This window comes from Myotis daubentonii, chromosome 15 (genome assembly GCF_963259705.1).
Source record: "Myotis daubentonii chromosome 15, mMyoDau2.1, whole genome shotgun sequence".
Lineage (NCBI taxonomy): Eukaryota > Metazoa > Chordata > Mammalia > Chiroptera > Vespertilionidae > Myotis > Myotis daubentonii.
The window spans coordinates 6,619,560-6,687,319 of NC_081854.1; the positions used below are offsets into that span (position 1 = coordinate 6,619,560).

Sequence of the window (67,760 nt, forward strand, 5' to 3'; positions counted from 1 at the left end):
ACACCAGAGGGGGGGCTTCCTGGAAGAGATGACAGGCTTGGGGGCTCAGAGGTGGGGTTGGGGCATGAGGCCAGGGTGTGAGTTCAACGAGGGGAGGGATGTGGCCACCGGGGACAGTTGGGGGATGTGTCATGTCTTCCTGTGAGTGCTGCAACTTTCCGTTGTGAGAGAGGCGGGGCCCCCACTCTAAGGCCTCCATGATGCCTGGGGCTGAAGGAGAAAGGAACTGGAGATGTGGACACCAGGTCCTGAGGGAGGAGGGGGTGGGTGGGCAGGTGGCGGGTTCCTGGGCCCCTGCTTGCAGCGCATGCTCAGGGCAGGCAGAAGGAAGAGAATCACGATTGTGGAGGGGAAAACATGCCCACCTCCTCCTCTGATGTGTGAGTTCACACAGCCCCGCCCTGAGCATGGCCGGCTGGATCATGAGAGTCACGGTACCTGCCAGGGGCACAGGGATGTCAGTGCAGGGCCCTCCGGCCCTCCAAGCGTCTTCCTCCCACACCAGTATCAGGCCCTGGGCCGCACCTCACCTGTGAGCAGGTAGAAGGTGAAGGTGCCACAGCCCAGGGAGAAGGCCCAGGCAAACTTGACCCCGTGGAGCTGGAATGGCCCTGAAGAGGACCTCTGTTGTGAAGACAGACCTGAGACAGCGAAGCAGGTTCTGAACCACTGGCCAAACCACCGATGACACCCTGCCCCACCACACACTGTGAGTGGGGGACCAGGACCTCGGGGAGGGGAGACGTCATCGGTACAACCCAGGAAGGGAGGGTGTGTGAGAATCTGTTGCCAGGAACTGAAGAGGGTGAAACAGAACCAGTCTGGTCTTCAGGAGCCCCCCGAGTTGCCTCAACTGCTTGCTGGCTTCTTTGCTTTTGGGGGGGCTCAGAGGACCCAAGAGTCTGGGTCCACAGCCTCTTCTCTCAGAGACCCAGGAACCCAGCGCTCACCCCCATGGAGCCCTGGCGGTCCCTGGCCCTGCTGGCCGGCTCCCTGGCCCTGGTCTCTGCCCTGGTTGCTCTGAGCACGGATTTCTGGTTCGTGGCCATCGGGCCCAGCTCTTCAGCTCACTCGGGCCTCTGGCCGAAAGGGGGGTCCGCAGTTAGTAGCAGGTAAGGGGGAGTGGCGTGTCTTGTCTGGGGGACAGGGGAGAAGAGCCAGAGGGGACAGGTCCTCACAGGTCTCCTCTCTGAGCAGACTGCATCCACGTGACGCAGACCTTCAGCATTCTGGCCGCCCTGTGTGGCCTGGGGTCTGTGGGCCTCCTGGTCCTGTCCTGCATCCCCTCACTGTCTGCCCCGGGCCGCGGCCCCCTGGTCTCGTCCATCACAGCCTTTGTTGCAGGTAAGGAATGTGGACTGGCCGTGGGCCTCGGGGACTGTGAATTCCCGCAGAGGCGCTGAGCAGTCTCCTTGTCTCTTGTCTCAGCCCTCTTCATGGTGGTGGCCATGGCCGTCTACACCAGTCATCGGTGGAGCCAACCTCAAGACCCCCAGATCCAGTCCTGCTTCGCCTGGTCCTTCTACCTGGGCTGGGTTTCGGCTCTCCTCTGGTTCAGTGCAGGTGACTGTTGCCTCGGGAGTTGGGGAGGGCCCACTGGGGGCTCTGGGGGAGCAGGTGGGGGCGGGGACAAGTGCTAACTAACCTCCCTCTGCCACCCCAGGTAGCCTGGGTCTGGTCGCTCACTCCCGTGCCCCTCAATCTGGCTACGAAGAATTGTGAGTCCAACATGTGAGCCGAAGGTGAGGACAGCAGGTGGGTTGGAAAGCATCATCCAAGCATCATCCGGAGCCATGGGATCACCTGGCCCTCCCTCGGCCCTCACCCTCAGCCCTTCCATAGCCCCATTGTTTGTTTATTCATTCTTTCGACAACGATTTGCTGCGGTCTGGTTATTTTGAGATTAATTCAACCACGACACAAGCCGATGGCACGCCAGCTCCCCGGTGGGCGACACTGGGCACCCAGAAAAGAGTCTGAAACCTCGATCTGCTCCCCAAGGGCCCCCACCCAGTGTGGATTCGGGCACTGCCCACATCCTCTCCCCGCTTCTCTGGCCATGGTCTGTCGTCTGTTTCCATCTCTCCTCTTTGTCCTCCTTTCATTGCTCTTCCCTATGCCTTTCTGGCTCCAGCACTTTCCTCCTCACTCCCTCTGGGCCCTCACCTGTGCTGTAGTTCTCCTTGCTCATCTCAGTAATTCATTCTCGCCTTCTGCTGGCTTTCCCCAAGCACATCCTTTCTGCTGGGCCTCGCTGGGGGCTGGGGATGCTGACAGGAGTCAGACCCAGGTGATGCCCATGCAGGGGGGGGCAAGTCAGGTGGGGGAGGGGAGGTAACACAGGCCAGGGGACAGGCACAGCCCAGGAAGGATGTGGGACAAAGGGTGATGGTGTGGTGGGGGGTGGAGGTGAGCTCTCTGGGGAGAGGGTGTTTAGGGATTTCTTGAGGGCCCAGGAAAGGGAATCCAGGAGGAGGGATGCGGAGAAGGAGGCATGAAAAGGCTGGAAGTGGGCTGTGGGGTGGGCGGGAGGAAATGAGAATGGAGAGGTGGGTGGGAGCCAGGACCCCTAAAGCCACAGCTGGCTTTCTCTCAAGGGGGCTGGGGAGTCAGGGGGAGAGCAGGGGCGGGACAGTGTCGGCCCCCAGGGCCAGCAAGCCCTCTCTGAGGTCTCCGGAGAGGCCGAGAGGGAGAAAGGAGCTTGGCAAGGCTACCAACAGGTAGGACATGAGGGAGGACGAGGGCTGACAGGGAACAGGGCATGAGGTGGAAAGGAGGGAGGTAGCCAGAAAGATTCAGGGAGCAGGAGGACCGGCCTTGGGGATCCAAGGGCTTTGTGGGGTGAAGAGCAAGAAGGGGGCCAGGACAGTGCCAAGGAGTGAGAGGGTGGGGTCATTCCTGGTTTGGTGGAGGATGCTGAGCTCAGGCGGGAGGTGTTGAGGGCGGGGAGATGGCCAGGAGCAGGTGAGGGCTCCAGGCCAAGGTTCGGGAGAGAGACCAGGGCTAGCGATGGAGCCTGGGATGGCCTCAGAGCATCGTGGCCACTGAAGCTGGTAGAAGGTACAGGATGCAGGGAGCAGGAAGGGCAGGAGCCTGGGTGGGGGCCTGGAAGGGACAGTCAGATCTGGGGACCAGGAGTGCTTATGGGTCAGGGGAAGAGAAGTGTTAAGGAGGACGTGTTCTACCATGTCCTGGTCCCCAGGCTCCATACAGACCTACCATCTGGCTTTGAGCTGCCCCTTTGCTGGGAGATGCCTGTGTGGATGGGTGGGTAGGTGGTTATCTCTTTAAATGGCTGCTGGGAGAGGGGGTTCTGGAACTCCTGCTGCCTCACAGAGCCTGACCCAGCCTCCCTTCCCCCACCCACTCTGCACCCTGCTTCCAGGAAGCCCTGGGAGCTGGCTGTGAGTCACACAAGTTGGGGTTTGGGGGTGTGGTGTGGGGGGCGCACTGGACAGGCCAAAGGGACATCCCACTGGGTGATGGAGGTCTCTGGAAGGTAGGGGGGTTCCTGATCAGTGACTCCTGGGAGGACGGTCTCAGTCTCCCAGGCAGGGGTGCTGGGGGGTGGGCCTGCACCTTGGGGGGACCTGAAGGAGTACACCTGGAGGTCCCCAGAAGCAGTGGTCCCAGGCAGGGGTGTGGGGGCAGCCGGCTGGGACATGGAGAGACGTCTGGGAGGGGCTCTCAGGGACCCTGGAGGGGGCCTCAAGGTGGGAGGGGCGTTGGCCAATCTAGCGTGTGTGGCCTCTGCAGCAGCCCCCCTGGCATGGGGGTGAAGCGGAGCCTTCAGTGCGGGGGCACCCTGCTGGGCATCTTGGCCAACATCTTCACGGTGCTCTCCCCATGGCCACCAACTACTGGATCCGCTTTCCCATGGGACACAGCAGCCTGTGGCAGGACTGTACCCAGGGCACCTGTTCTAATATGCCCTGCCAGTGTGAGGCCCAGGCCGTCCAGATGATGTCAACCCGCCAGCCCCCCAGCCCCCACTACACGGACAGCCCCAGCACTGCCCACAGCTGGCCCCTCCCCTGACCCAACAGCTGGGCACACCCTGGGAGGCCCCCACCCCACCCCCTCCGCTCCAGCCTCAGATCTAGCTGCCCCTAGGCGACCGAGGCTACCACCAATATGACCACATCCCCTCATAACAACTTCCATGTCCCCATCAACGCTCCCCACCCCCGGACTCTGCTGCCAGCCCTGTGCCAGTGGGTGGGGGCGGTGGCCAGGGCGGCGCTGGCTGCTCGGGGCTGAGGCGGCGGCTCTCCCCAGCCATGCTGGAGGTGACCCGGGCGTGCATGGTGCTGGGGGCTGCCTTCAGCATCGTGGGCTTGGTGATGGCGCTGCGGATCCTGTGCCGGGAGGGCAACTCACCGGGCCGGACCACGAGCACTGTCTTCTTCCTCTGCGGTGAGACAGGACCAGCCCCCCCAGGCAAGGGACAGGGGTCCCCCATGGGTCTCGACTCAGGGCCTTGGAAAGGAGACAAGGAGAGGGGCTGGCGACCCCAAGGATTCCGGGAACACAGCTGGAGAGGGTGAGGCTAGGGGCGGGACCCGGAGGAGGTGGGCAAGGTCTTCTGCAGCTGAGAGGTCCGGAGGGGGCGTGGCCAGAACGGTGAGCGCGATCTGGGTGGGGCCTGGGTGCAGCCCCGCCCCCTCCGGACCACACTTATCTGGAGGGTGGGCGTGGCCAGGACGGTGGGCGCTATCTGGGTGGGGCCTGGGTGCAGCCCCGCCCCTCCGGACCACACTTATCTGGAGGGTGGGCGTGGCCGGGACGGTGGGCGCGGTCTGGGTGGGGCCTGGGTGCAGCCCCGCCCCTCCGGACCACACTTATCTGGAGGGTGGGCGTGGCCGGGACGGTGGGCGCGGTCTGGGTGCAGCCCCGCCCCCTCCGGGCCACGCTTCTCTGGCGGGTGGGCGGGGCCAGGCCTCCCTGCTGCTGATCGCTTTGACAGGCTACACCGTGAAGAATGCGTGGATAAACGACGTCTTCTTCTCCTGGCCCTATTTTTTGGGGTGGATGGCTGTACCTTTCTATATTCTCGCGGGTAACTCGGACAGCGGGAAGGGGATGGAGGAGAATACACGGGGGGGACCCTCCTCCCCGCACAGACTGCCCAGCCGCCCTTCCAGGAAACCCCACTCTGACCTCCCGGCTTTCATAGACCCGACAGAGATGCCCGAGGAGCACTCCCCCCCGCCAACCCCCCCCCCCCGCAGGCTCCTCCCGCCATCCGCCCCTGGGCCCACCCACTCCTCCCGCGCTGCTCTCCCTCCCGCCAGGCTTCTGCTTTCTGCTGGTGCACATGATCCTGCAGAGTACGGATGCCATCAGCGGGTTCCCCGTGTGCTTGTGACCGCAGCCGGCCTGGGGCAGAATAAAGGACCCGCTTAGCTTCCACCGCTGGCTCCGCCTGCCTTTCTGGGGATGCGAGGACCCGGACACGGACCATGTGCACACACGTGGGAACGTGGCAATGAAGAACACGGGGTCTCAGGACACGAGGGTCCATAGAGGTTCAGGGAGGACAGAAGGATATGAACCTAGAGGTTCTCAACCTCTGGGTCACGACCCATTTGGGGGTCGAGCGACCCTTTCACAGGGGTCGCCTAAGACCATCGGAAAACACATATATAATTACATATTGTTTTTCTGATTAATCACTATGCTTTATGTTCAATTTATAACAATGAAAATACATCCTGCATATCAGATATTTATGATTCATAACAGTAGCAAAATTACAGTTATGAAGTAGCAACGAAAATAATTTTATATAGGGGAGGCTAGGGGACTGTCTAGGGCGGGGGGATAAAATGGATACATATGTAATACCCTTTGTAATACTTTAAGCAATAAAAAAAAATAATTTTATGGTTGGGGGTCGCCACAACATGAGGAACTGCATTAATGGGTCGCGGCATTAAGAAGGTTGAGAACCACTGCTATAGGGAATGTGGAGACCCGGCGGACCCCGCATGGAGACACGAACATGGAGCGTCCAAAGGACCGGGATGCGCCCGGAGCTGGTTTGGCGCAGTGGATAGAGCGTCGGCCCGCGAATTGATGGGTACCGGGTTCGATTCTGGTCCAGGGCACGGACCTCGGTTGCAGGCTGGATCTCCAGCCCAGGGCAGGGTGCGTGCGGGAGGCAACTGATCCACGTGTCTCTCTCGCATGATGTTTCTCTGTTTCTCCTCCTGCCCCTCGGGGAGGATTAACCAAAGAAAGGCCCTAACCGGTTTGGCTCAGTGGATAGAGCGTGGGCCTGCGGACTGAAGGGTCCCAGGTTCTATTCTGGTCAAGGGCATGTACCTTGGTTGCAGGCACATCCCCAGTAGGGAGTGTGCAGGAGGCAGCTGATCGATGTTTCTAACTCTCTACCCCTCTCCCTTCCTCTATGTAAAATCAATAAAATATATTTTTTTAAAAAGGGACATGGATGTGGCGGGGAACGGGGACAGGGGGCGCATGGGGAGGATGTAGAGCAAACACGGGAGGATTCAGGGGCGTGGGGACACTGGCGCTGCGACTTTGAGACGCGAGGAAGACACGGGGAACTGGGGCAGGGGTAGGTCGGAGGACGCTGGGGAAAACGTAGAACGCCTGGCGCCTTCCCCCCTCCGCTCCCTCCCCCGGGAGCGACCTTTCCCCTAGTTCCCGGCCACGCCCCCTTCCCAAGCCCGTGTCGCTTATCTCCGGGTTCCGCCTCTCCCTCTGGAATCCGCTTCCCATTGGTCCTCATCCGCTTGACACACCTCCCTCACTCCGGCCTTCCGATTGGTCCTTTGTTGGGGCGGAGGCGGGCACCGCAGAGGTGACTGGCTGGCGGCCCGGGCGCAGGCGCAGAGCGGGACGAGGAGGCGGGGCCTCACGGCCTAGGGCCGGGAGGGTGCGGCCTGACCCCGCAGGTGGCCGCGGCTGGAAGATGGCGGAGCTGCGCGCGCTGGTGGCTGTCAAGAGGGTCATCGACTTTGCCGTGAAGGTGACCGGGCCCCCCTCTCCCACCTCCCCGTGCCCCGCGGCCGTGTGCTTCCGGGGTCACGAGCGCACCTTGTATGGGGGGGTCTTCTCGTAACCTCTGATCTCTGCCCTCTCGCCCTCCCCCCCCCCCGCCCCCTCAAAGGTCAAAGTCATACCTGAGGGCACAGATCCAGAACCGTGAGGTTCTGACAGCCGCTCGTACCTCCGGGGTTAGGACCCGATTCCTTTCCTCCGGTTCTGAACTCACTGCCTGAACAATTGCGTGCAGGGCGAGTGACCGCCTCTGTTTCTGACCCGCTGGTGGAGTCGAGCTCCCTGTTTAACACGCGGGGAAACTGAGGCACAGAGCGGCCCCTGGGCCGGGAAGGGGCGGAGCCGAGGTTCCCGTCCAGGCCCGTCGGCGCCTCTCCGCAGCCAGGGCTCTGCACACAAGCCATGCTGCCACCCGCCGGCGGCCTTGCAAACCCACGGACTGTATGCACCGCAGAGCAGGCATCGTGCTGCCCTGGAGTTCAGACCAGGTGCCCAGGGAACCCAGATCTGTGCCACCTGCATAGCGGGAAGGCGGGAAAAGGGCTCCCCGCAGCCGAAAGCCAGTCGGATGAGTCGGCGGGATGGCTCACATCCTCCGTGAGACGGTTTGGGGGCATCTCTGAGAGCCTGGCTTGTGCCAGGAGAGAGGCTGGTGTGGACAGAGGCCAATCAGACACACTGCCCCAGGCCACTGCCTTTCAGTGCTTGTCTAAACCAGATGAAGTGGTGACTGCCCACCCATGTCTGCCCCCTTCCCCCCGCCCCCCACCCCAGTCCCCCCAGCAGACCGGGAGCCCGCCTCTGTGTCCCCAGCATCACCTGCACAGGACCTGGTGTGCAAACTGGGGCCCGCCCACCAGGTTGGGGTGTGTGGTGTGAAAACGTCAGTGATGATAACAGCTCACATTTGGGGGATATTTACCTGTTCGCCAGGCAGCGTTCTAAGTCTTCGGCTGAGATGAACCCATGTCATCCTTTCGACATCCTCTAGACCAGTGGTGGGCAAACTCATTAGTCAACAGAGCCAAATATCAACAGTACAACGACTGAAATTTCTTTTGAGAGCCAAATTTTTTAAACTTAAACTATATAGGTAGGTACATTGTTATTCACTTAATTGGGGTACCCCTAAGGCTTAGGAAGAGCCACACTCAAGGGGCCAAAGAGCCGCATGTGGCTCGCAAGCCGCAGTTTGCCGACGGTGGCTCTAGACCAGCGGTTTTCAACCATGGTGCCAGGGCTCGCCGCTGTGCCGCAAGAATTGTTAAAACGTGCAATACCTGACTATGTAGTCAGGGGCACTGACCCCGTACCCCTTAGACTGCAAAAAAAAAAAAAAAATGACAGCAGCCAACACATCTGATGTGAAAGAGTCCAAATTATACCAATTATTTTTTTTTTGTCAGATCGGCAAAAAGCATCATGTATTTTGTGGTGGGCTGCACCACAAAACTTCTGGTGTGCAGAATTTTAGTCGTTGATGCGTGCCGTGAGATGAAAAAGATTGAAAATCGCTGCTCTGGATTTATTTATTTTTTTAAATATATTTTTATTTATTTCAGACATGAAGGGAGAGGTAGAGAGAGAGATAGAAACATCAATGATGAGAGAGGATCACTGATCGGCTGCCTCCTGCACGCCCCCTTCTGGGGATTGAGCCCACATCCTGGGCATGTGCCCTTGACTGGAATCGAACCCGGGATCCTTCAGTCTGCAGGCTGACGCTCTGTCCACTGAGCCACACCAGCTAGGACTGCTCTAGATTTATTAAGCCCATTAGACAGGTCAGGAAACTGAGGCCCACGAAGGTTCCCTTACTTGCTGGCTGGGTAGCGACTGGCATTATTGAAACACAGGCGAGCCCTGCTCCAGCTGCCCTCCGCCCATCCCACTCACAGCGCCCGACTTCCTGGACTCTCTGGCAGATGTCTGGGCCCCAGGCTTGTGGAGACTTGCTCCTCTCAGATTTCTGGGACTCGACTCTGCTGGTTCCCTCCGGCCTCCACCTGATTCTTTGGGCTCTGTAGCCCCCGGGGCCTCGGACCCAGCTCCCAGCCCTGGTCCCTGGCCTGAGATACCTGGGGCCGTATCTGTCGCCCCAGCAGGCAGGCTCACAGTGAACTCAGCTGTGGGTCCCAATATCGCCCAGCCTGGGGCCCTGCATGGGTGCCTCCGCTGTGTGTACTGTGTAAAGGGAAACGTGCAGCGTCCTGGTATCCGCTCCTGAGCTTTGCTGAAGTGTGGGTGCTGCCTGCCCCTCCCACAGTCCCGGGGCCCCTTCCATGGCATCCTGTCTCGGAAGGGACGTGTCTGTTGATGTCTCTTTCTGAACAAATACATGATTCAAACACTGCCAACAACCTAATCACCGGGCCAGAGCCCGGGCACCCCTCCTTCCTGCACCTCCCCCAGCCCATCAGCTCTCAGCCCCAGCCCCCCTGCCCCCTCCATCTCTCTCTTCTCCATCCTGTTCCCTCTTCTCCATCCTCATGGCCACAGCAGTTGAGGCCTCATCTTCTCCCACCTGGACCCTTGCCCCAGCCTCCTTCCCGGCTCCTGTCTCTCCCCTCCAGCCCAGAACCTCCCAGCCTCAGGGGTCTCCTTGCGCCTGGAGCTGCCCCCGCCCCTCCAGTGGCCCAGCACCCTCAGGACAAAGTCCCCCCGCCCCCCTCAGCCTGGGGTTCAAGGCCCCTCCGGGTTTGGCCCTGGTCCCCTGTTCAGCCATCCGCATCCCCCTGCTCCTCTCTCACCCTTTGTGCTTTCCCAACACACCAGGCCGCCTCTTGCCTTGGGCCCTGGTCCCTGCTGTGCCTTCTGCCTGGGCACCTTCCACTTCACGCTCCAGCCCCTGCTTCTCGTGCCCCCGCCTTGTCCTGCCTCACTCCGACCCGCTGTTACATCAACGCTTAGTGAATCGGGCACAGCCTCCTCCAGGAAGCCCCCCGCCTCGGGGCTATCTTGGTGCGCCCTTGGGTGCTTCTGCAGGCCCTGGGCTTCCCTTTCTTAGCCTCCCCACACTGAGCTGGGATCCTGTTTACCCAGGTGGCAGCCCCCCACCCCGGCAATTCCTTTCGGGGTGTGCCGGCTCTGACTCACCTCTGTGTGCCCAGCCTCCCTCCATCACCTCCTTCCAGTCTTTGCTCAAATGGCACCTCTGAGAGGCCTTTCCTGGTCACCTACCTAAATCTCAGCCGCACAGTCCCATCTGCTTCCTTGCTGAACCCTCCCCACCCCACCCCCCCTTTTATCACTTCGGAACCCACCAGGTAGTTTACAGGTTTCTTGCTCTAGTGACTGTCTCCCCTCCCAGGATGTGAGCTCCGGGTGGGGAGGAGGGTCTGTCTGGTGCCGTCACTGATCCTGGTCAGACAGCGGGTGCACTGCCGGGAAGGTTCAGAGTGGAGACTCCGAGCCCGGCTGCCCGGTCTGCGTCCTGCTGTGTGGCCTTCGGGGAGTCGCTCAGCCTCTCTGAGCCTCATTCCCCTCCTCTGTACAACAGGGATAACCATAGTACTTCCTTTACTGCAGCGGTCGCCAGCCGGGGGCCCGCAGACCACTGGTGGCCCGAGAGGTCCGAAAGGGTGGCGGCCGCTGCTTTGTTGGGTTGTAGTGGAGATGAAATAGGCTCTTCAGTGCCCGGCACGCGGTTAAGTGTCGGCTAGCACTCAGTCATATTGTTATTGTTGGCAGTAATGGCGATGGAAGTTTATTTAGTCACGTATTCAAAGCATAACACATGCTCTGCTCAGTGTGAATGTGGGTGTCTGTGTCTGGCTGTCTATGAGTGTGTCAGTCTCTGATGTCTGTGTGTGTCTGTGTCTGAGACTGTCTATGTGTGTGTCTGTGTCTATGTGTGTCTGTGTCTCTGTGTGTATGTGTGTGTGTCTGTGGCTGTCTATAAGTATGTGTGTCTCTGTGCCTGTGTGTCTCTGTGTGTGTATCTGTGGTTGTCTATGAGTGTGTTGTCTCTGAAGTCTGTGTCTGTGTGTGTGTCTGTATCTCTGTGTCTGTGTCTGTCTGTGTCTGTGTGTGTGTCTGTGTCTGTGTGTGTGTGTGTGTGTGTGTCTCTGTGTCTATGAGTGTGTGTGTTTCTGTGTCTGTGTGTGTGTGTCTCTGGCAGTCTGTGAGTGTGCCTGTGTCTGTGTGTGTGAGTGTGTCTGTCCCTGTGTCTGTGTGTGTCTGTGTCTCTGGCAGTCTGTGAGTGTGCCTGTGTCTGTGTGTGAGTGTGTCTGTGTCTCTGTGTGTGTGTCTAGGGTATTAATAGGCATTTGGCAACCCACTAACCCCCGCTTCTGGCCAAGGACATTTTCCATGAGGCTGAGGAAGCTTAACCTCCAGGGCTTTCAAGGCCAAGGAGAGGCTGGAGCCCTTCTGTGTTCATGATTAGCTCTCCATTTGAGGACCCCCCAAAGAATGGAAATTCGGGGCCCCCCGAACCCGTTTCCATCTCTGGGCCTGACCCTGACTAGCCACGCCTTCTCTCGGTTCTGGGAGCACGTGGCGTTGCCTCCGTCCCCTCGTCCCTCCTGTTCTCGGCATGGCGGGCACCCCCTGTCCCTCCGGCCACACGTGCCGCCTCGTAGGGGATGTGAGCCTTCTTTGTCTGCCCCCACACGTCCCGCTGGCAGGTCAGAGCGCGGACCACTGCCTGGGCGCTTGGCTGCTGTCCTAGCCTGCTGGCCGCCGTCTCCCCGTCGGGCGTGGGCTGTCCTGCTTGCTGCGCCCTGGTCCCTCTGAGCCCCCCTGAAGCCCCAGCTCACGCCCAGCGACTCTCGTGGTGGAAGAGTCTGGAGGACAGAACCGAACAGAAGCCCTCGAACCGCGGCCAGGGCTCAGGAGGGGCTGTCGGCAATCCCTTGGTAGAAACCCGCTTGGAGCCCTGGCCGGTTTGGCAAAGTGGATAGAGCATCGGCCTGTGGACTGAAGGGTCCCGGGATCGATTCTGGGCAAGGGCACATGCCCGGGTTGCGGGCTCGATCCCCAATAGGGGGTGTGCAGGAGGCAGCTGATCCATGATTCTCTCTCATCATTGATATTTCTATCTCTTTCTATCCCTTCCTCTCTAAAATCAATAAAAGTATATTTTAAAAAATCAGTTGGTAGAAACCTGCTTGGATACAGTGGGAAGGAATAAAGGGCCGACCCTCCCGCCCCTGTGGGCAGGCAGCCTTGGCAGCCTGGAGGGTCGCAGGTGCCCAAGTGGACTCGGGGTTAGACCCCAGTGCCGCCACTTCCTTGCTGTGTGGCCTTGGGCAGGGCGCGTGGCCTGTCTGTGCCTCAGTGGCCCTGTCTGTCAAGTGAGGATGGTGATGGCAGGAACTGGGCTCCTAGGAGAGTTAAATGAGGTGCTGCCTGGCTCAGGGCAGTTTCTATTGAAGGTCCGTATGCTGCTCTTTTAAGAGGAAGACTGGAAATTTCATGCTGAATCGCACGCCTCAATGTATAAACCATCAGGATTTTCTGTATCCTCGCCTGAGGATATGTTCATTGATTTTACAGAGAGATGAAGGGAGCGACAGAGAAAGAGAAACATCAATGAGAGAGAGAGAACCATCGATCGGTTGCCTCCCATGAGCACCCTGACCCGGGATCAAACCCGAAACTAGGCATGTGCCCTGACCGGGAATCGAACCTGCAGCCTTTCGGTGTATAGGACGACGCTCTAACCCACCGAGCCAAGTGTTTCCTGACTTATGTAATTTGACTAAACAGTGTTGCTTTACAATATATTTATTTATTTATTTATTTATTAAATTGATTGGGGTGACGTTGGTCAGCATGAGCACATAGGTTTCAGGTGTGGGTTTCTATGTTACAGGATCTGTATGTAGTACCATGTCCCCACCACCCAAAGTCAGATCTTCTCCATTTCCCCATCCCCTTCCCTCTGGCAGTCACCACTCTGCTGTTTGCGTTTGCGAGTTTCAGTTTTATATCCCACGTGTGAGTGAAATCATGTGGTTCGTAGCTTTTTCTGACCGACTTATGTCACTTAGCATCGTCCACCCAGGTTGTTGCAAATGGCGCTGTCTCATGCTTCCTTGGGGCTGAGCAGTACTCCATTGCGCATATGTCCACGTCTTCTTCACCCAGTCCTCTGTGGCAGACACTTTGGTTGTTTCCATGTCTTGGCCACCGTGAATAATGCTGCAGTGAACATAGGGGCGCATGAATCTTGGCGAATACATTTTGAGTTTTTCGGGTATATACCCAGGAGAGGGATTGCTGGGTTGTATGGTAGCTCTCTTCTTAATCTTTTGAGGATAAACAGTGTTTTTGTTTTATTTTATTTTATCTTTTGTTAATCCTCACCTGAGGGTATTTTTCTTTTTCTTTTTTTTTTTTTAATATATTTTATTGATTTTTTTACAGAGAAGAAGGGAGAGAGATAGAGAGTTAGAAACATCGATGAGAGAGAAACATCGATCAGCCGCCTCCTGCACACCTCCTACTGGGGATGTGCCCGCAACCCAGGTACATGCCCTTGGCCGGAATCGAACCTAAGACCTTTCAGTCCGCAGGCCGACGCTCTATCCACTGAGCCAAACCGGTTTCGGCAAGGGTATTTTTCCATTGATTTTTAGAGAGAGTGGAAGAGAGACACAGAGAGAAACATCAATGGGGGAGAGACACACATTGATTGGTTGCCTCCTACACAAGCCCCAACCAGGGCTGGGCATCAAGCCTGCAACCGAGGCATGTGCCCTTGACCAGAATCGAACCAGGGACCCTTCAGTCCATGGGCCGACGCTCTATCCATTGAGCCAAACCGGCCAGGGCTGAACAGTGTTTGTGAAGCTGAAAGTGAACTTGAGCTTAAAAGATCTTCCCGGAGGAGGTGAGCTGGTCCCTCCCTCCTCGGAGTCAGGGGCCTGGGCGGGGTCCTGCCACAGCAAGGGCGGGCGTGGGCCCCTCCACTAGCCCCCCAGCTCCTGGCACAGTGGGGGGGGGGGGCTGCTTTCCTGTTTAGAGAGGAAACTCCTCTCTTCTATTTAATTTTGTTCATGAAAGAGGGATTTTGTAATAAGTGTTTGAACAACCTGGCCAGTGTGGCCCAATGGTTGAGTGTCCACCTATGAACCAGGAGGTCCCGGTCAGGGCACATGCCTGGTTGTGGGCTCGATCCCCAGTGGGGCGTGCAGGAGGCAGCCGATCAAGGATTCTCTCTCATCATGAATGTTTCTCTCTCTCTCCCTCTCCCTTCCTCCTCTCTGAAAAAAAAAACCAAAACATAGTGAACAGACAGGAGCAGGTTCTAACATAACTCTCGTGAGCACGTCCGCAGTCATTCACTAACAAGTGTTAACCGTGCACCTGCCATGGACCAGGCACCATCTAGGCCGAACCAAACAGACACCCATCCCTATCCTCGGGGAGTTGGCATTGCGGTGGGAAGAAGATAGGTCAGACATTCTGAGCGCAGTGTAGGGCATATGTTGGCTGGCCAGTGCCATCAAAACAGCTAACCAGATAAGGGGGTGGGTGGGGAGAGTTGGGAGGGTGCATTTTACTTTAAAACAATATGTTTTTTATAGATTTTAGAGAGAGAGAGGAACAGAGAGAGATGGAAACATTGACCGGCTGCCTCCTGCACCAGGTTCGAGCCCACAGCCAGGGCATGTGCCCTGGAATCTCGGTGTGTGGGATGGCGCTGAACCAGCTGAGCCACACTGGCCCTGGTGGGAAGGTGCATTCGAATAGGATGGGTGAGAGGAGCCAGGGGAACGTGTGGGGGGTTTGGGGGAGCATGTGCCATGTCCTTAGCACAGGTTCTTGTGAAAACAAAACAAAACAAAACAAAACAAAACACATGGATTCGGCACCTGGTTTTTGCTCCAGTTGCGTTTCTTGAGAGTAAATTCATCCAGTTCTGACATGTGAGCCTTACTTTTGGAGTTAAAATGACTTTTTCAAAACGAGTTCTATTATGATAGAACATAATAGTTGCCCCTTTTCTCTTTTTCCTCCTCATCCCACATCTCTGCTTCTGCCCACCCCCCAGCCCCAGAGAGGAAGCTGTAGGGAAGCAGTGGAGTCCCAGTGTCCCCCGCTGGGCGGGGACCTGCGTGGGCCAAGCCTTTGGGGGCGGCCACCTGGGAGGAGAGGGGCAGGTCCCAGCTGCGTGGTGCAGGCTCCCCAGCCGGGCCCCTTGGGCGTCTCACCGGCTTCTTGAACACCCTGAGCCTAGAGCCCAGGCAGCATCCTCCCCGCTGTGCTCATGTCCCACCAGAACCCCAAGGGTGTCCTGCTGGACTCCTCCTTCTCACCCCACCAAGTCCTACCTGCAAGGACCCTCCGGCCCATCCTCCTCTCCACTCCACTGTCAAGGCCACCAGAGCCACCGTCATCTCGTATTTCAATGGCTCACAGCCGCCCAGTGGTCTCCCCACTTCAGCTCCTGCCATTTTCCCAGTTTTCTCCATCGAGAACCCAGACACATCCTGGCAGTGTGCTCAGTGATTAGAGCACCAACCCGTGCCTCGAAGGGTCATGGGTTCGATTCCCAGGTCGTGGGTTTGATGCCCTGTCAAGAGCACGTACATGGGTTGCAGGTTTGATCCCCAACCCCAGTCAGGGCGTGTGCAGGAGGCAACTAATTAACATGTCTCTCTCACATCAATGTTTCTCTCCCCCTCCCTCCCTTCCACTCTCTCTAAAAAAATTAATGGGAAAAATATCCTCTGGGGAGGATTAACAAAAAAAAGAAAGGGAGAGAGAGACCAGTTGACCTGTGCAGCCCAGGGCCAGGCACACAGTTGGGGCTCCGCGAGGACCTGCCCTGTGAGGAGAGGTTTGCCCTGCCCCGCCCCCACCTTAGCCTGTGTGGCAGAGCGGCCCTTGAAGCAGGTGCTTTTCAAACCGGATCGTGACCATGCATTGATCATGAAGTCCCTGTCGAGGGCTGGCATTAAGAGGAACAGAATAGCCCTGGCCAGTGTGGTCAGTTGGTTGGGCGCCGTCTGTGTACCGAAAGGTCGCCGGTTTGATTCCTGGTCAGGACATAGGCCTGGGTTTTGGGCTCGATCCCTGGCAGGGGGTGTGCAGGAGGCACCTGGTTGATGTTGCACTCTCACATCGATGCTTCTCTCGCTCTCCTCCCTTCCTCTCTCGCTAAAAATCAGTTATAAAAAAAAAAAAGAATAGAAAATGTCCCAGTATAGTGTATAGAGTGAAGGTAAGTACGGTTCACCGAACCTCACGCTGCAGTGGTATTTATATTTACATGTGAACATATGTGTGTGCTTGCAACACCCTTGGGAGTATCATCAAATGCGTTTCTCACTGTGGGTGATGATACGACGGAGAAACCCTCGTTCAGGCCCGAGGAGCAGCGACGAGTCAGCTGTCCCTGTGTCAGGGCGGGTCTGAGTGAGAGGGTGAGAGCGTGGCCCTTCACCCGCCTGCGAACTCTAACCCCGTCTGTCCCTGGAGACCTGCGACCCCGGGCAAGGCCTTGCCCCTCTCCAGGCCCCGGTGATCCCCATCCAGCCTGTGCGAGGGTGGGTGCCGTGGCCCCGACCCCTGACCCTGTCCCTTCCCCTCCTGGCTGCACAGATCCGAGTGAAGCCTGACAAGACGGGCGTGGTCACCGATGGCGTGAAGCACTCCATGAACCCCTTCTGCGAGATCGCCGTGGAGGAGGCCGTGCGGCTCAAGGAGAAGATGCTGGTGAAGGAGGTCATTGCTGTCAGCTGCGGGCCCAGCCAGTGCCAGGTGCCAGGGCCCGGGAGGGGTGCTCGGCCCAGACTCCTGGGTCTGAGGGAGGAGGGGCTGGGGGCCTGGACTCCTGGGTCTGAGGGAGGAGGGGCTGGGGGCCTGGACCCCTGGGTCTGAGGGAGGAGGGGCTGGGGGGCCTGGACCCCTGGGTCTGAGGGAGGAGGGGCTGGGGGGCCTGGACTCCTGGGTCTGAGGGAGGAGGGGCTGGGGGCCTGGACCCCTGGGTCTGAGGGAGGAGGGGCTGGGGGCCTGGACCCCTGGGTCTGAGGGAGGAGGGGCTGGGGGGCCTGGACCCCTGGGTCTGAGGGAGGAAGGGCTGGGGGCCTGGACCCCTGGGTCTGAGGGAGGAGGGGCTGGGGGGCCTGGACTCCTGGGTCTGAGGGAGGAGGGGCTGGGGGCCTGGACCCCTGGGTCTGAGGGAGGAGGGGCTGGGGGCCTGGACCCCTGGGTCCGAGGGAGGAGGGGCTGGGATCAGGCTCCTGGATCCCCCTGGTGCAAGAAGCCAAGTCAAGCCCCTTCTCTCCTCCCAGGAGACCCTCCGCACTGCCCTGGCCATGGGCGCAGACCGAGGCATCCACGTGGAGGTGCCGGCTGCAGAGGCCGAGCGCCTGGGTCCCCTGCAGGTGGCCCGGGTCCTGGCCAAGCTGGCGGAGAAGGAGAAGGTGGGCCTGGTGCTGCTGGGCAAGCAGGTGGGTGTTCCAGCCCCTCCCCGGTCCCCATGTACCTGACTGGGCGTGGGGAGGCCTGAGGGGGAGGCAGGTGACTCAGGCCCGGGTTCGTGGGTCCCAGGCCCAGCAGCCTGCGCCTTGGCTCTCCCTGCTCCAGAGTTTGAGCAGGAAGGGCAGGGTCACTGTGGGCCTCGGAAGGTCCCCGTAGGGTCCTATGAGGTGGGATCGGAACGCTGGAGGCCTGGGCCACGGCCCATGGGACAGAGCAGAGACAGATGTGCTGGAGGGACAGGGCCTGGGGGGAGGAGGGAGGAGGGAGGAGGGAGGGCCTGTGCATGGTGGACTTGGAGGGTGGGGCATCCACATGGGTTCTGACTGAGGCCTGGGCTTGAACAGAGACCTGAGGCCTTCGAGGGCACCCAGGAGCCTTGGGGGCTCTGTGAGCACAGGGCTGGGGGTGGGGGTGTACAGCTGTGGAGGAATGGCCTGGAAGGGGAGAGACTGGAGGCCAGGGGTTTGGGGGGGCTCTGAGGTGAGAACTCAACTAGAACCTTCCCCAGCACACGGCATCCCAGGAGACCCTTCCTCGGGGTCGGCCTCCCCACCCCATCCCATCAGGACAGACATGGAGCTCACCCAGGGGAAGGGTCGAGGGGGGCCTTCAGAAGAGCCTCAGACAGACAGGAGCCGGACGGGGAGAGCATGAGGCTGAGAAAGAAGGTCAGAGACAGCGAGGTGAGGCGGTCGCAGAGACCCACGGGAGGCTCAGAGGTAGAGCTGGGGTCCCCCGGGGGGAGACCAGCATTCCAGAGGGCCGGCTCAGCCTGGGGCGAGGGGAGACTGGTGGGTCCCGTTAGGTTACTGGGCGTCCTGCCCAAGCCAGGCAGTCGAGAGCAGAGAGAGATGACAGCAGGGGAGCCAGAGTACAAATCAGGAAACTGAGGCAGGAGGTCTCACCAGAGAAGAGGTCAAAAAGGCACGGTCTGGGTGGGGCTGGTGGGGCTGGGTGGGTCTCGGGTGTCACACCAGCTCCCCAGGTAACGGGTGCTGGCGGCATGGCCGATTGAAGCTTCCTGCATCCGCTGGGGGGGCTCAGACTCGATGCCCTGCTTGTCCTGCGTGTCAGGGACAGCTCCTGGGGCCCGGGCCTCCTGCTGGGGACCTGCTGGATGAACTGGCCGGGATGCTCTTTGCTGCGGGTGGCAGAATCACAGCTCAGACCGGCTTAAGCCAAAAAGTGACCTTATTAGCTCACGTGAGGAGGGCTTCAGGCACAGCGTGATCCAGGTCAGCCTGTGCTCCAGACTCTGTCCCTCTGTCTTGGCTTCACTCTCTGCACCTCCAGGCTTACCTCCCGCCAACCCAGTGACCCCGGCAGAAAGGCTTACCTCCCGCCAACCCAGTGACCCCGGCAGAAACGAGAGCCTCTTTCCCAAGGGCTCCAGCAAAACTCTCAGGGCTGACTCTCCATTGGTCCAGCTGGAGTCATGTGTTCATCCCGGAGCCAATCACTGGAGTCAGGGACAGAATGTTCTCATTGGCCCAGATCCCATTCATTCAGCTCCCCAGTGTGGCCCTCCCAGGGCCTGGCGCACAGGAGGGTTCTGTGAACATTTAGGCGGGGCCTTGGGGATAACAGGCGCCCCTGTCTCTGGGCCCAGCTGAGCGGATGGGATCACTCTAGACCTGGAATCAGCAAACTGGAATCAGACGACAATTTGGTAAATAAAGTTTTATTGGAACACCCACACATCCATTCGTTTATACAGACCCGCAATGTCTATGGCTGCTCAGGCACTACAGCGGCGGCGGAGCTGAGGCGCTGGGACAGAGAACACGGGCTATTGCCGACCCCTGTTGCAGACAAAGGCCCCGATAGGGCGTGAGAAGCCCCCTTGTCATACGATCTTCTCTTTCCCCACTCAGGCCATTGATGATGACTGTAACCAGACGGGGCAGATGACTGCTGGGTTTCTGGACTGGCCACAGGTGGGTGAGGCTGGGGTGGGGAGCTCCTGCTGCGGGCCAGGCCCGGGGGGGTCAGAGCATGGTCACCCTTGTCCCTGCCCTTTCAGGGGGAGACAGAGGTAAAGTAGGACAGCTGCTCCCGCGGGCAGGCAGGGGGAGTGCCCAGCCAGGACACCTGGCCTCATCTGCTCCTCAGCCACACCAACTCGTCCCTGCTCAGGGCCTTCGCACTTGCTGTTCCCTCCGCCTGGAACATGGCCCCCTGAGATTATCTGTGTTTTTCACTCCCCCCTTCAGTCGAGAGCTCTCAGATGTCACCTCTTCCGAGAGGCCTTCCTTGCCCACTCTCTATGAGATACTCATGCCCCCTCCAAACTCCAGATTCCCCAGTCTCCGCCTCTGCCAGTCCAACAGAAATGCAAGCCACAGACACAATTTAAAATTTTTCATAGCCACATTAAAAAAGTACAAAGAGCCCTGGCCAGTGTGTGCAGTAGATAGAGCGGGCCTGTGGATTGAAGGGTCCTGGGTTCGATTCAGATCAAGGGCACATACCCGGATTGCGGGCTTGATCCCCAGTAGGGGGCATACAGGCGACAGCCAATCAATGATTCTCTCGCGTCATTGATGTTTCTATCTCTCCCTCTCCCTTCCTCTCTGAAGTCAATAAAGATATGTTAAAAAAAAAAGTTCAAAGAGGCTGGCAAAATTCATTTTAATGATATTGTATTTAACCCAATATATCTTAAATGTCATTTCAACATGTAATCAATATAAAAAAATATTGAAATATTTTGGATTCTTTTAAAAAACTTTTCCATTTCTATATTTTTATTTTACTTTTCAATTACAGTTTATATTCGGTATTATTTTGTATTAGTTTCAAGTGTACAGCATACTGGTTAGATAATCATATACTTTACAAAGTGATCCCCCTGATATTTCAAGTACCCACCTGACATAATACAGTTATTACAATACTAGAGGCCTCGTGCATGAAATTTGTGCACTGGAGTGAGGAGGGTCCCTCAGCCCGGCCTGCACCCTCTTGCAGACCGGGACCCCTCAGGGGGTCGGGCCTAAGCTGGCAGTCAGACATCCCTCTTGCAGTCGGGGGCTCTCGCAGTCTGGGACCCCTCGCTCCTTACCACCTGCCTGCAGTGGAGGTGGGAGAGGCTCCTGCCACCACTGCTGCATTGGCCAGCCATAAGCCCAGCTTCTGGCTAAACGGCTCTCCCCCTGTGTTGAGCGTCTGCCCCCTGTGGTCAGTGCACATCATAGCGACCGGTTGTTCCGCAGTTTGGTCAATTTGCATATTAGAGTTTTATTATATAGGATTGATTTCAGAGAGGAAGGGAGAGGGAGAGTTAGAAACATTAATGGTGAGAGAGAATCAATGATTGGCTGATTCCTACACACCCCCTATTGGGGATTGAGCCTGCAACCCAGGCATGTGCCCTGACCAGAATCGAACAGGTGACTTCCGGTTCATGGGTTGACACTCAACCACTGAGCCACGCCTGCTGCCCCCATCCACCCCCCTGTATTTGAACTTGTCTATAGATCACCTTGCAGGATGCTTCCTCTTCTGCTGTCATTCATTCGTGCCTCTGCCACACTCCGCAGAGTAGCCCATGGAGGACTGCGCGGGGCCTGCCCTGAGTTAACCTGCCCACTCCCCCTACGCTGTCTCTCCCCAGGGCACCTTTGCCTCCCAGTTGACACTGGAAGGGGACAAGCTGAAAGTGGAGCGGGAGGTTGATGGGGGCCTGGAGACCGTGCGCCTGAAGATGCCTGCCGTGGTGACTGCTGACCTGCGGCTCAATGAGCCCCGATATGCCACGTTGCCAAACATCATGGTGAGCACCTGGCAGAGGGGTCACGGGGGCCTGGGGATGGGTGAGTGCTATAGGCCCTGTGTTTCCCTGGTGTTCAGATGGGAGGAAACAGGATCCAAGGGACATCTCATCCAAAAGGGATCACTGGCCATTTGGCTAACAGAGAGGGTCCACTGGGTCCTCTGTGCCAAGAATGAGAGCGCTCATGGGGCTGTTGGCTAACAGGAAGGGCTTGCTGTTTATCTCAGCCAATAAAAGGCTTGATCAGACAATCAAGAGGGTTCCCCTTGTCATTACAACCAATAGGAACAGTTCATTCTGGAATCCTAGCCAAATGAGGAGGCTTTATTGGGTCATCTCAGCTAGTGGGGAGAGTTCAGTGGGTCCTCTTGGCAGGTAGGATGGGCTCAATGAGTCATCTTAGCCAATAGGGAGATTTCAGTGGGTCATCTCATCCAGTAAGATGGGTTCATTGAGTCATGTCAGCCAATAGGGTGAGTTTAATGGATCAGTTTGGCCAAAAGTCCAATGCATTAGTACTGCCAGAGGGTGAGTTTGCCAGTCCATTTGAGCCAGTGAGGCTGTTGACTGAAGGAGGACTCGTGCAACAGGAGGGCTTCCCAGGTCATCCCAGCCAACAGGAGTTGTCTGCACCAGGTGTGGCCCTGTAAGAGGTCACATGTGTCCTGGCCAGGGGCAGGTCCAGAAGGGTTCAGCCAATGGGAGTTGTTCAGCGGATGTGGCACCCATGGGGGCTGCAGGAGGGTGGGCAGGGGGCTCAGCAGCTTTGTGATCTGTGGCTTCCTGCACGTAGAAAGCCAAGAAGAAGAAGATCGAGGTGCTCAAGGCCGGGGACCTGGGCGTGGACCTGACCTCCAAGCTCACTGTGGTGAGTGTGGAGGACCCGCCCCAGCGCACGGCTGGCGTCAAGGTGGAGACCACGGAGGATCTGGTGGCCAAGCTGAAGGAGATCGGGCGGATTTGAGCCCCGTCCGTGAAACTTGGCAATAAAACTATGACTCTTGCCATCTGTCTCTGTTACCTCATTCCATGGACACCCATTCCTTGATTCATTCAACAAACATTTACTTAGTTTTCCTGTGTGCCAGGCCCTGTGCTGGGCAACGCAGGAGACCCAGGTGAGTCACGTCCAGTCCCTGCCCTTGAGAAGCTTCCATGTTGAAGGGGGATGGACATGGGCACAGGCAACCGTGAGGTGGGATGCTGGGCGCTGTATGTGGAGGCACTGGGGGCCCACCTGGGGCATCCGAGCAGGCCTGTGGGGTTAAAGAGACTCCCAGTGTGGTGGCATCTAAGTTGAGTCTTGAAAGACAATACCAGTGAGGTGAGGTGGGGGATAAGAAGGGCTTTCATCTGCAAGGTGTTTGCTGTGGGCTCCTGGGTGCCAGGCCCCTGCCCAGACTTGGGACCCAAGAGGGGAGGAGGCCAGAAGCTCCGATTCTGGTTGGGGAGACAGACAAGCAAGAGATCATCAAAACCTGGTGCGGGGAAGAGCTGGGACCTGGAGTCGGCCTTAGTGACTCTCACTTTCACACACTTACCAGCTGTGAGATTGTGAGTTACTTCCTGTCTCTGAGCCTCAGTCTATTCCAGGGGTCCTCAAACTTTTCAAACGGGGGCCAGTTCACTGTCCCTCAGACCGTTGGAGGGCCGGACTTTAGTTTAAAAAAAAACAACTATGAACAAATTCCTATGCACACGGCACATATCTTATTTTGAAGTAAAAAGACAAACTTCAAAAAAAAGGCCCTACTAACTGCAAAAAAAAAAAAAAAAAAAAAAAAAAAATAGACCTCCTAACTTCAAAAAAAAATAAAACCTAACTTGTTCTTACCAAGGTCCTCAGGCAGCACAGGCTCTGCACAGGCAAGCTCGTGACTCGTCTGATCACACCCGAGACTGAGAGGAGGAGTTGAGGGAGTCGAGAGACAGAGAGAAGGAGGGGAGTCAGAGAGTGCGGTGCACATTCCACACATGGGCACTGCGGGCACCGGGAGGAGTCGGCTGCTAAGCAACAGGCGGGGGGGGGGGGGGGGGAACACCCTGGCGGCCAGATAAATGTTTTTGGAGGGCCGCATGTGGCCCACGGGGCGTAGTTTGAGGACCCCTGGTCTATTCATTTGGCCTATTGAGACAGTAAGAGCTTCATGCAGGGGTTACAGGCCTGGGCCTGGATCCGGAGGCCCTGGGTTCAGATCCTGCCCAATCCCCGTCTCCAGGAGAACCTTGGACAACTTCCTACTCTCTAAGCCTGAGTTTCCTCCTCCATCAGGTGCAGTTAGTGACAGTCTGGCTTTCTGTTGCTTGGTGGCGTATCCCAACGATCCTTTCGTTCATAAACCTGAGATTTGAGCTTGGCAGGAACAGCTGGCTTCTCTTCCATGGCTCAGATAGGGCCAGAGGAACGACATCCAAGATGGATCCGTCACAGGCTTGCGAGCCGGCTGTTCGCTAGGGGCCATTACTCCTTCCCATGTGGCTGCTTGAGCTTCCTCTCAGCATGGCGGCTGGGCTCCCAGCAGGAGTGTTTCACGATGCAGGAAGTGGAATACGCCAGTCTCTTGAGGCCTCGGTGCAGAAACACGGGGCCACTCCCATTGTACTCTCTTGGTCTAGAGCAGCGGTTCTCAACCTGTGGGTCGCAACCCCTTTGGGGGTCGAACGACCCTTTCACAGGGGTCGCCTAAGACCATTGGAATACACATATATAATTACATATTGTTTTTGTGATGAATCACTTATGCTTTAATTATGTTCAATTTGTAACAATGAAACTGGAGGTCACCACAACATGAGGAACTGTATTAAAAGGTTGCGGCATTAGGAAGGTTGAGAACCATTGGTCTAGAGGTCACAGAGCCTACCCAGAGGCAAGGGGAGGGGCCAGAGACCTACTCCTTAATGGGAGGAGGGTTGAATTTGCGACTGTCTTTACACTATAAAGCCCACCCCATGGGGTTTTCAAGGATTAATGTAGCACCTCAAGAACCACCCTGGACATGCAGAAAATGCTCACTATATAGTATTATCATTACTGTTATCCGCATGGCGAGAACTCTACCTGAGCAAGTTCAGAGGACTGGTGAGGCCAGCATGGGGGGGTAGGAAAAGCTTTCAGAAGGAGTGTGCAACCTGGCCATCCGCCCAGCTTCTCCCTCAGGCCTGTCTCTGAGCTGCTCTCTCCCCGATGGTAAACACCAGCTCACAGGGCGTTTGGAAGGGTTCAGCCCATAACATCTGGGAAACATTTTTGCACGGTTCCTGGCACCGGATAAGTGGCAATTATTATTTTGGTTCTTAATAAGAGACCTGAAGGACAAGTTGTGGATTAGCCAGGTTGGAGGGGGGCGGAGAGCGAGGGAGAGCATTCCAGGCAGAGGAAACTTTGTCTGCAGATCTGGGAGGGGAGAGATGGGACGAAGAATGGTAGGGTGTTCAAAGAGTCAGCGCTGGAGGCAGGAGGGAGTGGGTGGAGTGTGTGGGACTAGGCCAGGCAGGGTCTAGCCATTCCTTGGATGCCTCCCGAGAGCCCTAGGGAGCCACGGGAGGGCTGTGAGCAGGGGAGGGGGAGGGGCAGCTCTGGGTGTAGAGGGACTCAGGGGCCTGGGAGGACTCACGGACTGTAGGAGATGAGGCTGGAGGTAGAAGGCTAGGCGAGGGGATGGGGAACGAAGCTTCTGCTGGGTCCCGGCCCATGGGAACAGAGAGGGAGAAATGGGAGAGATGCAGGGGGCAGAGAGGCACAGCGGGGTGGGGAGGGTGGGGGGAGGGAGGCTCCTGGCCTCTGCAAAGATGGTGGAACTGTACTTGAGGTGGAGAATCCAGGAGGAGGGTCGGGTTAGAGCAGCGGTTCTCAATCTGTGGGTCGTGCCCCCTTTGGGGGTCGAACGACCCTTTCACAGGGGTCGCCTAAGACCATCGGAAAACACACATATAATGACATATTGTTTTTGTGATGAATCACTAGGCTGTAATTATGTTCAATTTATAACAATGGAATTGGGGGTCCCCACAACATGAGGAACTGTATTAAAGGGTCGCGGCATTAGGAAGGTGGAGAACCGCCTGGTCAGAGGGACGATGCTGAGTTTAGTGGGACTCAGGGCATGGCGGCTCTAGGGGACTTGAAGATGCAGTTCTGGGTCTCAGGAGAGATGAGGGTTGGGAGAGAGCCACCTGGAACTTGGTCCCGAGGGCAACAGGAAGTCATGGGAGGGTTTGGAGCAGAGGAGGAGCAGGGCCAGACGTGGGTATGTCTGAGGCTGCAGGCAGGACCGCGGGGACCCGAGGCCAGGAGGCTGGGGAGTAGGCAGCCTGAGCTGAGGCCCAGGCCATCAGAGGTGGGGCTCTCTGAAAGGTCACCTCAACCTCCTCCAGGAAGTCTTCCTGGCTTTATCCTATATTCCCAGCTAGGACTCAGGTCTAACTATCTCCTCCCTGGGCGGGGGTTGCGGGGTGGGTGGGTGGGTGGGGTGACAGGCTGGGACCAGCTCATGAGGACCAGTGGGGTGGGGTGGGTAGCTAGGCCACCAGCTTGGGGTAGGGGACCCTGGCACCTCCCACTGGGTCTGGCTCCCTTCCCCGCCCAGTAAGCCACCAGTCCTGTCGGACTTGTCCCGGCAAGGACAGGTGCCGGCCCCTGAGTCTCACTGCAGTGTCCTCCTGGGTGCGGCAGCACCATGGACACCTCACAGGCCCTGCTGCTCTTCCTGCTCCTGGGTAAGTCTCCCGCTCACCCCTTCCCACCAGCCCCCCTCCTCAGCAGCCCCCCAATGCCCTCCCCTCCTCTCCTCTGCAGCCTGGGGAGTAGGGGCCCTCACCCCCAGAGCCTCTTCTGGAGTTCAGAGAACCCATTTCATCTCTGACTCAGGAAGCTCTTCCCAGGGCCCAGGTTCCAACATTTCTTTCAACAACCCCCCCCCCCCTCCCCCGACCCGGGAACATTCCGGATCGGTCTCCAGGTTCAAGAGCCACAGCGGACACCCCCCATTCCAAACGGATTCCCGAGGCCCTGGATTTGAAGGACGGATCCGGGTCCTCCTGGTTAAATGTTTCTGCTGGGGACCACATGTTGGGCCCGGAGCCCCCCATCTCCGGGAGCCCTGGTTCCCCAGCACGGCCCGACGCCTTGGGGGCTCAGGTTCCTGCGGACCCAAAGCCTTCCTTCCCCGCGCGGCCTCCAGCTTCAGACATTTCTGTTCCAGCCCCTGGTGCTCACGGGTCTGTGGAGGGCCCGGGTTTGAAGTTCTCCCCCGAGGACCTGGATGTTAAATTCCCTGCTCAGATTCCCGAATCCAAAGTCCCCGCAGAGGCCCCCCCAGGACCAAGCTTCCCCCAGCAGGTGGGGGGGCCCCTGGCGGTGCTGGTGGGGAGCACCATCCAGCTCCCCCTGCTTCCAGCGCCCAGCCCTGGCCCCCCGGACCCTCTGGTGGTCTGGCGCCGGGGCTCCAAGGTGCTAGCCGCTGGGGGTCTGGGGTCCGGGGCCCCTCTGATCAGCCTGGACCCTGCTCACCGAGACCGGCTGCGGTTTGACCAGGCCCGAGGGGCCCTGGAACTGGCCTCTGCCCAGCTGGAGGATGCTGGGGTCTACACGGCCGAGGTCATCCGGGCTGGGGTCTCCCGGCAGACCCGGGAGTTCACGGTGGGTGTGTATGGTAAGTGGGCTCTGAAGGCAGACCCTGGGGCTGGTTACTGCTGTTCTCAGGGGGTTTGCTCCCCAGAAGAAGGGGGCAGAGGAGAGAGGACTTCTGGGTTGGAGGGAGGCAGAGAGGGAGGGAGGGAGGGAGAAGGGGGGCTGGGGCCAAGATGGGGCCACCGGAGGGAAGCTGGATCTGGGGGGCCCTCGACTCCGGGGTTCTCCAGAGGAAAGAGCTGCAGACTCAGACTCGGGTCTGTGAGAGGAGGCGGCCCGACCGAGCCTGGAAGTCCTGGGTGTAGGGGGCGAGGGGCTGGGGCTTCCAGTCCTGGACCCACGGGAGGAGGTGGGGGCGGGGGGGGGGCTGGGTCCTGAGCACGTGCCCCCTCTCCCAGAGCCCCTGCCCCAGCTGTCGGTGCAGCCCGAGGCCCCGGAGACCGAGGAGGGGGCGGCCCAGCTCCGGCTGCGCTGCGTGGGGTGGGGGCCTGGCAGCGGGCAGCTGAGCTGGAGCCGAGACGGCCGCGCCCTGGAGGCGGCGGACCCGGAGGGAGCGGAGCCGCCTCGGATCCGCGCGGAGGGCGACCAGCTGCTCATCGCGCGCCCCGTGCGCAGCGACCACGCCCGGTACACCTGCCGCGTCCGCAGCCCCTTCGGCCACACGGAGGCGGCGGCCGACGTCAGTGTCTTCTGTGAGTGGGGGGGGGGGGGGCGCGGGGTGCCCGGGGCCGGGGAGGGGCCTGGGGCCCAGGCTCCTGAGTCCCGGGGAGGAGCAGTGGCCTTGGAGGAGTCCCGAGTGGCCCCGACACTCGTGGTTCCGACTCCCTCCGTCCACGCAGACGGCCCGGACCCGCCGGTCATCACCATCTCCTCGGACCGCGACGCCACCCCGGCGCTCTATGTCACCGCGGGCAGCAACGTGACCCTGCGCTGCAGCGCCGCCTCGCGGCCGCCCGCCGACATCGCGTGGAGCCTGGCCGACCCCGCCGAGGCCGCGGTGCCCGCGGGGCCGCGCCTCCTGCTGCCCGCGGTCGGGCCGGGCCACGCCGGCGCCTACGCCTGCCTTGCCGCGAACCCACGCACCGGCCACCGGCGCCGCTCGCTGCTCAACCTCACGGTGGCGGGTGAGCGCAGCCGGGGCGGCGGGGAACCTGGAGAGGGCGGTGCCAACGCGGAGGGGCGGGATGGGGCGGCGGGGGACCTGGAGAGGGCGGTGCCAACGCGGAGGGGCGGGATGGGGCGGTGGGGGTCAACGCGGAGGGGCGGGGCCAGAAGGGAAGGGCGGTGCTAACACGGAGGGCGGGGCCAGCAAGGAAAGGCGGGGTCCACGTGGAGGGGCGGGGCCAGAAGGGAGGGCGGTGCTAACGCGGAGGGCGGGGCCAACAAGGGGAGGCGGGGTCCACGTGGAGGGGCGGGGTCGGAAGGGAAGGGCGGTGCTAACGCGGAGGGCGGGGCCAACAAGGGGAGGCGGGGTCCACGTGGAGGGGCGGGGTCGGAAGGGAAGGGCGGGGTGTCCACATGGAGGGTCGGGGCCTGCAGGGAAGGGCGGAGATTCCGCGTAAAGGGGCAGGGTTGCCCAGGAGAAGGGGCGGAACCAGCAAGGGTCTGAAATACACATGGGGGCGGGTCCAGCATGGAGAGGCGGAGATTCCCTGAAAAAGAGGCGGGGGGAAGCCCTGGAGAAGGGGGGGGAACCAGCAAGGGGCTGCCATACCCGGCAGGGGGCGGGGCCAGCGGGGAGCGGTGAGGCCGTAGCGGAGGGGTGGGTTCTCGCCGAAGGACAGGGATCTCCCGTAAAAGGGGGCGGGGATCTCAGAAGAAGGGGAGGCAACACCAAGAAGCGGGGATACACGGAGCGAGGGTGGGGCTGGCCAGGAAGAGCTGATTCCCCGTGAAAGGGGCGGGGATTCTCAAGGAAGGGGCGGGGCCAGCGTGGACGGGCTCCGGCGAGGCTAAGTGAAGGAGGGGCCGAGGGCATGCACGGGGAGGGAGGCGGGGTTCCGGGCTAGAGGGGAGCATGGCTGACTCCTGGATCTGCACCTCCTCTCCACAGATCCGCCCCCGGGGTCCCCACAATGCTCAGTCGAAGGGGGTCCCGGGGACCGCAGCCTTCGCTTCCGCTGCTCGTGGCCCGGGGGCGTCCCGGCCGCCTCCTTGCAGTTCCAGGGTCTCCCCGAAGGCGTCCGCGCGGGCCCGGCGCACTCAGTGCTCCTAGCGGCCGTCCCCGTCCACCCCCGGCTCAGCGGCGTCCCCGTCACCTGCCTGGCTCGCCACCTGGTGACCACGCGCACCTGCACTGTCACCCCAGGTGAGAGCGGGCGGGACCGCTTTCCTTTTTCCTGAGGGTGTTTCTCAGCCCCTTTAGGACATGAAAAAGGGGGAACTTCCTAACTCCAGAAGGACCCAGTTTTTTCCTGTATTTAAGCAGAGACAGGGCCACAATTTCTTTCCTGGACCCAGGAGGACTGACACCTTCCCACGTGTTCAGAGCAATACATGGCTGAGAACAGCGTGGCTTTCCCGGCCCAGGGCCCGGCCTATAGCATGGACTTAGCAAGTCCTTAAGGAAGTCAGATTCTGAATGAATGGGGGGTGGGGGTGGGGGGGTGGGCGGGGTGAATGGTGGGTGCTTTGCTCATCTAACGGGGGTGCTGCGGTTTCAATGTCCCGATTCGCCACAGGCCACAGGACTTGTTCTTTGACTTCAAGGCAAGGTCTTGACTTCCTTCGCTGCGTTTCTTGCACCTGCAGAGGCCCCGCGGGAGGTGCTGCTGCGTCCGATGGTGCAGGAGGCGCGGTCCGGGGAGGCTGAGGTGGCGCTGGAGGCCTCCGGCTGTCCGCCACCTTCGCGAGCATCCTGGGCCCGGGAAGGGCGGCCTCTGGCCTCCGGAGGCGGCGGGGGGCGCCTGAGGCTCAGCCAGGATGGGCGGAGGCTCCTCATTGGCAACTTCAGCCTGGACTGGGACCTCGGAAATTACTCCCTGTTGTGCAGTGGGGTGCTGGGTGCTGGGGGCGACAAGATCACCCTCATTGGTGAGTTCTGTCCTTTCCCAGAATCCAGAAGTCCAGCCTCCCAGCACCTCCTCCCTCAGACCCAGGAGTCCATGCCCACAGCCCCTCCTCTCTCAGACCCAGGGGTCCAGGCCCCCAGCCCCGCCTCCCTCAGACCCAAGAGTCCAGCCCCCCAACCCCTCCTCCCTCAGACCCAGGAGTCCAGCCCCCCAACCCCTCCTCCCTCAGACCCAGGAGTCCAGCCCCCAGCCCCTCCTCCCTCAGACCCAGGAGTCCAGCCCCCCAACCCCTCCTCCCTCAGACCCAGGAGTCCAGCCCCCCAACCCCTCCTCCCTCAGACCCAGGAGTCCAGGCCCCCAGCCCCTCCTCTCTCAGACCCAGGAGTTCAGGCCCCAGGCCCTCCTCCCTCAGACCCAGGAGTCCAGCCCCCAGCCCCTCCTCCCTCAGACCCAGGAGTCCAGGCCCCCAGCCCCTCCTCCCTCAGACCCAGGGGTCCAGGCCCCCAGCCCCTCCTCCCTCTGACCCAGGAGTCCAGGCCCCCAGCCCCTCCTCCCTCAGACCCAGGGGTCCAGGCCCCCAGCCCCTCCTCCCTCTGACCCAGGGGTCCAGGCCCCCAGCCCCTCCTCCCTCAGACCGGAAAGTCTGGGTTTTCGGACCTTCTTCCCCTGGGACCTTTGAGTCCAGGCCCGCAGCCCCCTTCCCTCTCCCCTCTAGGGCCCACAAATCCCGCCCCCCACCTTGATCCCCCCAGGACCGTCCATCTCCTCCTGGAGGCTGCAGAGAGCCCAGGACGCCGCGGTGCTGACTTGGGATGTGGAGCGCGGGGCCCTGATCAGTGGTTTTGAGATCCAGGCCCGGCCGGAGGGGCCTGACCCGGGCAGAGCCATCAGCTACCAGGACTGGGTCTCCTTGCTCATCCTGGGTCCTCAGGAGCGATCGGCCGTGGTGCCCCTCCCTCCTCAGAACCCGGGGGCCTGGGCCTTGCGTATCCTGCCCACCCTGGGGGCCCGGCCAGGCACCCCATCCCAAAGCCGGGTCTACAATGTCGGTGAGTTGGGACTATCCGAGCCTTCTCCTGGGCTGCCTCCCCCTGTCTGTTTCCTCCGATTCTCCTCCCTGTAACCGTTTTCTGGGGCCGCGATAACCAAGGACCATGAACTAGGTGTCTTGAAACAGCAGACACGTATCTTCACACAGCTCCGGAGGCCACGAAAAATAAAGGGGTCCTCTGGGCCCTGCTCCTTCAGGGTCCCTGGGTAGCAGCCCTGCTTGCCCCTTCCAGCTTCTGACAGTGCCTGGCAATTTTTTTTTTTTTTTAAAAACATGTTTTTATTGATTTTTAGTGAGAAAGGAAGGGAGAGGGATAGAGAGTTAGAAACATCAAGGCGCTGAGAGAGGAATATCATGGATCGGCTGCCTCCTGCACGCCCCCTACTGGGGATCGAGCCCGCCACCTGGGCACGTGCCCTGGCCGGGAATCGAACCGTGACCTCCTGGTTCCGGTTTGATGCTCAGCAGCTGAGCCACACCCGGCTGGGCATATAATTATGTTATTTATTTACATTCATTTCTGATTTTCCTCCTAAAATGAACCCCCATGAGAGTAGGTATCTCGGGTTTGCTGAGCAACGAATGGGTCTTGGTCACGTGGTAGGATGCTGGGCACACACAGTCCCTGAGCCCTAAATGAACTGAGTGCTGGGTGCCAGCACCCTGGGTTCTGAGAGCTGGGGCAGGGGACTTAGGAAACAGATCCAGCCCTGCCTCTCACTTCCCTTGTCCTCCTCCAGACCCCACCCTGGGCCCCGGGGCCATCGCTGGCATCGTCCTGGGCTCCCTCCTGGGCCTGGCGCTCCTGGCAGCCCTTCTCCTCCTGTGCGTCTGCTGCCTGCGCAGGTTTCGGGGTGAGTGAGCGGCCCCCCACCGGGAAGGGTCCCTAGGTAAAACCCGATTGGAGGCCTGGCTGGACCAATCAGCACGGTTACAGGTCCCTATCAGCCCATCAGACCAAGGCTCCACCTCTCAGCCCCCAGCTCCCCTTTCCATCGGCTGGGTCGGGATGTTGGGGCAGCCAATCACGTGATTCTGTTTTTTTTTTTTTGTTTGTTTTTGTTCTTTCTCTCTCTTTTCCAGGAGCGATTCCCAAGAAAAAGAAGCATCTCCCCACCTTTGCCCCTGTGATCCCCCCACCAGAAAAGAAGATGCAGAGCGTGACCCCGGTGCAGACTCCACAGCCTCTGCCCCCCAAAGTCCCGCTGGAGGCCCCGAGCCCAACCAGGGCCCACCAAGTGAGTGTGGAGTTTCTTTGTTATTTAGTCAGGGAGACGAAATGGTCTGAGTTCTCTTCCCGCAGCTTTCCTCGTTTGCAGTTTCACAATCCTGGTAAAAATGTGATCCTTTTGAAAATATATAAAGGCTGGACTGGGCTTCCCATCCAACCTTTATGTCAAGCATGTCAAACTCAGAGGCTAACACGGGCCAAATAAACAAGGTGTAAGTGTCTGTGGGGCCTCAAAAACCCCCAAAGCTTCAATTTTCATAGACACGTGGGTTTATTTCAATAGAGATGTGCTGAATGCAAAGGGCTGAAATAAATGAGTCATTGTTAACATAAAAGAATAGAACATTTTAATAAAAATTAATATTTTTTCTTGAACATTAGCTTACCAGACACTGAATCACTGCACAGATTAATAAGCGTCACGCAAATAAACCTATTTTTCTTGTTCTCCGAAAGCGAAACATTTCCTGTTGTGCACACCCAACAAGTCAGTCCAAGACTAACGAAGTGGCCATCGGCTGCTAGAATATTCGCTGCTGGTATTAGTGGAGAGAAATGGTGCGCCTGCGTGTAAGGCATGTAAGGGAAATGAATGCAACACGATTATAGTCATCAGTCATTAGCGAACGTTATCTTTCGTTATTAATAATTATGTATAACAGGATATTGTAAACATTAAGTTACGAAATTTTTATTAAAACGTTTCTTACATACGGTTACATTGGCTGGGCCGCAAACATATTCCTTATGCACCATGAGCTTGACATGCCTGCTTCATGTATTTTAAAAGAAGCGTGACATTCTGATTTTCCCCCACAAAGGGAGTGAGATGGGACCTCCTTTATTTTTTCCCCCCCATAAAAATGGGCCAAACTTCCGTTTTCTCTCAGAAGTGGGATGGAATTTCTCTTTCCCAGTCAAGTTGTATGTCTCCTCCCTCCCAAGGGTGGCTAGACATTTTTTATTCCTCGTCAGTGGAGGAAACCCCGCTAATTTCTGAATAATGAGAGCTAGTGCTAGGAAAGGGTGAGTCATGTCACATGAGGGTAACTCCTGAGGTTGTCCCCCCACCCCTCTCCCTCTCTCTTCCAGGCCACCAGCCCCAGCCCAGTCATCTCCCCAGGCGGGGGCCCGAAGACGGTCCGGGCGGCCACACAGGTGTGACCAGGCGAATGGCCTGCTCTGTGCAGGACTTTTTGGGCAAGACTTCCTGTTCCGCCTCCTGTCCTACTGTGACTCAAGGCCGGACTCTGAAAGTGGGACTTCCTGTCTCCCTCTCTCACCCGAGAAGACTCTGCCTGTATTTGTGCAATGAAGGAGGTGGGACTCCCGGCTTGGGGAGACTCCCGAGGATTTAACAGTGTGGTTGCAAACCACCAAGCAGGCAAGACGTGGGGGCTGTGCGGCAAACAGGGGGGCTTGCTGTGCCGCTCTGAGTCAGAGAGGGGGCCCCACCTCATCCCTGAAAAGGTCTTCCTACGTCCACTTCTGCCTCCCCCAGACCATGCCCATCCAGCTCCCAGAGTCTGCATCTTAAAACAGACCGGATCACTTGTCCTCTTCCCTGTAAACCAGTGGTTCCCAACCTGTTTTGGCCACGCCTCCCCCCTAAGCATCTCTAAAATCCTGACGCCCCCTCCACTCCCGTGACATGGAATTCCTATTATTCAAAAAGTGAGCTCCTATTCACATAGAGGAAGCCTGAAAGGCCATTAACTTGGTCTAAACAAGATTCCAAAGGACATGGCATCCGTGAAAGAGAAAGATAAAAGAACGAAAGGACAGTTGAAGTACGGAGGAAGACATCATTAAGAAATTGTTTAAATAATAATAATAATAGGAAATATATGAAAAAATAGCAAATAAAGTTTCAAAACATATTCTAGAGAACTGAAATGCATAAATATGTCACCATACATATTTGTATACTGTATATGAGGCCCCTAGAACCATAAGAAATACAAAAAATTGTTAGTAACTGTTAATAACTCATTCTCAAATTACCCCCCCCTTAAAAATCAAATAGCCCCCCCTCCCCATGAGGCATGTGTTCCACATTGGGAACCATTGCTTTCAACCCTTATCTGGTTGCTTACTGCCCTTCAGATGTTGTCCAAACGCCTCACCATGACCTTCAAAACCTCGTGGTTTGACCTCCCTTGGCCTCTCTGAACCCCCCACCCCCTTCCAATCCTCCCCCGGCCCCCCCAGTGGCACAGGCCCTCTCTCCACCATGTGAATGTGCCTCCGGGCCTTTGCCCCTAGCGTGTGCTCTGTGTGGAGCATGGCTCTGTCTCTTGTGTGGTACGTTTCTCAAGTGTAAAGGTGACCGTTTCCATCTCAGAAGCTGCTCCTCTAACCCAGTGACGGCGAACCTTTTGAGCTCGGCGTGCCAGCATTTTGAAAAACCCTGACTTAACTCTGGTGCCGTGTCACATATAGAAATTTTTTGATATTTGCCACCATAGTAAAACAAAGACTTATATTTTTTATATTTATTTTATATATTTAAATGCCGTTTAACAAAGAAAAATCAACCAAAAAATGAGTTCGCGTGTCACCTCTGACACGCGTATCATAGGTTCGCCATCACTACTCTAACCCCTGCCTCAGTTATGGGTTAGGCCCTGGAGACCCTGCACCTTCTGCTTCTCATCCATAAACACATCATTACTTGTTCAGCCTCTGACTCCCTCTCTACACCGAGAGCTCTGTGGATGGAGTCAGAGACCATGTCATCATCCCCAGAACTTCACACAGAGCATGGCACATAGCAGGCAATGTACACTAATAAAAGAGAAAGATGCAAATTGACCGTACCTTTGCAATACCCACCAGCCAATCAGGAGTGAGTATGCAAATTAACCCAACAAAGATGGCAGGTTAATTTGCATGCACAGGCGCTGAGTGGCCGGGGATGGGTGGGACGCTTGCATGTCGCCATGGCACCACCCCAGCTGCTCTGGGCCTCTGGGCAGTGTGAGAAGGTGGAAAGGCGGCTTCGGCAGAGTGGTAGCCAGGGGAAGGAAGTCCCACTCTTGCACGAATCTTCGTGCATCGGGCCTTTAGTCAATAAATATAGGTGAACTGCTCAGATGTGTGAGTGCCAGTGAAGGGCTGGCTTGGCTGATGCTCTCTCCAGCACCATGCCTTCCTTTATCAGCAGGGGTGCCCTTGGAAATGAAGGGTTGCATCAGTGAAGATTCTTTTGGCCGCAATTAACAAAATAAATGGTGAAAAGAATCATGGAGGTGGGTGGTTTCAGGCTGGTGCGGCATCTTAGGGACCCCATCAAGGACCCGGGCATATTGCATCCTCGGCGGGTCAGCATGTTGTCTCATGTAGCAAGATGGCTGCTGTGGCTCCAGGCATCACATCTTCACGCAACTGTGTCTAAAGGCAAAGAGAAGGAGGCAGGCCTCTCTTCTCACACACCTCTCCTCGCCCGATCTCCTGAGTGGGGCAAAGCTTTCTTTCTTTCCTCTTCTTCTTTTTTAAAAAAATATTTTTATTGATTTCAGAGAGGAAGGGAGAGGGAAAGATAGAAACATCAATGATGAGAGAGAATCATTAATCAGCTGCCTTCTGCATGCCCCCTACTGGGGATCGAGCCCACAACCCGAGCATGTGCCCTTGACTGGAATGGAACCTGGGACCTTCCAGGCCACAGTCCAACGCTCTATCCACTGAGCCAAACCAGCTAGGGCTGGGGCAAAGCTTTCTTGAGCCCTATAGAAAACATCCCTGGTGCCATTGACACAGAACTGGGCATATCACTCATGCAAGGGAGTGAAACCAAACATCTCGGCCTGTATCATGGGCGGTAGGTCTGACAGCAGAGAAAAAGGAAGCAAATAATGAAAGCACAGGCCACCAGCGTCTGTCTCAGGGAAGGAGAGGAGGTGAGGCCTTCTGGTTAAAGGTTGGGGTGCAGGAGGCCTTTGGGAAATAGGCCTCATGTTGAAGAGCTGAGGGCTGGAGTCCTGGGTACCTGGACCCTCCATAGCTCTTCTTTTATATCAGTTAGAGTTGCCATTTCTTTTTCGATCACCAGAGAGAGAAAACTTAACACAAATCGGCTTAAACATATAGGGGACTTGGCTTGTGTAAGTGAAGGTGGGCATCAGGTACGGTTTGATCCAGCAGCTCAAATGATGTCACCATGGACTCAGTTTCTCTGGGCCTTCTACTCGGTGCCAGGCCAATTCCAAATCTCCCCAAGAGAAAGGAGACAGTGGAAGTGATGCTGGGGGGCACCACCAATGGCCATGACCTTTGACCTCCCCGCACCCGAATCCTTTAATGACGTTGACACCCGCAGGCGGAGACTTTGGAAAAAGGCGTTTATTGGTGTGGTGGTCTCAACACTCCCCATGAATCGGAACACACGGCCCCCAGGGCCCGCCCTCCCCCTCCCTGGCCTCCCTCCCCCTCCCATCCCCATCCCCTCGGACCCTGGGAATGGAAGACAATGTGGGATGGGGCCCACGCCCCTGTCTGAGGTACAGTCACTGCCCTTGCCCCCCTGCCCCTGCTCTGTCCTCGACCCCCAACCCCCCCAAACGCTGGGTGGTGTGGCTCAGGGTGGGTGTTTGCAGAGGGTCTCCTGGGAGTCGGAGCTGGCGACTCCATCTTGGTCCGGGCTCCGGATGTCGGGGTGGGGTGTTCCTACAACCAGAGGCTACAGCCCCTCAGCGCTGCCTCCTGACAACGGGTGCCCACCCTCAGGGGAACCACAGCTGGTCACTGGCTTCAGCTGGAGCCAGGGGGCTATTGCTGGTCCATCGCTGGTGTGTGTGTGTGTGTGTGTGTGTGTGTGTGTGTGTGTGTGTGTACACGCGCGTGCGCGGTCAGGTCAGCCTTTGGGAGGTGCAGTTGGTGGAGAGGCAGCCAGGGAGGAGGAGACCAGCAGACCCATGGGTGTGGGCGGCTGCAGGGTCGCGGAGGGCAGCTGGTTGGCACTGCAGGTGGCCAAGGGGCGAGGGGTGGGGGCGGGCAAAGCGCTGAGACAGACAGGTGGCCAGACACCAGCCTGACAGTTGGATGGAAGCACCGGTTGGCCCAGGAGGGGCCGAGAAAGTCCAGGGACGGGGAAGGTGGGAGGTCTCAGGCCGCCGAGCCAGCGATGGAGCCTGGGCTGCAGGCAGTTGGGGGTTGACAGCAGGGGGACCCGGAGCCCAGATGGAGACCCCCCACCTGCTCACAGAGGCTGAACGACAGCCTGACACCTCTCCCCGCCGCCAACCCGCCCAGGGGACACCTCTTCCACGGGGAGGAGGGGAGGGGGGTGTGCGTGCATACACTGGGAAAGCAGGGGCTGGGACAAGCTCCCCTCACAGCTTCTGCCACGAAGCCCCCATACCTACCTCCAGCCCTGGGGGAGAGGCAGCAGGGTTGGGGCAGAGTGGACGTGGGGGTGTCGGGGAGGGAAGGTCGGAGCTCCCCTCCCCCACCCTGCCCACCCACTCCCATGCACACATACGGTACACACACACGTGCAGGCGCACACGCACACGCGCACACCCACTACCCACATGCGATCCGGGTGCCAGCCTGAGCTAAGAGAGGGGTGGGAGTGGCGGGGGGTGAGTCACAATCAGAAACGTGAACGGTGGCGAGAATGGCTGTAGAAAGATGCATAATTTTGCGTTATCCCTCACAGTGATGGGTTCTCTAAAGATCTTGCTTCTCCCTCCTCCTCCTCCTCCTTTCTTCTTCCTCGGTCGCCGAGAGCTCTTCCGCCCCTTCGAGACCCACGCCGCTTGCTCCCCCGTTCTCTCTCGCTCTCGGCCTCGGGTCCCCGCAGGGGGAGGCGAGCTGCACTGTGTTCTTCCTACATCCTCCACCACAGCCAGCCCAGGGCAGAGAGGAGGGCCAGGGGCCCGGGGGGCCTTGGGGCTGAGTTCTCCACGGAGCCTGGGCCTGGGGGGGGGGGGGAGAGAGAGAGAGAGAGAGAGAGAGAGAGAGAGAGAGAGAGAGAGAGAGTCACGGGAGGCGGCCTGGAAGGAGGAGGCCCTGCATGTCTCTCCCGAGTCCCTGAGGGTCTACTTTGAGCCTTTCTGAGCCTTGCACTCCGTGTGACTGCTCTTCAGATTTTGTTTGGCTTTGTATTGTTTTACATTGATTTTAGAGAGGAAGGGAGAGGGAGAGAGAGAGAGAAACACCAATCGGTTGCCTTCCTTCTGTGCCCTGACCGGGGATGGACCCACAATCTGGGCAGGTGCCTTGACTGGAAATGGAACCAGGGACCCTTGAGTGCGTGGATGTTTCACCAACTTAGCCGCCCGGCCAGGGCGCTCTTCTGTGTCGAGTCTCAGCTCTCTTGGAGCATTTGGCTGTCTCTCTTATGTCCCCGTTTTTCTCACATCTCCCCCTCTTTTTCGTCAGCCTGGGGCCCTCCGTGTCTGTCTTCCGGTCACACAGTTTCCGTCTATCCGGAACCGCCACCAGGCATCGTACAGGCAGCTCGTCCGAAACTGCCCTCCTGACCTCTGTCCCCCCCCAGACTGGCCGGCTTCGGCCCTGCCCCAGCCCCCACGACCTCTCCATTTCAATGTTTCACAACTACCTCCCACCACCCAGAGGCTCAAGCCAACTTTGGAATCACCTGGCTTCTACTTCCCGCTTCCCTCCACCTCCCAAAACATCTCCCTGATGAAGACACTTTTGCCACCTTCTCCACCCCCCGCCCCCTCCTCCAGCTCCCAGCCTGGATTAGTGCAGTAGCCTCCTGTCTGCTCTCCTTGCCTCCATCTGCCCCCTACACACACACACACACACACACACACACACACACACACACACACACACAAAGCCCATTCCTAGAATAGCAGTTAATGTGATTCTTTTGAGAAGCATCAGCCACATGCCACCCCCTTGCTTAACAGCCTCCAGCAGCCTCGCCCTGAAGTAGAATAAAACCCGAAATCTTGACCATGGCCCAGGGGCCTGGCTCCCCCTTCCTCTGTAGCCTCAGGTCCCAGGATCACCCTGCTCAGGTCATGCTGGCCTCCTGCTGTGCCTCTTTGCAAGCTCTGTTCCCTGCCTGCAAAGCCCTTCCCGCAGGCCCAGGCCCAGCTGGCTGCTGCTTACCACTCGGGTCTCAGTTCAAAGGTTACCCCCCTTGCCCTAGCTGGTTTGGCTCAGTGGATACAGCGTCAGCTTGTGGATGGACGGAAGGGTCCCAGGTTGGATTCCGGTCAAGGGCACGTGCCCAGGTTGCAGGCTCCTCCCCGGCCTGGGCCCTGGTATGGGCTCCTACAGGAGGCAACCAATCCATGTGTCTCTCTCACCTCCATATTTCTCTGTCTTTCCCTCTCCCTTCCACTCCCTCAAATCAATGGAAAAATATCCTTGGGTGAGGATTAAAAAAAAAAAAAGGTTACCCCCCTCCAGGAAGCTTCCTCTGGTGAGTTCTCTAATGCTACCATCCCCAATCCTGTTATTTTTGGCTTAGTTATGTGTATGTGCGTTTGCTTTTCATTTTATTGATGTGTCTACTTGTTTATTGCTTTTCTGCTACTACTAGACCATAAATTCTGTGAGCCCCTACATCTTGTCTCCCACGCACTGCTGTGCCGCAGCGCCTAATGCCCAGAGAATCGATCATCATTGAAGGGATCGGTTTCTTGTTCGGTTATCTTGCTGGAGTCCCAGCGCCCTTCTCTTCCCGAAGATCTGAGTGAGTCTGGGGCGTTCAGGGCGTCTCCCCCGCCCAGACCCCGCCCACTCCCCCGCCCAGGCCACGCCCACTCGATCACAGCCCCGCCCCCCGCCGCCCGGCGCTCAGACGCACGCAGGAGCCGCATGGAGGCGCTGGACGCTCCGAGCCGGTTGGCGGCGCGACACGTGTAGTTGCCGTAGTGCCGGGCGCTCACGTTGGCGAAGAGTAGCATCGAGCGGGTGCGCTCCGTCTGCACCTTCAGGCCCTCGGCCGCGCCGCTGCTCAGCCTGCGGGGACCCGGGCCAGGGGGCGGGCCGTGACCCCTCGGGGCGCAGAGCCAGGCCCTCGACTCTCAGGCTCCCCAAGTCCCCGGAGACCCCAGACACACACACACACACACACACACACACACACACACACACACACGTGCACACACGCGAGCGCGCACACACACCCAGCCTCCAGGCCAAGGATCCCGGGCCACTGCCGCCCCTCTCCAGGCACCCCTGCCCGCCCTCCCCCCCGGGACACTGGACTCCCCCATCTCTAGAGACTCCGGGACCCCGCTGGCCCCGCAGCGACCCGACCTCCTCCCCGAACGGCCCCAGGAGATGGAGCCCAGCATTCATCACCGCGGGGCGCAAGCTTCCAGCAAGTCCCCCGAGCTCGCTCCGCTCCGGGGACGCGGACCCATGACTATAAACGCTGGACCCGCCCCTCGGTTCTCAGGACGGAGGACTGTGCGCCTCTCCCGGGCACCGCCCCCTCCCCCTCCCGTCCTCCCGCATCCGCGCCCGCCCCGGGGCCGGCGCCGTCCTCACAGCCTGTCGTCCTTGAACCACTGGAAGTCAGCCGGGGGCACCGCCATGGCCTCGCAGCGCAGGAGGGCGGCCCGGCCCGGGGCCGTGCGGGCGCTGGTCACGTCCGTGATGGTGGGAGGATCTGGCGACGGGCGGAGATCAGCGGATTCTCCCAGCCCCCGCCTCCCTCCCTCCCCGGAGCCCAGGCCCCCCAACCTCTCCTCCCTCAGGACCTCTGGCCCGGGGACCCAGGGCGCGCCCTCCCTTCCGCGCGCAGGGCCCGGGTCTCACAGTTGACGGTGACCAGCACGCGGCGGCTGTCAGGCGCCGAGTTGACCCCGTTGTGAGTCACGCACTCGTACTCCCCGGCCTGGCCCCGCTGGATGTCGGAAATCTCTAGGATCTCGCCCTCTGAGGTGAAGCCGTCTGTGGAGGTTGGGAAGGGAGGGGGCAGGGCCGGACACAAACACTTAACACGGGACAACACGGGCACAACACGGACACACATCAGCGGGGCGGGCACCGCAGGGCCGGAGTGCCCGGGGCCAATGGGAGATAGGCGGGGCCTGGGGGTGGGGAGGGGAAGGGAGGCGCTGGGACCTCCTGCTAGGGGTGGGGCAGGGAGTGAGATCTGGGCTTAGTAACTGGAGACCAGTGGGGAGGGTCCTAGAATTTGGGGGTGCAGGGGATTCAGGAATCTGGGAGCACATGACTCAGATCACGGGGCTCAGAGGACCCCGTGGGGGAGAATCCCAGGATCTTGGGGCTCAGAAAGATCCAGGAAATACAGACCCGCTGGGGGAGGGTCCCAAGTTCATTGATCTAGCTCTTGGGGTTCACAGACTAGGGATCTGGTGATTAGGATCAATAATCTGGATACGTGGGTCTTATGATAGATCTGGGCTCAGAGACCCTTTGGGACTTAGGGCACCTGGGAAAATAGGACCTTAGACCAGGATTGTGGGGTTCAGATGACCCACTGGAGGAGGATCAGGGATCTGACACTTAGTTATTGGGTTCTGGCCTCTCAGGGTGTCCAGTGATTGGCACCAGTGGCCTCCAAAGACCCAGGATCCAGGGATCTGGGAATTGGTGGTGAGATCCAGGTAAAAAGGGAGATGTTGGATCTGGGAAGTCACACTCAGGCAGCTTGGGTCTATGTTTGGGGGTAGCCTAGGGAGTGGTTCTCAGCTTTACCATCGGAATCACCTAAAGGGCTTGTTAAAGCATGGAGATGGTGATGGAGATGGATGGAGATGATGATGGTGATGGAGATGGTGATGGAGATGGAGATGATGATGGTGATGGAGATGGAGATGGAGATGATGATGGAGATGAAGGTGATGATGGTGATGGAGATGGTGATGGAGATGGTGATGGAGATGGAGGTAATGATGGTGATGGAGATGATGATGGAGGTGATGATGGTGATGGAGATGGTGATGGAGATGGAGATGATGATGGTGATGGAGATGGAGATGGAGATGATGATGGAGATGAAGGTGATGATGGTGATGGAGATGGTGATGGTGATGGTGATGGACATGTTGATGGAGATGGTGATGGAGATGATGATGGTGATGGAGATGGTGATGGAGATGGAGATGGTGATGGAGATGGAGGTGATGATGGTGATGGAGATGGTGATGGAGATGGTAATAGTGATGGAGATGATGATGGAGATAGACATGTTGATGGAGATGGTGATGGTGATGGTGATGGACATGTTGATGGAGATGGTGATGGTGATGGAGATGGTGATGGACATGTTGATGGAGATGGTGATGGTGATGGAGATGGAGATGATGGAGATGGTGATAGTGATGGAGATGATGATGGAGATGGAGATGTTGATGGAGATGGTGATGGTGATGGAGATGGTGATGGTGATGGAGATGGTGATGGTGATGGACATGTTGATGGAGATGGTGATGGTGATGGAGATGGAGATGATGGAGATGATGGAGATGGTGATAGTGATGGAGATGATGATGGAGATGGAGATGTTGATGGAGATGGTGATGGTGATGGAGATGGTGATGGTGATGGAGATGGTGATGGTGATGGACATGTTGATGGAGATGGTGATGGTGATGGTGATGGAGATGGGGGAGATTTCTAGTCGTCTGGTCTGGGATGGGACCAGGATGGTGCTTTTCTGGCAAGTTCCCAGGTGATGCTGAAGCTGCCATTTCTGGGAACACACTTTGGAAACTGCTTGGCTGGAGCATCCCAGGTGACCAGGAGGCGGGAATGTGGGTGGGGCCACTGGCCGTGACCTGGGGCCGGCCTTCCAATAGTATAGGGACCTGAGTCCAGGAGAATCCTGTGGCTGGTGGGGAAGACCGTGCGGATACTGGGGTAGGGACAGGGTGAAGGGAGGGGAGGAGGGGCACGGCTGGAATCTAATGGATGATGTGGAGGGTGTGGCCCAGGATCTGAGGTCTGCCGGGGAAGTAAGGGGATGGTGTGGGAGGGGAAAATCAAGTCATCACAAGGGTGACGGGGATCACAGCTGGGGGAACGGAGGGCTCTGGACATCCGGCCAGGGACATGGGGAAACGGGCCCAAACTGTGGAGCAGGAGAAGGGGCTATGGGCCAGGGGTGAGGTCCTCACCTCGAAGTTGCCTCCAGGTGACTGTAGGCTCCGGCCGCCCCACAGCCAGGCAAAGCAGGTTCACGTTGCCCCCCTCATTCACCGTCACAGGCGAGGAGATGTTCACGATGCGGGCAGGGACTGCGGGGGAGGGGGAGAGGTCAGCCACAGGCTGGTACGGGCTCCCAGGACCCCGGAGTCCAGGCCCCCAGCCCCTCCTCCCTCAGACCCAGGCGTCCAGCTGACATTCCCTGTCTTGCTGTAAGATTTCTCTGGTTTTCCCTTCCTGTGGATCTGGCTTCATGTCTAACTTCTGTCTTCCTCACTCTTTCCAGGCTCTGTCTCTCTCTGCCTTCATCCTAACTTGGCTTTTCTATCTTCTGTTCTGACTTTCTCTCTCCCCATCTCTATTTTTATTCATTTGTTATTATTATTTTTAATATATTTTATTGATTTTTTACAGACAGGAAGGGAGAGGGATAGAGAGCTAGAAACATCGATGAGAGAGAAACATCAACCAGCAGCCTCCTGCACACTCCCTACTGGGGATGTGTCCGCAACCAAGGTACATGCTTGACCGGAATCAAACCTGGGACCCTTGAATTCACAGGCTGACGCTCTATCCACTGAGCCAAACCCGTTAAGGCTATTTTTTAAAAATAGCTCATTTTACAAATGCTCACCGGGTGCTTATGGTGTGGTAAACCCTCTTCTCAGTGATTTGCAAAAATTAGCTTATGAAACCCTCACGGCCACCCTCCCTCTGGGGTAGATGTGGCTGTGTCCAGCAATTCTGACACATGTAGATGTTTTTTATTTTATTACTTATTATTTATTTATTTATTATTTTTTAATGTATTTTTATTGATTTCAGAGAGGATGGGAGAGGGTGGGAGAAGAGAGATAGAAACATCAATGAATGAGAGAGAATCATTGACCGGCTGCCTCCTGCACGCCCCCTACTGGGGATTGAGCCTGCAACCCGGGCATGTGCCCTTGAACTGGGGAATCCAACTGGGGACCTTTCAGTCTGCAGGCTGATGCTCTATCCACTGAGCCAAAAGGGGTTGGGCTATTTATTTACTTATTTATTTTCATTTATTTATTTATTTATTTACTTAATCCTGACCCAAGGATATTTTTCCATTGATTTTTAGAGAGAGTGGGAGAGAGAGGGAAAGACAGAGATGCATGTGAGGGGTCCGAGACGCCCCTGCTCAGGGCCCCGTCAGCTGGTGGTGGTGCTGAGGCCGGAGCCAGGCGGTCGGTCCGGCTCCCAAGTGGGGTTTGTCCTGGCCCGGCTGGGCTGTCCCTGTGCCTGGGTTCCGGTCTCCGCGAATGCTCCCTCCCTCCAGCCCATTTCTGATGGCACACGAGGCAGCCTCATCCCTCGCTCTCCCTCCTGCCCGCTCTGTGACCCTCTCCGGCCCCCTCTCGCCCACTCTGAATTCTGATGCATCCTGCCATGCCAGGCCCCTCCCGGCACCCCTGACTCATGTCCTCCCTGGGCGCCCGTGCCTGGCGCTCCTTCCCGGTACCAGCTCTGCACCTGGCTGATATCTCAGCTCAGACATCATGTCTGGGAAGCCGCCTCTCCTTGGAAAGTCAGCTCCAAAGGCCTGGGAGCAGCCAGACGGGCTCCTCCTCTCTCCTGAGTTTGGAGCAAATGCTTGCACACAGTAGGTGCTCAATAAATGGGGCTAAGCCAGTGACACTAGGATCTTCCGGTGAGCGCACCTTCCCCTCGCCCTGCAGCTCTCCTGTCTTAGAAGCTGCCAGGCAGAAGGGCCGCTGTCTGCGTGCCTGCCCCTCCCACTTGGCTGAAATCCGCAAGGGCAGGGCTGTGCCTGCCTCCCGGGTGGGCGGAGCCTGGATGGCGCCCCGCCCCCGCCCCGCCCGGCCCCGCCCCCGGCGCCCGGCCCCGCCCCCGCGCTCACCGTGCACGATGAGGTAGACCTGAGTGGTGTAGGGCTGGTGGCGGGTCTGGAAGGAGCAGGTGTAGAGGCCCTCGTCGCCCAGCCCCACCTGGGTGATGAGGATGGAGAACTCCTCGGGCGTGTTGATGAGCAGCCGCACCCGCGGGTCGCTGGTCCAGCGGTCGTTGCCCGCGTACAGGATGTTGGAGCGGTTCAGCCAGGCCACGCGGGTCACGTGCTCGTCGATGAAGCAGCTGCGGGAGGCGGAGGGGAGGAAGGTTCTTGTCTCCCCGGGTCCCCCGCTACCCCCCGCCCTTCCCCCCCGCCGCCAGCCTGGTCCTCCAGGTTCTCCCATCGCAGGGGCTGGGAGGGACTGGGACTGGGGGGAGGCCCACTCCACCTCCAGGTCCCACGGGAGCCCTGCCCTGGGAGGCAGAGGTGACTGTGCCCACTTTACAGGTGGGAGAACTGAGGCCCGAGAGGGAGAGTTGTGAGCTCAAGTGAGCATGGAGTGGTGGCTGCCGGTGATGAAGTGACTGTTGTGCCAGAGACCCAGAAAGAGGAGGGCGGGCACTCTGGGAGCGAGGGACAGAGATGCATCAAGATGAGGGACATAGAGAGAGGGGGATAGCAGTCCGGAGAGAGAGGGGCAGGGATGCAGAGAGAGGGGGACAGGGGCCCAGAGAGCAGGGGGCAGAGACAGAGAGAGAGAGAGAGAGAGAGAGAGAGTCCCAGAGGGAGGGGACAGGGACCTGAGAGAGGGGGGTATAGAGAACCAGAGAGAGGGGAACAGGGACCCAGAGAGCAGGGGACAGAGACCCAGAGGGAGGGGGGTGTATAGAGACCCAGAGAGCAGGGGACAGAGTCTGAGAAAGAGAGAGAGAGAAGGTCCCAGAGGGAGGGGACAGGGACCCAAGAGAGGGGACAGGAACCCAGAGTGGGCAGAGGCCGAGGTCTGGGAATGGTGACCTGGCTCTCCTTGACTCAGCAGCCACAGTGTGCTGCTCTCTCGCTCGGGGGGTGTGTACAGAACCTCGACTCCCGCAACAAAGGACACAGTGGTTACCACGCCCCCGCCCGTTTGACAGACAGGGACACTGAGGCCCAGAGCCTGCACCCTGAGGCCTCTCCTGACAGGAGCACGGCTGTGTCAGGCCGGGACTGTGTTCCCCAGGGAAGGGGAGAGGCAGGCCCGCAGCCCGAGGCCCGTACCTGAGGGTGGCATTGTCGCCTTCGCACACTGTGTAGTTGTCGGCGGGAGAGCTGAACTCCAGGCTCTGGGACAGCAGCCCTGTGGGTGGGGGCCAGCTCAGCACAGCGGGCACTGTGCCTGTGCACACACACACACGCACACACACACACGTGTGCCCTCGCAGACACAGACATTCTCCACACCCAACACACACATGTTCACTGATGATTCCAGAAACGCACACGGCAGACACACTCAGAGAGGACACGCACACATGTATCTTCCCACAAGCCCACCCTGACTCAGACAGGCCGGGACACACAAACCTACCCCCTCCAGAGACACTGAGACCCACCCCAAGCATCGCACACGAACACACATGTATGCAAGGCACATGTACACCAAACACACATGTTCAAACATATACATTCACAGGTACTGCTTACAGAGACACATACATATACACACAGGTATGTATACATGCACAGACACATGTGAACATACACAAATGCACACACATGTATGCACAGGCACACATAGGTATTCACAGTGAAGAGACCCATGCACAGATTAAAAATGCACAGATACATATACTATGGGCAGACACACGTACACAAATGCAACAAGCACATCCACAGATGCACACATACACACACACACAGACGGACATGGGCACACATATTCAGACGCATGAGTACACAGATACACACATACTAGTACACACAGAAGCATGTACCTATGCAACCAACACATGCAGACACACACACATATTAATTCGGAAATACATGGAAACACACACATATGGAGCTGGCTGCATGCACTCGACACCCACACATGCGCACATAGACATACAGGCACAGATGCACATGCACGCGCGTGCACACACACACACATCTAGCACAAACACACCCTTAGGCATGCTGCACAGCCACACACAAACCTTCACAGACACACGAGTCTACACAGACACACCCGTGTGTCCCTGCTCACCCGGACGCACTCTCGCGGCACAGGCCCATGCCCGCCTGCACACTCCAGTGCAGCTTGCAGGCCCATTGCCCGGCAGGGCCCCCACCCCCACCCATTCATCTCTCCGTGGACCGTGGCCAGCGGGCTGGACGGGAGCCAGGAGGGGGGCTGGGCCAGTGGAGGCGGCCGGATGGAGATGCACCAGGCTGGGGAGAGGAGGTGGCCGGATGACCTTGGACGCCTGGGAGGGAGGGCTCTGCCCTGCCCCGGGATGAGGAGCTAATTAATCTGATGAATTAATTGCCCGTGCTGCCCCGATGACTCCCCAGGGCCCTCTCCATCAGCAGCCCCTCAGGACAGGGCTGGGGCAGAGCCAGCACGGCGGGCAGCCCCTCACCAGGCCTCGCCCAGGCGGTCCTAAATGGAGGGAGGGGCCCGCCCGCCCCAGCTGTGCAGGGAGGACAGGGCCACACACAGCCCTGGGAGCAGATGGGCATGCACAGGGACACACGCAGACACCAGGCCCAGGACACATCCCGCACTCGGTCACGTGAACGGCGGCGGGGCCTGCTCAGGTTCCCCCTCAGGGTGACCACACCGCCTGGGACACACCCAGCGGAAAGTCACGAGAAAAGACAAGCCTGTCTCAGGGGCACCCCCAGTCAGGCCCCGCGGGGAAAGCCCCAGGCCAAGCCGCATCCCACCCCGAGTCACCCCCCTCCATGTACAGAACAACACAGTTACACAGACACCAACAGCCTCCCACAGCCCTACCCAGGGGGCCATCTTCACACACACACACACACACACACACACACACACACACACACACACACACACGCTGGCCTAGTCCGGTGTGACACCTCCAGCCCCAGGGCCATGCTCACACACCCCTCTCCTCGCCTCTGGAATGTCGTGCATGAAGCTACAGCCTGTGCAATGTCACAGCCACATCGTCACAGCCTCTGAACTACAAAGGGGCCGCTCTGGGCCAAGGATCAGGCGCACGTAGTCACGCTGTCACCTACAATCAGATCACACATGGCCACACACACACACACACACACACACACACACACACACACACACACAGGATTTGTCATACTCCTGGTCACACATGTCCTGGGCAGGGTGTCTCCCCTGCGGCACCTCTGGCTCAGCTGGAGGATTCCTCGTTGTGGGGCCGTCCTGCCCAGGGAAGGGGGTGAGCAACACCCTGGCCTTGACCCCCTAGACCCCAGTAGCTCCTCCCACCGCAGGGTGGGGACAACTAGAAATGCCTCCAGTCACTGCTAAATGCCCCCTAGAGGGGGCACCCCCCCTCCCTTAGCAGCGACTGTTCCAGTTTAAAGGAGGGGCACCCGGCCCGGTTAAGGAGGGAGCTGTCCAAGGTGCCACATAAGCTCCGAGGGCACCAGGGCTCCTGGGCTCAGCCCCGCGCCAGCCAGGAGCCAGTGGGTGAGCTGGACCCTCACACCAGGGCTCTGGGGCGAGGAGCGGACCCTGCACCAGCAGCCAGGACCCTGGGCAACTGTCCTGGCAGACAGAAGTACGGACAGAAGTACAAACAGACAACGGCCTGGCTGGAGGGGTCTTTCCAACGCACAGAGCTGCCGGGCCCCTCCCGTGGCTCCCTGCTGCCATCGGGGCGAAGTCCCAGCCCCTCAGCCCGGTGGCGGGCTCTGGTGTCCTTCTCCGGCCTGGCCCCCCTCCGTGCCTGTGGGGCCCAGCCTGGTCCATCCCTCTGCCTCATAGTTTCCCATCAAACACTTCTACTTCTTCAGGGACTCAATATAGCGGGGCCTCTCCTGGGAGAGATGGTGAACTTTGGATTCATGTCCATCAGGGCACCTGGATCAGGGCCAACTGCCTCCCCAACCTGCTCCTCCTGGGCAGGAGCCGGGGCAGCCCATCTCTGTGTCCCCAGCAAGCCCAGCTCGGGGCCTGGCAGAGGGCAATCCCAAGTTTCATGAGGGCAGAGCCTGGGTCTGACTCAAGTCTGTGTCCCCAGTATCTCCCAGCACGGGGTCTGGCCTGGCAAGGCCTTGGGAAAGATTTGCTGAATGAGTGAAGCATATAAGTGGATGCCTGCAACATGCTTCTCCAACTCTTGAACTCCTACTCATCCTTCAGGGCCCAAACTCAAATGCCCCCTCCTCCAGGAGGACCTCCCTGACTGACTGTCCACAGCAGAGTCTTCATCCTCTATACTGGGTAACTTTGACTCCGCTGGGACAGGTCCCCCACCTGACCAGGAAATCCCCGAGGGCTCGAATCCTGGCCGCGTTCCCCAGAGCTGGGCTTAGCTCAGAGCAGGGACCTGTTCCTAGAAGGAAGAGACGGTGTCCAGAGACTGGATAAGAAAGCCCCCAGGAGCCTGTGCTGGGAGATGAAATCTCTGCAACACCATTTCCTGTCCGGTGACCCCCCCCCTCACACACACACACACACACACACACACACACACACACACACACACACCAGTTTGAGTCTCAGTTCCCCCGTCTGTAAAAGAGAGAAAAATAGCCCAGCCGAGTGTGGCTCAGTGGTTGAGTGTCCACCCAGGAACCAAGACGGTACAGTTTGATCCCCAGTGGGGGGCGTGCAAGAGACAGCCGATGGATGATTCTCTCTCATCATTGATGTTTCTATCTCTCTCTCCCTCTGCCTTCCTCTCTGAAATCAATAAAAATATATTTAGAGAGAGAGAGAGAGAATGAGAACAGTTCTTCCCTCTGACGGCTTTTGTGAGGGAGTCCCCGGGAACATAGTAGCAAAATGTCTGGCTCAGTGCTTAGCATGCAGAAAGGGCCCAGTAAATGCTCGCTATCCCAAAGCCACATCTGCTGCTCTCCCTGGTCCAGGGTCAGTCTCCCCGGGGGTGGGGAGCGGGAAGGGCAGGGCCCGTCTGGGTTGTAGTTGCTCGGTGCCCAGCATCCTCCCGAGTCGGCGACCATTCAGATGCCCTGTCGTGCGGGCGTCAGCTCTGACACGAGCATTTAGCAGGCGCCTGAAAAAGACTGGGAAGCTGGGCTGCCCAGGTTCAAATCCCAGCTCTGCCTCTGCGTTGCAAGAGCTCCTCTGCCTGCCTGGGACTCAGTTTCCCCATCTGTGAACAGGGATGATCGTTGTGCCTCTCTCATCGGGTGGCGGTGGGGGAGGAAATGAGGTCATTCCAGGAACGGTTCACTACAGAGCCCGCTGGTTAAGTGCCCGCCAACAGCTGCTCAGTGGGGTAATTAGGGGGCAGGTGCCAGCCTGTCTGGGGGTCCAGTTGTGACCGGAGGGACCACATGGGTCGCAGCCAGTCCAACCTAGCAGCCCCCATGCCTGTTTGATAAATCCAAGGGTGAAGGTGAAAAGTGGGTGCATTCCCCTCCCCTAGACAGAAGGGGGTACCTATCTAACAAGCTGGGTGACCTTGAGTTGGAGATAAGACCCGCCTTTCGCGCCTGGGAGGAACTTTGTCAAAATTAGGGCCCAACAATGAGGGGATGCGTGGCTTCCACAGTCCTGGGACCCACAGGAGGGGACCCCGAGGCCCAGGAGTGTGTGTGAGCCAGGGGAGGGGTAGTCGGGGGGCGTGGCACACTGAGAGGGGGTTTGTGGCTTTGGCAGGGAAGAGGGTGAGAGGGGTGGGGCCTGGCCTCCCTAAACGAAAAGCCCCCGGACCCCTCTTTCTCGTTGCTGACCGTGGAAGTCCAGGGGCCTTCCCATCCCTGATGCCCGGAGCCCGAACGCTGAGCGAAGGCCCCTGGAAATTTCCGCTGGTTCCCGCCTTTGGCCCTGTGGTTCTCTGACTTCTCCGCTCCCTTCCGTCTGAACAGCTCACGTGGCCAGCTCGTCCCTAATTTTCCTCACTTACCCGTCACTCTCTGAAATGGCCTATATTTATTGACTTGCTGGCTTGCTTTTAGGTTTTGTTCGTTGTTTGATCTCTCTGGGTCCCACGCTCCATGAGGGCAGTGCCTGGAACAGACTGTGCTCAGTCAGAATGTGCTACGGGAAGGGAGGAGGCCAAGACCACGGTCCAGACAAGCAGGGTGGACCCTGGTCCGCGTGGCTGGGCCCGCCCTGCCCTCTCTGTCTAATACAGAGAAAAAAAATTAAAGGCAAAAAAATGACAGCTGGGACAATATCTAAAATGCCGGAGAAGTAGAAAAATGCCAACGGCAGAAAAGGGGCTCAGCCGGTTTCCGTCTCGCGGAACTCTGGGTGTCCGACTGCGTAGGTGGGAGAGGGTGGGGGCCGGGACATGCTGTATAGAGGATGGCAACCTGCACGCATTCCTCCCGCAACTTGGAAAACAGAAGAGAGAAGAGGCGATTTTGTGTATCTTTTCTCAGGGAGCCCCAACTCTGTCAGTGGGTGGGCAGGTGGCTGGCTTTCTGCCTCCTGGTTCTGTGCCAGCTCAACCCGCCCCCCCTGCCCCCCTGCCCCCCAGCCCTCAGTTCCCAGACGGGGAATCCGGGGCCCAGAGGTGGGCAGGCACTGGGCCTGGGTCATAAGCCTCCTGTGGCCCCACTAAGTTCCCAGCCCCACAGGTGTCAGCACCAGGAAGTCTGGGGGCCAGAGAAGTGAAAAGTGGGAAGTTACTTTGGGAGGAAAAGGAGAGAGAGGGTGGGAGGAGGAGAAGGGGGAGGGGAGGGAGTGAGGGGAGGAGAGGGAGGAGGCTGGAGACAGGGAGGAGGCGGCAGGGACCCAAGGGGATGTGACTTCCCAGAGGTAAACGAGGCCCAAGGCTCTGGTGGGAGAGCCAGGAAGGGACAGGGACGGAGAGGCCTGGGGGTGACAGTGGGGGGCACTTCAGAGGCAGGAGGGACGATGTGAGATTGTGCCGAGACCAGCGGGACGGAGAGACAGACCCAGGGAATGCCACCCCGAGCCAGGGAGCCCCCGGAAATGGCTGAGACGCTAGCGAGACACAAAGAACAAGTGACAGAGATGGACAGACAGGCGGGTGGGCAGTCAGACCGGCACCAGGGAGGGACTGATGCTGGACCCCGCTGGGCACGGGCCCCGGGGCTGCGAGGGCTGGCTGACCCCTGACCTGCGTGCACAGAGCCCTGCTGGCGGGACCACCCTCCTGGCGGGACCACCCTGCTGGCATGACCACCCTCCTGGCGGGACCACCCCGCTGGCATGACCGGGGGCGGCTGCAGGTGCCGGGCCAGGTGCGCTGGCCTTGGCCTCAGTGACATGTTCATGTGGCTGAGCCAGACCCGGTGCGTGTGGGCGGGAGGCCTGGGGAGCAGCTGCCTGGCTGAGACTGTTGGGGGCTCTAGGCTGTCCCTGACTGTGTGTCCCTGACTCCGTGACCCTTGTTTGGAGGCAGGGCTGGGGGGCTGGGGGCTGGGGGGCTGGGGGTTGGGGAGAACCCTCCAGACGCCCCGCATTAACCCTGCCTCCCTGCTCGCCCCTCCCTCCTCAGGGGCATCTGCCAGGCCACCTGGGTGGCAGCCCCCCCTCCACCCCCAGGACACAGGCTCCAGCTACACGCCCTCCATCCAGAGACTGCCCGGTGCACCCCCTGCACCCCCCGCACCCCCCCACTCTCCCCTCCCTGCCCCGCAGGCCAGCCCCAGGCCCCTTCCCCACGGGAGGGCTGACATTCACCCTTGACCTGCTTAGCCCTTCCTCCCTCCTCAGTCTGCCCTTCTCTCACCCTCCAGTCCCCCTGGGAACCGGGAATTCAGACAGAGCCCCCACCTCTGAGTCCCCAGCCCAACTTCCTGGATCCCCACTCCCGCACCTAACTGTACCCCCAAACACCACACTTCCCCCCAACCCACAGGACCCAGCTGGGAGGCCAGCCCCCACCCCTGCCTGCCTGGCCCTGGGACTGAGGTCTGGGGACACCCGGCCCCTCCTCACCCCGACCCCGGGAGGACCCCATCCCCCGCCTTTGCCCCCCCACGCCAGCCCCAGCCCTCGGGCCGGGACCCCCACAGGGCCGTCTCCACGCAGAGAACGACCCCCGACGGGGCATCCCCGACCCCGACGCCCCAACTCAGTTCAGAGATCCTGCCCGGGGACCCTGACTTCAGCGGCGGACCCCCTCCCCGACCCGGGGCCGCACACCCCGCCCCCCCGCGCCGGGGCCAGGGTCCCCGACCCTCGGTCGCCCCGCCGCCTCCAGGCCCGGGCTCGCGCCCCAGAACCGGACCACCCCCCGGGCACCGATCCGGGCGTCCGAGGACCCCCGTGCCAGCCCCGGAGGCACCCCGCCCGGGCCCGGACCTCGGCGTCCCGGGGCGTCCCCTTCCCCACCCGCGGATGCAGCCCCCCAGCCCCCGCCCCGCCCGGGACCCGCGCCCGGACCCCCGCCCCCGGCGCTGCGGTACCTCGGCTGATGACGGCCAGGCCGGCCAGGGCGGCGGCGGCGAGGAGCCGGAGCCGGGCCCCGGGCGCAGGGGGGGGCATCGCGGCAGCGGCGGCGCGGAGGGGGAGGGGAGAGGGGGGGCCGTCCCGGGGCGCGCGAGGCCTGGGGGGGAGAGGGGGAGGGGGAGGGGACCCCGCCAGCGGCTGCACCGGCCCGGGGGGGGCGGCGGGGGCGGGGGAAGGGGCTGGGGGGGCGCGACGAGGCGGCCGGAGCTGCTGCAGACCCGGGGAGGGGGGCGGCGCTGACGGGCAGGGCGGCCGACCAATCAGGGCGGGCGGGGGGCCGGGGAGGCGGGGCCGAGGGGGGTTGCTGGTGGGAGGGAGAGGCCTTTGTTACTGCGGCCCGGCCCCTACCCCCTCCCGCCCCCGGCGTCCCCACGGCCTCCCCCCTCGATCCCCAGAACCCCGGGCCGGGGACACTTCCCCCCAAGCCCACCGCCCTTCTGCTTCAGGTGCAATGTCAGCCTCGCTCGGACCCAGGGGTCCAGGCCCCAGCCCCTCCTCCCTCGGACCCAGGAGTCCAGGCCCCCAGCCCCTCCTCCCTCGGACCCAGGAGTCCAGGCCCCCAGCCCCTCCTCCTTCGGACCCAGGAGTCCACGCCCCCAGCCCCTCCTCCCTCAGACCCAGGAGTCCAGGCCCCCGGCCCCTCCTTCCTCAGACCCAGGAGTCCAGGCCCCCGGCCCCTCCTCCCTCAGACCCAGGGGTCCAGGCCCCCGGCCCCTCCTCCCTCAGACCCAGGAGTCAAGGCCCCCGGCCCCTCCTTCCTCAGACCCAGGGGTCCAGGCCCCCAGCCCCTCCTCCCTCAGACCCAGGGGTACAGGCCCCCAGCCCCTCCTCCCTTAGACCCAGGAGTCCAGCCCCCCAGCCCCTCCTCCCTCAGACCCAGGAGTCCAGCCCCCCAGCCCCTCCTCCCTCAGACCCAGGAGTCCAAGCCCCCGGCCCCTCCTCCCTCAGACCCAGGAGTCAAGGCCCCCGGCCCCTCCTTCCTCAGACCCAGGGGTCCAGGCCCCCAGCCCCTCCTCCCTCAGACCCAGGAGTCAAGGCCCCCGGCCCCTCCTTCCTCAGACCCAGGGGTCCAGGCCCCAGCCCCTCCTTCCTCAGACCCAGGAGTCCAGGCCCCCGGCCCCTCCTCCCTCAGACCCAGGAGTCAAGGCCCCCGGCCCCTCCTTCCTCAGACCCAGGGGTCCAGGCCCCCAGCCCCTCCTCCCTCAGACCCAGGGGTACAGGCCCCCAGCCCCTCCTCCCTTAGACCCAGGAGTCCAGCCCCCCAGCCCCTCCTCCCTCAGACCCAGGAGTCCAAGCCCCCAGCCCCTCCTCCCTCAGACCCAGGAGTCCAAGCCCCCAGCCCCTCCTCCCTTAGACCCAGGGGTCCAGGCCCCCAGCCCCTCCTCCCTCAGACCCAGGAGCCCAGGCCCCCAGCCCCTCCTCCCTCAGACCCAGGAGTCCAGGCCCCCGGCCCCTCCTCCCTCAGACCCAGGAGCCCAGGCCCCCAGCCCCTCCTCCCTCAGACCCAGGAGCCCAGGCCCCCAGCCCCTCCTCCCTCAGACCCAGGAGCCCAGGCCCCCGGCCCCTCCTCCCTCAGACCCAGGAGCCCAGGCCCCCGGCCCCTCGGACCCAGGGGTCCAGACCCCCGGCCCCTCCTCCCTCGGACCCAGGAGTCCAGGCCCCCCGCCCCTCCTCCCTCGGACCCAGGGGTCCAGGCCCCCCGCCCCTCCTCCCTCGGACCCAGGGGTCCAGGCCCCCCGCCCCTCCTCCCTCAGACCCAGGAGTCCAGGCCCCCAGCCCCTCCTCCCTCAGACCCAGGGGTCCAGGCCCCCCGCCCCTCCTCCCTCGGACCCAGGAGCCCAGGCCCCCAGCCCTCTCTTCCTGTGGGACATAGTTCAGCTTCTCTACTTTCATGAATAACACTGACTTTAGGGAAAACATTTCCTTCTTCCTTCCATCCCAACCCTCACCCCCAGGAGAACGAGAGAAGGGGGAGGGACTGGGGGACCTGATCTGGGGGCTGGGAATGGCGAGGAGATGGCTGTTCAAGGCTCAGGTGCAAAACATCCCGGTTACTCATTCGTTTCAGGGCTTGGCTGTGTGACCTTGACAAGTCACTGCTCTTCCCAGAACCTCAGGGTCCTGCCCTGCTGGATGGAGCCATCACCGTCCGGGGTTATTAGAATAATAAGGAAGACCCTGGAAGGTGTTAGCTCTGCCCAGCACACCAGCAACCTCTAGCTCCTCCTTCCTCCTGGCCCGACTATGCACCGGCTTACCAGGCACAGTCCTCCCTCCTGGCCCCCAGGAGAAGTGCCCCCGTCCCCTGTCCCCTGCCCCTCATATAGGCCTCTGACAACAGTCTGAGCCTGCTCCATGTCTGGGGCAGCTGGGGGCTGGAACTTTTTAAAGTCTCTCTGAGCTGCCACCCTCCCCCCAGGTATGGCTGCTCCCACCACAGCAGCCAATCCCTGGCCTCCCAGCCCCCACCTCTGTCACCACCTGAGCTCAACAATCCCGGAACCTCGCCTCACACTGCCGCCTGCTCTTCTTTCTGTTCCTAGAGAAAGGCCAAACTTACTTCAACCCCAGGGCCTTTGCACATGCTGTTCCCTCTTCTGCAATGCTCTTCTGACCAGACTGGCACAAGACTCTCATTGGGGCCTCCCCTTTAAGAAGGCTCTGCTAAACCTGCTCTGCACAGAACCCTCACTCCCGACCCTGTCTTTCTGTCCTACCTCGGTATTGCTTTCTCGGTGGCATTTCCCATCCCCTTATTTCATGGGTTCAAGTGTTTATTTTCAGCCAACCTCCCCCCCCCCCCCGCCTCCATGCCCCACTTCCAGAATGTAGGCTTTGCTCCGGCTGGGTTTTGTGGGGGCCCCCCCGAGTCACCTGGCGCACCCTTCGCCACCCAGGAAGCGTCCTCGTCCGTCCTCCCCCACGCCTCTGCCCCGGATCTGGGGATTCCGCCTGCACTTGGCAAGGGGGTTGCCTTCTGAATGGAGACACCTCCTTCTGGCAGGACGTGGGTGCGGAGAGAGGGCGTCCCTTCCATATCTGAGCTGCTAATCAGATTTGCAAATGAGAGGCTTTTCTTGGACCCACGCTGCTTTTGAAAAACATGGTTTTAATTACCAGCATGCTCGAATCCAGACATTTCACACTGAAATCTGAGTCTCTCTGGATTCTCCTACAACAGAAAAAAAAAGCCAGAAGATCTGGCAACAACAGAGTCCCCGTTCCCGCCGGGAGGTGGGTGGCAGGGCAGGTGCGGGAGGAGTGGGAGCCAGGTTCCCCGCAGCTGGGCGCCCCCTGCAGGTGGGCACCTGCTCTCCAGGCGGCCCGCCAGGCCCATGGCGCTCATTTTGTGACCTGCCGCGGCCGGTGGAGTCCTGAGTTTGCGGACCCTGCGCTAGAGTCCTTTGAGGTCAGGAGAAGATGACCAAGGACAGGGACCAGGGACCTCGGACTCAGGGGTCCTGAGCAGGGCACACAGTCTGGCTGTGTGGCCGGAGGCATTGGGAGCCTGTTTCCCTGTGTGCAAAGCAGAGCGTGGAGGGTGAGCTCTCAGGGTCCCCAATGCCCCCACAGAGACCCCTGCATTTTTCCGGCTTTGCTTTGCCTTTTCAGTGTGTCGGTCCTGCGGGTCTCAGCCTCTGTAGCATGCTGAGGCTGGCTGGGAGGGTGCTGCCCCCATGGCTGTAGGAGGGTGGCTGTCCCTCTGGGTTCACAATGCCCGCCACGGCCTCTGCACCAACAGGAGTCCGTTTCCTGTGCTCCAGGGGCCTCCGTGTTTCACACCTGCTCCTCGGGGGGCAGGGAGTGGGCACGTCTGACGCGGCTGGCCTGGGCTGAATGGGCGAGCGCCTGGCAGTGGCCTCTCATCTTAGTCTGAGATGGAGTCTTGTTCCCCCCAACCCTCCCCCCACCCCCCGCCCCCCCCTGCTCTGCAGGTTTGCGCTGGTCTGACTAGGTTGTGGTTCTACCATGTCTGTGAGCCAGGCGTCTGTCACCCTCTGTCCTGAAAACCAGATTTGGGCGTTCCCCTGCCCTGGGCAAGTCCCTCTCCCTCTCCAGGCCTCCCAGCAATGGAGGGACCCGGCCAGCTCCTGGAAGCCTCCGTATGGGCTGAATTGTGTCCCCCCAAATTTATACGATGGGGCCCTAACCCCAGGACCTCAGAATGTGACTGTATTTGGAGGCAGGGCCTTTAAAGAGAAAATTAAGATAAAAGGAGGCCATTAGGGTGGGCCCTAGCCCAGTAGGGCTGATTTCCTTAAGAGGAGAGGAGAGTAGGACACAGACGCAGAGAGAGAGAGGGGGGCCATGTGAGGACAGAGAGAATCTGGCCATCTGCCAGCCAAGGAGGGGCCCCAGGGGAACCCACCCTGCCGACCCATCATCTCAGACTCACCCTCATCTCACCAGCTTCCAGAATCGTGGAAAACTACCTTCTGTTGTGTGAGCCACCTGGTCTGTGGGACGCTGTTCGAGCAGCCCGAGCGCCCTTCCTGGCATTTCCTCTGCTCCCCGGGCCGGGCAGGGGTGCCGGGACGGGGCGGCCTCCCCTGGGGGACAGGGGCTGGGCGGGGGGCTGGGCTGCTGGAAGGGGAGCTCAGCTTGGAGAGCAGACAGAGGCTGTGAAGGCCCAGCCCCGGTGCCCTGTGCTGGCGGCCATGCCTTGGGCTGGGCTGGGGGTCCGGGGCGGAGGGGTCCAGGGGGCCCGGGGCGTCTCTGTTTCTAAAGAGTGTCCGCCGTGGGCTGCAGCAGTGCGGCCGCCTGGCTGGTGGACGGCCTGGGCTCCAGCCGCTCCAGGGACTTCTCTCTGGCCCAGCTGGGGGAGGTTGCGTCTTTAGGCCCCTCGGACGCTTCTGGCTCCTCCAGCAGCTCTGGCTTCTTGAGGATCAGGGCCTCTTCCTCCTTGGGGATTTGGCGCTTCACCCACCATTTAAGAATCCTGATTCTAAGGCAACGAACCTTGTGGTTAATGCTGTGATCAGCTCCCCTTCTCTGCCCCCCTCCTGCTTCCCCTTACCAGACAGAGCCCTAGGGTGACGGTCAGAAAACTGCGTTTTCCTCCATTTGTGGGTTCTATGACCAGCCCTCCCCTCCCTTCATCAGATGGGGGTACAAATACCCACCTTTTGGCCTGGACCCTCTTCCCAGCCTCTTCCCGGGCCGCCTGCCCCCACCCCTCCCTTGCTCAGTCTTCTCAGAGCTCCAAGAGCCCCCAGGACAAAGTCTCAGCCCTCCCACCCGGTGGCCCTTCATGACTCCATCTTCCCTCTGCTTCCCTCCCAGCCTCCTAATGTCTTCTTAAAATAGATATATTCGTATTGACTGTAGGGAGGAAGGGAGAGGGAGAGAGATGGCAACGTCAATGACGAGAAAGCATCTCAGTCGGCTGCCTCCTGCACGCCCCCCACTGGGGATCGAAACCCGCAACCCAAGCATGTGCCCTGGCCGGGAATCAAACCATGACCTCCTGGTTCATAGTGGACGCTCAACCACTGACCTATGCCGGCCGGACAGCCTTTTAATGTCTTGATTTGAGTATAGTGGGCTGCTTTTCCTGGACAAGTCTTTGTGGGCATCTTTCTTCTTTCTCTCAGCATTTCTGGGATGTTTGGGCACGTCGGTGCACGGAGTGCTTCCTCCGTCTGTACAGCTGTGCAGGGTTCTGCTGTGTGGGTGTACCATCGATTACCCTGGCAACTGCAGGCCTGCCCAGCGGGCCCCCTGCTTTGCCCAGGCTGGTTCTTCCAGAGCTGTTTTAAAAAGCACCTGGGAGTTTATTTGTATTTGGCTATGGTGAGGCCAATAGATCAGGAGACAACTGCCATTGAAAAGAGAGTGACAGCCCTAGCCGGTTTAGCTCAGTGGATAGAGCGTTGGCCTGAAGGGTGCTGGGTTCGATTCCGGTCAAGGGCGTATGCCCGGATTGCGGGCTTGATCCCCAGCAGGGGGCATGCAGGAGGCAGCCGATCAAAGATTCTCTTTCATCATTGATGTTTCTACCTCTCTCTCCTTCTCCCTTCTTCTCTGAAATCAATAAAAAAATATTTAAACAAACAAGCAAAACAAAACAAAACATTTGATGGTATATAGAGGGAGTTTGTAGGGCTCAGGTGGGAAAGATCTGGGCATGTTTATATTATCCTTCAGAGAAAACCAGTAAAAAAAGAAAGATTGAAAATCTAGGAGAGAGAAGGGATGATTAATCAAGTGTTGAGGAGATGGATTCCCCAGCAAAGGAGGTGGGGCTGACTTCAGACAAGAAGAGGAATGCCTCTTTCTCTGAGAAAGACCAGGAGTGAATCATCAGGACGAATGGCAACAACTTTGTAGATGTTGGGAGTTGCTTTTATTCCTGGGAGGTATAGGTAAAACTTACTGTTGAGAGTGAGAGGGGAGGAGATAAGAGAGCTGTGGGAAAAAGAAGCAAATTTATAATACTGACAGAGTGCTAGGTCGGAGAGGGCTGACCAGGGATAAGTTGAAGCATTTCTGGGAAGTACTGATGCTCTGTCCCCACTTAAGGATGGAAATGTTGAAGGGATAGGGTTCCCTCAGTATCTTCCTTGAATAGACCTTCTAACTGAGTACTTGTTTACTTGTATATATCCCTGGAAAATACAAAACTACAGGGTAAGATTAAAAAAAGATTGAAAGAAAGCTTGACAAGTATCGTATGAGAACCCCACAGTGAAAGGGAAGGGCAGAGGTAATATATAAAGAACCAAAGATTGAGAATTTTTAAAATTTATAAAGACACCAAAAACCCACAAATTAAAGATGCCCCCAAAATATAAATAACAGCAAACAAATGAACATATGAAGATATCCACATTTAGCCATATCAGGGTGAAAGCATTATTAGTGTGAAGACTCCAAAGCTCAGATGGCTATGGGAGACATTAAAAGGTGCCCAACCCAGGTGCCAGGCAAGCTTTCCTAGAGCTCATGATGGAAGAGCTATGAGCTGAGGACTAAATGATGAATAAACATTGGCCAGGTAAGAGAAGGGAGACTAAGTGTAGAGAGGCTCACCACGCAGAAGTCACAATACAGCTCAAGAAGATTTAAACAACATGATTAATTAACTTGATTTAAAGCATATTTAAAGCATGATTAATTAACTTGATTTAAAATACCGAATTCAACAAGTGTAGATTATTTCCAAACCGATATGGAATATTTATAGAAACTAAACAAACATTGTGCCAGACAAAGAAAACAAAAAACTGAAATCATGCATTGCATATGTTCTCTGAACTTACTAGATTTAAGCTAGAAATAAAGAAATAAGGGTTATTAGAAATTATTGCTGTATCTAAAAATACCGTTGGATCAAAAACTTATAATGGAAATTAAAATGTTTTAACTAAGTGGTAATAAAATATTTTATATTAAAATTTGTGAGATGCAGCTAAAGTTATTCTCAGAGGAAAATTTATGGCCTTAAAGGCAAATATTGGAAAAGAAGAATGACTGAATTTAAAAATAGAAGTCTGTAGCAAGAGGGTAGACACAATAGAATAAACTGGAGGAGTTATAAGGAAGTACATAAAGTACAAAAATAAGTCCCCGCCAGTGTGGCTCAAATGGTTGAGCATCATCCATGCACCAAGAGGTCACCGGTTCGATTCTGGGTGAGGGCACATACCCAGGTTGTAGGCTTGACCCCCAGTAGGGGGCGTGTAGGAGGCAGCTGACCAATATTGGTATCTCTCTCTCTCCCTTCCTTTCTCTCTAAAAAAAAAAAAATCAATAAAAACATATAAAGTAAATGAGTAAATAAATAAGTGTATTCGGTTTTGGGAAAGCCACGCGGATAAGCTTTAACTTGATACTCACACAAGAAGGACGAGGAAGAAGTAGAATAGTGCTGGAATAATGACTCCATACACGATGCCCTGGATCAGCCCTTTCACAAACAATATGGAAACCGAGCTTTCATCTGGAATCAGTGGGAAGCAAGAGTGTTGTTGTTTTTCCTCCTGAGGCTGTGAAGTCTGAAATGCTCTTCCTCCTTTTGTCCCCGTGCCCCTCCTCACCCCCGTGTTGTCATTCTAGCCCAGTCACTAGACCCCTGGGTACTGACCTGGTACCAGGAAGATGCTGGCCTCTTGGATTCCATACTTGTTCTTCCCCTCACAGTGAAGGCTCATGGCTGTTTCTGGCTTCCCAGTGAACTCGATGGTGCTGTTGGCCCAGGGGGCAGCTACGGTGGTCGCCACCTGGAAGGCGTCACTCATGTTTTTCAGTCTCACAGGAACACCTCCCATAAGCCACTGCACGACGGGTGTGGGGACACCATAGAAAGAGCAGTTGCACTGCAGCTTCTTCTCCAAGGAGCACAGGTAATGGGACAGCGTGGCGGGTACTGTGGGGGAGGGAGGGCCAGGAGTCGCCGAGGCACCCTGATCCCCCTTTTCCACTTCCTCCAGGACCCAGCCGTCTCCTCATTTATGATTCAAAAGGAGCTGCGGCAAGACTGTCTGGAAGCTCAGAGGGGGCTGGAATTCAGAGCCGTTCTCCTTCCAGGCTCTCTCCTCATCTTTCTCAGGCTTGGGATCAGCCCTTACCGCTGACCTTTCAGCCCCAGAGGCCAGGGGAACATGTGACTGCTCCCCAGAGGTCCCTTCCCTTCCTGTGAGGCCTCGGGGGTTTCCTCTTGGGGTTATCATTTCTCTCTTCCCTTGCTGCCCACCAGCACTCACTGATCACTGGGGACTTGACAGCGGTCGAGTTAGACAGAGGGAAGTTCAAGTAACATTGCAGTGCGGCGCCATGGTCCTCCGGCTTCGGTGTGAAGTGCAGCACGGAGGAAGGGACGGAGGAGTTTCTGGAGCCTTTGGGGCTGAAGGACACGGCAGGTTCTTTCCAGGAGAGGAAACGGGCTTTGGCTTCTACGCAGGAGCTTCTGACGGTGCAGGTCAAGGTCACAGACGCTTTGGCCATAGGAATATCTGGAATGTAGAGCTCTGGTTTTTGCGTCAGGTCTTGAGGGACAGAGATGTGCTGTGCCCAAACCTTGGGGACAAGGGACCCTCACGGACACGGCACGGATGCATCGCATTTTCAGGTCACAAAGTGCTTTCCCACCCATTAGCTCATTTAATGCCCCTCCCCCATTCCTCCAGCCTCATGGAACCCGGGCGGCTTTGCATTAAATATATTTGTCTTCTCTGCAAGAAAGGAGCACCCCCCACTGTCTAGGTGAGCAAGCTAAAGAGACTTGCTGAAGGACTCGAGCCTGAACCCTGGACTTTCAAGGTGAAGGTGAGTGAATTTCCTAAGGATCAAGATGGCCTATGATCCCTTCTCTGCCCCCCAGCCCGGACTTCCTAGGCCAGCTCATACCCTGCCTCCCTTCTTCCCAATCCAATTCTCCCTGTAGGCTCTGGCCCTTCTAAGCTTGATCATTCGTGCCTCCAGCTCTCCTTGGCTTGCTGCCTCTGGGTAAGTCACTTTCTCTCTCTTTGCCATTTTGATTCAGAAAAAAATAAAAAGATTTCAACTGTACCTGTCTCTTTGTCTTATTGTTGTAAACATTAAATCACTAAGTTTTTTTGTTTGTTTGTTTGTTTTAAAGCCCAGTGCCGGGTGAGGTAGACGCCGCACAATTACTAGAACCCCTTCCGGAGTTCCTCCCTTCCAAACCACCCATTGCATGAGACTGAACGTCACCTGACAGGAAGAGTGTGATGTTCTCCCTCAGGAAAGCAGCCTTTTGTTCGTGAAGATCTGCAGGGGACAAGTATGTGGCATTGAACCTTTTGAGGACATTGCGGGTCAGCAGGGTACAGTCCCGTTCTTCAAGATTCCAAAGGATGTGCAATCTCCCATTGCTGCGGTCATCTATGATAACATTGGACTTATTGGTGGCTAGAGGGGCGCTGATATTTTTGTTGAGCCAGTAGCCCATGATCATGGAACCGCCCAGAGGTTCTTGGGGAAAGGCTACTCTGCAAGGGACTGTGGTGCACAGGTTCTCTTTCACTGGTATCTCCGTGACTCCCATCAAAGCAGGAGAAAGGAACCCTGTGGGGGAGAGATTCAAGTTGAAAACAGACTCACCTAGCGTGTCCCAGTGTCCCAATGGCGCATTAAAGGATTGACCGTGTCCTAGAAAGGTTTGGCCATTGCCCAGATCCTGGGAGGTGACTTCCAAGCCCTTGGAATATCCTGGCTGATGAGTGTGTCTTGGTTTACCCGAGGCCTTGGGCCACAGTCAGACAGTATATGCTAACAATGTGATTGATGGTGGGGACCTGGGGGCACACGGTATCATCTTGACGTCTGGAGGGGCTGGAGGCTAAGGTTGGCCATGGGGGTGGTCAGCCATGCCTATAGGATAAGACTCCCCGTGCCCCCCCCAAAAAACCCCTAGACACCAAGCCTCAGTGAGTTTCCCTGGTTGGCAATACCATGCGTGTTGCCACTCACTGTTGCTGGGAGAAGCAAGCACTGTCCGCACAGCTCTACCTGGGGAGACAACTGGAAGCTCATACCTGCTCTCTCCCAGACCCTGCCCCATATGCCTCTTCCCTCTGCTGACTTTAATCTCTATTCTTTTGCTTTAATAAACTGTAACCATGAATATAGCCATTCTGCCGAGTTCTGTGAGTCCTTCTTGTGAATCATGGAACCCGAGGGTGGTCTTGGGGACTCCCAAACTGCACCAACATAATGCCGTCTGCTGTTTTTTGTTTTGTTGTTCTTGTTGTTGGTGGTAATGAATCTTGTGACCTTGGCCTCTTTCCAGGAGAGAAAGCGGGCTTTGGTTTCTATGCAGGAGCTTCTGACGGTGGAGGCCAACTCACAGGCTCCCTGGCCATAGGAATATCTGGAATGTAAAGCTCTGTTTTGTGTGTGTGTGTGTTTTAAAAATCCTCACCCAAGGATATTTTTCCATTGATTTTTAGAGAGACCGGAAGAGAGAAAGAGAGAAACATTGATGTGAGAGAAACACTTGGATTGGTTGCTTCCTGTGTGAGCCCTGACCAGGGTCTAGGCCAGGGAAGAGGCTGTAACTGAGGTACGTGTCCTTGACTGGAATCAAACTCGGGACCCTTTGATCTGCAGGCCAATGCTCTATCCACTGAGCCAAACCAGCTAGGGCTAGAACTCTGGTTTTTGAGTAAGTGTGTATAGATTTCCAAGTGCCTTCATAGAAATCAGCTTAAGTCATTCGCATAATGGTTTTATTATTAGTCTCCTAGACATATGGGGAAACTGAGGTTCAGAGAGATTAAGGACATAGCCCCATGTGATAGAGAAAGGAGTAACATCATCAGGCCTGGACCCCAGCTTTCACACATGAAGTCTGCTACTCTGACATCACATCTGTGGGTCTTGACACACTTGGCTCTGGTCCACTGTGCTGTGTCTCTTCTCTAAGATTCGACCTGATAATGCTCATCATGCAGGATGATGTTGAGAGAGCAGATGTGGGTACACTTATCATCTCGGTTCTAGAGTGGCAGGGGCATGGCATTAAAATGGAACTAGGAGTCAGAAGAGTTGGGCTCCACCAGCAAAACTTCCAGGGACTTTGGGCAAGTTGCTCAATCTCTCAAAGCCCGTGTCCTCATCTGTCAAATGGGCATAACAACTCCTCTGGGGGAGGTTGGGTAGATGAAATGAGACACGTGGTGGGTCACAATGCCAATCACAGAATGTGCACATGGAATTCTTTATTACTTATCATATACTTAATTCTTGAGGTCCTCACCACTTTTCCCAACCTCAGCCTTTCTCATCTTCCATCACCACTCAGCTCCGTCCCAGAGCATTCTTGGCTTCCTGAGATACCCCACTTTGCCTCTCCTTCCACTTACCCAGCCATAACAGCGGTAGTGCCATCAGCACCAGCGGGATCTCAGGGACACGAGAGGACCAGCATCTATGTTGCTGTGAACTCTGATCTCAGGTCCATATGTCCTGGAGGGAAGGATTGGGAACGGGTGAGGAGGAGTGCAACCATGAGAGACATGGGTTGGGGTAGAAATAGACTCATGTCTTAGTAGGGGCTATTGTCTCTTCCATCACCCTTAAGGTCTGTTCATCTTATGAATGGGGAGCTTCATTTAAACAACCACCAGGAGCTTCAGGAAAAGAGTCCCTATGACTCTTGTGGAGCCCCTACACCATGTGTGCTTTCTTCTCTCTCCTAGCATCTTAACTCGCCTCCGTCCTCCTTTAAAGGGCCTCAAAGGCCAGGCTGAGGAGCTCGGCCTCTCTCCCAAGTCAGTGGGGACGTAATACAAATCACAGCAAGGTTTTGAACTATGGGGAGCAGCTTTAGGCATTATAAAGGTTCCTCTGGGTATGCACTGAGGAGGACACAAGAGTTCAGGACAAAGATGACGTGGCCTCAGCTGGCATGGTGGCTGGAGGGTGGGGGGTAAGAAGATGGAATATACTTAGGATATCTGCACACACACACAAAGGCATTTCTATGGCTGACGGGGTAAATTCCAAACTCCCTTGCTTTGCATCCGAGCTTTCCATGATTTTTCCCCACACTTGCTCTATCTCCACCACCCCCCTCCCTACACCTATGCCATTATTTGCATGTGAAAGAGATAAAAAGGTACCCATTCCAGCCTGGCCAGTGTTGTTCAGTAGTTGAGCGTGGACCTATGAACCAGGAGGTCATGATTTGATTCCAGGGCACATGCCTGGGTTGCAAAACATCTATATTCCAGGGAAGAAGGGGACATGCAGGAGGCAGCAAATCAATGATTCTCTCTCATCATTGATGTTTCTCTCTCTCCCTCTCCCTTTTTCTCTTAAATAAAAAAATATATATTTTAAAAAAGGGACCCATTCCATACAGATGCCATATATTCCTACCTCTGTATGTTTATTTGGGCCATTCCCCTTTTCATGGCAACCTTCTGCAACTCTCTCCTCTGCCTCCGCTCAAATCCTACCACTCTATTCAAGTCCAGATCAAATGGAACTTCCTCATGGTAGCGTCCAAGGATATCCACAACCAGAAAGCCGTCTTTCTCTGACTCCTCAGCTCCCTATCTATCCACACCTTTTACGGCAATGTCTCAGGCTATCCCCAAGGGTTTTCTACATGATGTCATCCCTCCTGTGCCTCTTTATTCCAAATTTACTCAGGTGATCAAGTCCCCAGCTCTTTAAAAAACAAACAAACCTGTATTTCCCTGCCTTTTTTATATTTAGGGGTAGCCATGCAGCTACTGAGTAAAATTCAAATAGAAAAATGCTATTGAATTATCAGGATATAAAAGCCTATTCAACCCTAGCTGGTTTGGCTCAGTGGATAGAGCTTCGGCCTGCAGGCTGAAGGGTCCCAGGTTCCATTCTGATCAAGGGCACATGCCAGGTTTGTGGGCTCGATCCCCAGTAGGGGGCGTGCGGGAGGCAGCCAATGAAATAATTCTCTCTCATCATTAATGTTTCTATTTCTTTCCCACTCCCTTTCTCTTTGAAATCAATAAAAATACATAAAAAAGCCTATTCAGCCTTTTACACCGTTTTTTTTTTTGTTTTTTTTTTTTTTTGCCATCACAATTGAAATCTGAATATCTGTTTTAGGATTTTTTTTTGAATATACTATTAACTAATAAAATTCCAGAGCTTAGTTTTTTAAAAAAACACGACATATTTTTTGTCCTGGCTAGTGTGGCTCAATTTGTTGGAGCATCGTCCTATACATCAAAAGGTTGCAGTTTTGATTCCTGGTCAGATCAGATACCTAGGTTTCGGATTCTGTCTCCAGTCAGGGTGCGTACAGGAGGCAACCAATTGATGCTTCTCTCTCTGTGTCTCTCTCTCTGTCTCTCCCCTTCCCTTCCATTCTCTCTAAAAATCAATGGAAAAATATCCTCAGGTGAGGATTAACAACAGCAACAAAAAAATAATTTATGTTCTCCTCTGCAATATACAGCTCTTTAATGAATATTCATGAGTATTACTGACTTGTTCCATTCTCTGTTAATACAAACACTCCCTTGAAAGAACAATTTAAACAAAGTGGTCTTATGAGACTCCAAAGATATTACAAATTGTTCCATGTCCTATGAAAATGATATTCAAATAAAA

At 57.8% G+C, this 67,760-nt stretch overlaps 5 protein-coding genes across 5 annotated transcripts; 4 read left to right on the forward strand and 1 right to left on the reverse strand.

Moving 5' to 3' along the window:
- The first annotated feature begins 436 nt into the window (after nt 1-436).
- Nucleotides 437-1,891, forward strand: NKG7 (natural killer cell granule protein 7). The gene is made up of 4 exons (XM_059665852.1): nt 437-1,105; nt 1,195-1,344; nt 1,429-1,563; nt 1,664-1,891. Exons 1-4 carry the CDS (start codon nt 685-687, stop codon nt 1,720-1,722), a joined length of 765 nt encoding a protein of 254 aa, XP_059521835.1. The 5' UTR covers nt 437-684; the 3' UTR covers nt 1,723-1,891.
- A 1,839-nt stretch (nt 1,892-3,730) lies between these two features.
- CLDND2 (claudin domain containing 2) lies at nt 3,731-5,436 on the forward strand. The gene is given in 5 exon segments (XM_059665858.1): nt 3,731-3,844; nt 3,847-3,940; nt 4,279-4,419; nt 4,943-5,059; nt 5,295-5,436. Coding segments are annotated over 5 exon segments (501 nt in total). The 5' UTR covers nt 3,731-3,769; the 3' UTR covers nt 5,369-5,436.
- A 1,406-nt stretch (nt 5,437-6,842) lies between these two features.
- On the forward strand, nt 6,843-22,246 carry ETFB (electron transfer flavoprotein subunit beta). The gene is made up of 6 exons (XM_059665851.1): nt 6,843-6,997; nt 16,585-16,743; nt 17,277-17,435; nt 19,341-19,403; nt 21,083-21,241; nt 22,035-22,246. The coding sequence occupies exons 1-6, from the start codon at nt 6,941-6,943 to the stop codon at nt 22,203-22,205; spliced, it is 768 nt and encodes a 255-aa protein (XP_059521834.1). The 5' UTR covers nt 6,843-6,940; the 3' UTR covers nt 22,206-22,246.
- Nucleotides 22,247-25,753: 3,507 nt separating this feature from the next.
- On the forward strand, nt 25,754-34,161 carry VSIG10L (V-set and immunoglobulin domain containing 10 like). Its single transcript, XM_059665833.1, has 10 exons — nt 25,754-25,960; nt 26,203-26,895; nt 27,272-27,565; nt 27,713-27,997; nt 28,927-29,181; nt 29,625-29,906; nt 30,637-30,933; nt 31,676-31,789; nt 32,019-32,173; nt 33,259-34,161. The coding sequence occupies exons 1-10, from the start codon at nt 25,921-25,923 to the stop codon at nt 33,328-33,330; spliced, it is 2,487 nt and encodes an 828-aa protein (XP_059521816.1). The 5' UTR covers nt 25,754-25,920; the 3' UTR covers nt 33,331-34,161.
- Nucleotides 34,162-36,586: 2,425 nt separating this feature from the next.
- Nucleotides 36,587-53,765, reverse strand: IGLON5 (IgLON family member 5). The gene is made up of 8 exons (XM_059665850.1): nt 53,648-53,765; nt 46,355-46,433; nt 45,164-45,396; nt 43,248-43,367; nt 40,921-41,055; nt 40,651-40,771; nt 39,962-40,116; nt 36,587-38,088 (listed from the first exon to the last, which is right to left on the reverse strand). Exons 1-8 carry the CDS (start codon nt 53,724-53,726, stop codon nt 38,000-38,002), a joined length of 1,011 nt encoding a protein of 336 aa, XP_059521833.1. The 5' UTR covers nt 53,727-53,765; the 3' UTR covers nt 36,587-37,999.
- Nucleotides 53,766-67,760: the final 13,995 nt, after the last annotated feature.

Excerpts from the sequence above, each read along its gene's own strand:
- VSIG10L (XM_059665833.1), top strand. The coding sequence starts at position 25,921 with ATGGACACCTCACAGGCCCTGCTGCTCTTCCTGCTCCTGG. Across the intron at positions 26,896-27,271 it reads GTTCACGGTGGGTGTGTATG|AGCCCCTGCCCCAGCTGTCG; the intron begins GTAAGTGGGCTC and ends CCCCTCTCCCAG. Across the intron at positions 32,174-33,258 it reads GCCCAACCAGGGCCCACCAA|GCCACCAGCCCCAGCCCAGT; the intron begins GTGAGTGTGGAG and ends TCTCTCTTCCAG.
- ETFB (XM_059665851.1), top strand. The coding sequence starts at position 6,941 with ATGGCGGAGCTGCGCGCGCTGGTGGCTGTCAAGAGGGTCATCGACTTT. Across the intron at positions 16,744-17,276 it reads GCGGGCCCAGCCAGTGCCAG|GAGACCCTCCGCACTGCCCT; the intron begins GTGCCAGGGCCC and ends CTCTCCTCCCAG. Across the intron at positions 17,436-19,340 it reads TGGTGCTGCTGGGCAAGCAG|GCCATTGATGATGACTGTAA; the intron begins GTGGGTGTTCCA and ends TTCCCCACTCAG.
- NKG7 (XM_059665852.1), top strand. The coding sequence starts at position 685 with ATGACACCCTGCCCCACCACACACTGTGAGTGGGGGACCAGGACCTCG. Across the intron at positions 1,106-1,194 it reads GAAAGGGGGGTCCGCAGTTA|CAGACTGCATCCACGTGACG; the intron begins GTAGCAGGTAAG and ends CTCCTCTCTGAG. Across the intron at positions 1,345-1,428 it reads CATCACAGCCTTTGTTGCAG|CCCTCTTCATGGTGGTGGCC; the intron begins GTAAGGAATGTG and ends CTCTTGTCTCAG.
- IGLON5 (XM_059665850.1), bottom strand. The coding sequence starts at position 53,726 with ATGCCCCCCCCTGCGCCCGGGGCCCGGCTCCGGCTCCTCGCCGCCGCC. Across the intron at positions 40,117-40,650 it reads TGGTTCAAGGACGACAGGCT|GCTGAGCAGCGGCGCGGCCG; the intron begins GTGAGGACGGCG and ends GGGTCCCCGCAG. Across the intron at positions 38,089-39,961 it reads CGCCTCCATGCGGCTCCTGC|GCCCAGGCTCCGTGGAGAAC; the intron begins GTGCGTCTGAGC and ends CCCCCCCCCCAG.